The sequence below is a fragment of the Rhinopithecus bieti genome, unplaced genomic scaffold, assembly GCF_001698545.2.
Source record: "Rhinopithecus bieti isolate Rb0 unplaced genomic scaffold, ASM169854v2 scaffold_23405, whole genome shotgun sequence".
NCBI lineage: Eukaryota > Metazoa > Chordata > Mammalia > Primates > Cercopithecidae > Rhinopithecus > Rhinopithecus bieti.
Window position 1 is genome coordinate 1,704,746 of NW_016811519.1, and position 72,089 is coordinate 1,776,834.

Sequence of the window (72,089 nt, forward strand, 5' to 3'; positions counted from 1 at the left end):
CGAACTCCTGGCCTGATCTGCCTACCTTGGCCTCCCAAAGTGCTGGTATTACAGACATGAGCCACCGCACCAGTCACTTTGGGAGTATTTTTTCCAGGTATTTTATAATGATTGCCCCTAGATGTTAATTTATAAAATGGAAAGACATAAGCATGTAATTTTCCAACTTACTTTCCTCACTTCATATTGTATTTGGAAAATTTCCTCACACAATATCATATTCCTTTAATTATAATTTTATTTGGTATGTAAGTTCCTCAGAAATTTTGTTAGAATTTTATTAAAGTTAATGAGTTATTTGCATAAAACTAACATCTTCATAAGGTACCTTATTCCTCTGAAGGCAGATAATATTTTTCTTCATCTATTTAAATCTTCTTTTTGAATCTCAATTGCAACGTGTCCTTTGTTTCTCATAGTTCATTGCTAGGATTTTTCCTTGCTCCATAGAGAAATCTTACTCTATTCTAATTTCATAGTGGTCACTGCTGAAAGATAGGAAAAACTATTGATTGTTTATTTATTTTATCAGCAACGAACTTATGAAGTTTACTTACTAGTTGACTTTTTTGGTGGAAAAATGTATCACAGGCAAAAAATGAATTGTTTCACTCTTTTGGCTATTTTATCTTATATACATTTCTTGACTTATTAAATTAGCAATAGTTCCTAGAATAATGTTAAATTACAGCTATCACAGCAAGTATCCTTGGGATTAATGATAATCTGGTTAATGTCTCATCATTGAATATGATATTGACTGCTATTCCTATGCAACTATTTTTTATCTTATTAAGTTTTTCTTTACTTAATTTATAATAAATTTCTACATTTAATTCAAGAAGAGTTCTTACGTTTTATCAAAAAATCACCATTCTCTGGATGTTCATATGTTATCTATGATATAATAATGTTATGAACAAAAAGAGCTAAAATACATAAAAAGTTACTATTTGTCAAGTACTGAGCTAATCATTACATAAAATATCTCAATTAATCCTTACAAGAACTCGATTAGGTAAGTACTATTATAATGCCCAAATTATAGTGATTGTATCCACATTATAGACCTAAATTTCTAATAATGAAGTATCCCTGCGGTTTGGGAGCAAACCCTACTTCATAGGGAATTATTTGTTTATTATACTGCTGGGCTCTATTTACTAGTATATTATCTGGGGTTTTTACATCTATAGAAATACAGCACAATTGTTGAACACATTTAATTCTAATCATGCCCCTTTGAGGGAAATATATAATCCTCAATTTCCAAGAAAGGCAACAGGGACAAAATGAGGGCATAAAAGGTGTTAACAAGTTCAGTCTAAAGCTGCCTTCTTACATATTCTAAGTTCAGCCTAAAAGTTTCTTTGTGCACAGTGAACTGTAACCTAATTGGCTATGTAAACAGACTGTAATCTACACTTGTGCCAATCACTGAGTTTTGACCAATCAAAGGTGGCCAACTGTTCAAACTGGGTTCAAATAAGGCAAACACTGAGCTACAACCAATCTAGCTGTCTCTGTGCCTCACTTCTGTTTTCTGTATGTCACTTCCCTTTTTCTGTCCATACATCCTCCATTATGTAGCTGTGCTGGTTCTCTTTGAATCTGCTGGGATACTGGGGGCTGCCCAATTTGTGACTCTTTTGCTCAGTTCAACTCTATTAAATTTAATTTGTTGAAGGTTTTCTTTTAACAAAAGTAAATAAATTTTCTGAAGTCGAATGGCTAGTAAGTGGCAAAGCTGAGATTTGAACCCAGGCAGTGGAAAGAAAGGGAAGGAAGAAAGAAGGAAAGAAGAAAACAAGTAGAGATGGAGAGAGGATGAAAGGGAGGAAAAGAAAGAAGGAAGGAGCAAAAGAAAGAAGAAAATGGAAGAAGAAAGAAAGGAAAGAAAGAAAAAGAAAGAGAGAAAGAAAGAGAAAGAAAAAGAAAAGAAAGAAAGAAAGAAGGAAAGAAAGAGAAAGAAAGAAAAAAAAAGAAAGAAAGAAAGAAAAAAAAAAAAACAGAAATAAAAGAAAAGAAAGAAAGAGAAAAACAGAAATAAAGAAAGAAAAGTGGGACCGGAATAACACAGGGTGGTCACAGCAGAATAAAGAATTCCAGACAGCAGTTTCACATGTCTAGCAGCTGTGGTCTAATGATGTTAACAGCAGCGAATCCATACGGGTCTTCAGCAACTCAATTATTGCCTCCTCAGAGGAAATAATTTGTCTCAGGGGCATAAGGCAGAGTGAGAGACTGACGTAAGTTTTAGAACAGGAGTGAAAGTTTATTAGAAACTTTTAGAGCAGGAATGAAAGCAAGTAAAGTACTCTTGGAAGAGGGTCAAGTAGGTGACTTGAGAGATCCAAGGGTCCAGTTTGACCTTTGACTTGGGATTTTATATCCTGGCATGCTTTTGGGGTTTTGTGTCTCTCGTAGCTTGATTTTTCTTGGGGTGAACTGTTCACATGTGCAGTGGCCCGACAGCACTTGGGAGAGGCGGTATGGGCAAGGTGTTTACTGAAGTCACGCGCATGCTCACATGAGGTGTTTTTCCCTTATTAGTCAAGAGTTCCTAGAGGAAGGTCATATACCAGTTAAACTCTGCTTTTTGCCTCTTAGTGTATGTGCTTGAGCCCACTCACCCAACTCCTGAGACCTTATCAGGAAGGTGCTCATCACCAGCTTCAGGTGTTTTATCTATTTGAGAGACTGCCTTTTCCTGGCACCAGCTGTGAGCAATTATTATTTTAGAGAGACAGTTTAACAACCACCTGACCATCAGCTGATGGTCACCTGACATTCCTAAGGTGGGTGGAGGGTGCTCTCCTGTCCTGCTTATGTCGGTCTAGTTACCTACTTTAATAAGACCCTGAAAACCGAGTGTGGATCAAGCTGGCTAAGATCGATTGGACCCAACATGGTGCTGGATTTGACCTAGGTTTCACCTAGGACCTCATTATATGCTCATTAACATAGAAACCCCACACCCACTGGTGCCATGACAGTTCCAAGAATACCTATAGTTAGTATAAAAATGGGTAGCACAACAATTCTGAGAAATCTCCACCTTTTTCCATGAATATTCCACGCCTTGGTTAAAGAAGCATATAAAAGTAGCAATCCCCTTCCACCTTGCACATGACTCTTGAGTCTGCCCGCTTTACAATAAATCTCTTTCACTATTTTCTGACTTATCCTTGAATTCCTTCTTATGATGCTGCCAAGAACCTGGACACTGGCTGGGGTGGAGGTCCCACTGGCTTTTGGGGGCCTCCCCAAGCCCACCAGTACCAAAAGAAACAAAAACACTAAACAGTAAAATCCTGTGAAATAAATGCTCAGGAAGAAAAGTGCAAAAGGAACAAACCAGGATGGTTGAAAGTAAAACCTGTAGAACTTCTGCCTTTTCTTATGGATTCAGGGGACTTATTTACACATTTTTGGTGCTAGTTCTTAATTGGATTTATGAATTGCAAATACATTCTTCCACTTTGGGCTTGCCTTTTTACTGTCTTCATGATGTCCTTTGGCAAATATAAGTTTAGATTAGTTGCATTTTGTGTCCTGCCTTTTGCTGATTTCAAGGTCATGAAAGATGTTCTCCTATGTTTTATTTTTTTTTTTATTTTATTTTATTTTTTTTTTTTGAGACGGAGTCTCGCTCTGCCGCCCAGGCTGGAGTGCAGTGGCCGGATCTCAGCTCACTGCGAGCTCCGCCTCCCGGGTTCACGCCATTCTCCTGCCTCAGCCTCCCGAGTAGCTGGGACTACAGGCTCCCGCCAGGTCGCCCGGCTAGTTTTTTGTATTTTTAGTAGAGACGGGGTTTCACCGTGTTAGCCAGGATGGTCTTGATCTCCTGACCTCGTGATCCGCCCGTCTCGGCCTCCCAAAGTGCTGGGATTACAGGCTTGAGCCACCGCGCCCGGCCCTATGTTTTATTTTAAAAGCTTCATCTTACCTCTCACATTTAGATCTAGACTCCATCTAGAACTGCTTTTGTGTTCATGGTATGAAATAGGGATAAAGATTCATTTTTTTTCTTTGTGGATATTCAACTGATCCAGCCTCAGTTACTAAAGAAATCATCCTGTCTCCACTGCATTATGGTGTTAACCTTCTCATTAATCAAATGACCTTATCTTTGCTGATCTGTTTTTGGATTCTCTTCTCTATTAGTATCCTTTCACCAATCTACACTATATTAATTACTATAACTTCAGGGGAAGGTATAATTTCAGCTAATGTAAGTTCTTCTGCTCTTTCTTCTTCAAGATTGCTTTGGCTATTCTTAACTCTGCATTACTCTAAAAATTTTAAGATCAGCCTGTCAACTTTCACACACACACAAATACCTTCCTGCATTTCACTTGGCATTAACTGATTTGACAGATCGATTTGATAATTGATATCTTTAAAATACTGAGTCATCCCATTTATGATGACTATAGTATATATATTTCCATTTCTTTGGTCTTTAAAAGTTTCTCTCAACTTTGTTTTGTCATTTTCAGAATAGGAGTTTTGCATAATTTATTTTCCTGCATCCAGTGACCTTGCTAAGTTTACTTTTTAAATTCCAGTGGCTTATCTATAGATTCTTAAGGTTTTTCTCCATATATATAATTATATCACTTGCAAATATTATATAATTCTATTTTTCTTTTCAATTCTTATGCATGTCATTGCTCTTTCTTGCCTTATCCTATCAGCCAAAACATCTAACACAATGTTGAAAAGAAATGATACTCTTGTTTTTTTCAGTTAGCAGGGAAAAATTTTCAAGAATTCATTAAATACCATATTTAGTGATGATGTGTTGTAGATACTATTTATCAGACTTTTGCCCCCATTACAGGATTTGAAGGAAAGTTGCTCAGAGAAGATCAGCACAGAGTAGGCAGCTCTTGAACCCAAAAGGGAAATTTATAATTTTACTCACAGCCTCCAGAGTTGCCCTTGGCTTTGTCTTATTGATGATCTGGGAGCAAATATAAGTTTAGATTTGTTATCTAAACTAACTAATCTAATTCAACAGGGATCCCTTCAGCTCAAGGCCTTTATTGGATTGGGATTTGGCCTGGGGCCTTTTGGCTCTTGGGACAGTCCTTTTCCAATAGTAAGCTTATGGTAGAGGGGGCAGGTCTCTTGAGGCTTTTTCCCATTTAGCCCATTGAGGCAGTTTGCCTTCCAGTGGCCTAGATTCCCATACTGATTGGCAGTTCTCTGGAGGGTTGTCCTGAGGGCAACCCAAAGGGGAGGGTCTGGTGATGGGCTTGATAGTACCTTTTTATTCCTAATTTGGCAATAGCTGATTAATGTTGAGTTATATAGAATGATTTGTTTGTGTCTACTGACACAATCATATATATTTTCTCTTTTTACTTTTAATGTGGTCAATTATATTAATTAGTTTTTAAATTTTAAACATCTCTTGCATATCTGAAATAAGTGCCTCTTGGTCATGATGCATTTTACTTTTTATATATTACTAGATTTAATTTGCAAATATTTGTTTACCATTTTTTACTGATAATTCATAGACATAGTGGGCTGGTATTGTCTGCTCCTTTCCTGTGTCAAGGTTATGCTGGCCTCATAAAATGACTTGAGAAGTTTTTTTCTTTATGTTATTCTCTGAATAGAAGAGTTTTTAATAAGATTGTTATTTTTCCTTAATTGTTTGAAATAATTAATTGGTGAAGCTATCTGGTGAAATAATTAATTGGTGAAGCTATCAGTTCTTTGGTTTATTTAGTTTTTCTGTGGGAAAACCTTTAATGATGGGTTCAATTTATTCAATAGCTATTGGAATGTTTAAAATTTCTCTTTTATCCACTTTGGTAAGTTGTATTTTCTAAGGAATTTGTACATTACGTTTAAATTTTCAATTTTTATTTTTTAAATGGTAATATTTCTTTATTTTCTTTTTAATCTGTGTATATGTAGACAGATACTTCCTATTTCTTTGCTGACAATTCGATTTTCATTTTCTTTCCCCTTAATTAGTCTTATTGGGGGGGTTATAAGTTTCATTAACATTTACAAAAATATAACTTTGGCTTTATTGTATGTTTACCTTTACTGTATGACTCTGTTAAAAATTGTTTCGTTTTGCTTGCTTAATTTTGAAATGTAATTATCACAAATTCTTTCCCCAAACTCTGATCAAAGAAATGTAAAATTCCCTTCAATATGGTAAAATACTTCAGGTAATCCATTAATTCCTCTTTTTTTTTTTTTTTTTTTTTTTTTTTTTTTTTTTTTTTTTTTTTGCCTTGGAAATTCTTCTCCTAGGCCTCTATATACTGCAGTATGGATCAGTTGACTGTTAGAATTGCTGCCTACCCTTATTCTGGTAATCCCATTCCCTACTGTGACACTGTGAAATATATATTTGGTCTTTGATTCTCTTTCCTGGTAAACAACTCCTAAAATCCGTGGAAACTTCCAAATGATGTCTTTGTATGCCAATGAGTTGATGATGGTTTGCAGCCCCTAGGTAGCTTGGGATGAGGCTGGTCCCTGGAAACACCATGGCAGGTCTGATGGGAAGGAGAGGGTGGTCTTATGTGACTGAGCCCTCAGCCTGTGGTTTCTGAAGCTATCTCCAGGTAGACAGCATCAGGATTGAATTGAATTGAGGGATACCCAGATGTGGTCCCCCACAAAATTGATTGCTTACTTGGTGGTGTGGGAAGAAACCCTCCCACATTTGGTCACAGAAGTCTTCTGCATTGATTGTTGTGGTGTGAGAGCCAAGGAAAAAACAGTTTGAGTTGGTTTTCCCACACACACTCATCATCTTAGGAGTGCTCATCACACCTCTCCATGCTGAACTCATTTTGGCTTGGATTCCACATATTTTTTTTTATTTGTTTACTTATTCAAGTTCATAGGGACAGGGGGCAAGGGAATTCTAGGCAGAAAAGGGCAGGGTCCCTATTGAAGCCCCACCCTCAAGCCTGGAACTGTGGCCCAAAGTGAGAACATGCATTCCTGTTTTCCCACTTGAATGTTGCCTTTTTCAAAACCACCCATGGCCCACTCTGCGCCGCCCCTCCAATCCTGTACGTATAAAACAGGCTTCACTGGCAGAGAGCAGAGAAGGGGAGAAGAGAGGAAGCAGCTGTATATCAGAAAGAAGCAATTTGACTTCAGAGGGATGGCTTGATGGCAACACTTCAGGGGAAAAATACCTTCCCACTGCATCCCCTTTCCAGCTCCCCTTCCCACTGAGAGCCACTTCCATCACCAATAAAATCCTCTGCATTCACCACTCTTCAGTTCTTTTGTGAGACCTGAATTTTCCTGGACACTGAACAAGAGCTCAGGTGCCACAAGTGCAGATGTTAAAGGCTGTCACACTGACCCTTCGCCTTCGCCCTTGCTGGTGGAGAATAACCACCTCATGCAAAAAAGCAGAGGGCCCACTGAGTTGCTTAACACTTAAGCCATCCATGGACAGCAAAGCTAAAAGAGCGCCCTGTAACACAAACCCTCTGGGGCTTTGGGGGCTGTGGGTACTCCCCCACTAGACACTAATGTGGGGCCTGCACAGAGTTTTGCTCCTGCTGGCACCCAGATACACTCATTCTGGCTCCTGCACCTGCTCATCTGCATGTTTCCCCTCCTGCAAGGGGTTGAGAGCTGCAGGATGAATAAGCAAGGTACCCCTGTTGCAAGGCCAGCAAAGGGGTCAGGGAATATTTGGAGAATATTGCAATATTTGGAGAATATTTTCTGGTAGCTTCCTAAAAGTAGGGGACTTAGACGTACATTTTTTTCTTCTTTTTCTTTTCTTTTTTGAGACAGAATCTTGCTCTGTGCATTGGCACAATCTCAGCTCACTGCAGCCTCTGCCTCCGGGATTCAAGTGATTCTCCTGCCTCAGCCTCCTGAGTAGCTGGGACTACAGGCACGTGGCACCATGCCTAGCTAATTTTTGTATTGTTAGTAGAGACAGGATTTCACCATGTTGGCCAGGTCCTGACCTCAAAATCCACCCACCTCGGCCTCCCAAAGTGCTGGGATTGCAGGAGTGAGCCACTGTACCCGGCTGAAGTGAAATTTTTTTGGATAGAATTCATGCCTGAAAATATATTAATTCCACCCTCAGACTTAAAATAATATGAATATGTCTGTTAGTAGCCAAAAAGAAAAGAAAAAAAGAAGTCTGAATACATACTTTGGTGTTCCATTGACTTTGAGCAAGCAAACTTTAAGTAGCATAATTGATTGAAGTTAAAATACATGTGATACTGTTAGAAAACATTACAAAATATTTAATGGGAGAGGGTTTTGACTAGCTATGTAAAGGACTTCTATAAATCAATAGGAGAAAACATGAACAAACCAAAAAAAAAAAGAGAGAGAGAGAAAAGACAGAGAAAGGACAAGTGTTTTGGTAAAAAACAAAAAATCATTTGCAAATTACTCAACATCTCTAATAAACAAATAAATAAAATGAAGCCAAAACAAGATGTTTCATTCTTATAATTAGTAGAATCTTTATAAAAATTGACAATACCATACTTGCAAGGGTGTGTGGAAATGTGCATATAATTTCAGAAAGCAGTAGTAGAGTAACTGATAATTTTTTAAAGAGATCAAGCGTTTAAGAAACTTTTTCCTACAGAAATACTCCCAGAATTTATACATATAAATGCATACAAAAATATCCATTGCAGTATTGCTTGTATTAACATAAATGGAAATAATAAAAAAATCACTAGGAAAATGTTTTAAAAAATATAAGAACACTATTATAATGGACTACTAATATACAGCAATTAAAAAAAGGAAAAATTGAGAAATGAAAATGGAGAAAAAAGAAATATTATCAATATAAAAAGACATTTAAGATAATTAATATATATAAAATTAAGTTGCAGAACTACCCAGGCTTTGAGAGTAGTTATCTTTTGGAGTTACATTCACTTTTCATGGTATTAGTTCCACAACATGTAATTTTATAAAACTATGCAACATTTGTGATCTGAAAAAAGTGTATAATGATAATAAAAACAACAAAAATGATTTCTAGCTTATTATTATTACTGTTCCTATTATTTCTTTTTTTTTTTTTTTTTTGAGACGGAGTCTCGCTGTCACCCAGGTTGGAGCACAGTGGCGCTGTCTTGGCGCACTGCAAGCTCTGCCTCTTGGGTTCAGGCCATTCTCCTGCCTCAGCCTCTCCGATTAGCTGGGACTACAGGTGCCCGCCACCACGCTCAGCCAATTTTTTGTATTTTTAGTAGAGACAGGGTTTCACCGTGGTGTAGATCTCCTGACCTCATGATCCGCCCACCTTGGCCTCCCAAAGTGCTTGTTGCTAGTATTTCAATCACTCCTGAGATCTTTTCTCTTTCACTGTCTTATCTCAGGGTAAGTATGTATTCTCTTATTTGTTTTCTCTGGAGTTGAGATAAAAACAGCTGGTTGTGTTCTCATTACATATTTGAAGACAATTATATCATGTTTCTTCTTAAATATTTACTATCTAATTGATTCAAAGAAAGGTAACAAGATAACTTATTTTAAATAACTGTAAGAGTCAGCAAATTAACTTATTTCAGATATCAAATTATCTCTTTAATCTCATGTAACTCTCAAGGACTCGAAGAAGAAATAATTTAAGCTGTGGTCTAACTTTCTGCATTAATTAATTTTGTTCTTTGCGCAACATTGGCCCAAACCTAGCTGTAAGGGAAGACTGGGTAGAAAAGTCCCTTCCTCAGGGAAGAACACCTTGAACCCTTTGAGAACCGGAATTATAATATATACCTTGAAATGTGCACTTCATAGATACTTTGAAAAATTATCAATAGCAAGTAAAAGGAACTTTTAAATCGTGTTTACTATACCTCTGTGTACAACCATAGTGTTAGAGAGCTAGCGTGTGTACTTCCTAAAAGCATTGTCCTGGTTTTTTCATTTTGGTGAAATTATCATATTTTTGGTATTTTTCCAGTAGACCAAGAAATCTGGTTGCATTGCCAATGTAGTCTTTTTACCCCATTATAAAAATCTGGTTATTCTTGTTCAGAAATAACTGCTGCTAGACTTCAAATTTTAATATTTATGAGGGCAGAAATGCAAAATGTGTCCTGTTGTGGAAGGAAACACACTCTCTTACTTGATTTTTCTCATGGGATCTAGGAAGCCCTTTTCTCTCCTTGTTTTCTCATCTAATTTGTACAGATACAAATTTCATCAATATTTAAACCTAAATATTAAAAGAAACAAAATTCCAAACACAAAGCCTTTGATGTGGGGTCTCTTTGTAGATCTGTGCTTGCCAGGCCTGCTGTCAGCGCTGTAACTTGACAAAACCATCAATTCTGACCAGAAAGCCTTCAACTAAAATTCAACGTAGGACTCTGGGGGATAGTGTGATACACATGGGGGAGTAACTGGGAGGCCAACCATTCGAAATAGAGTCTGCGTTCCAAATTGAGAAGATTCGTTTAGACTCCAAGTGCCCCTCTGAGGTCAAGAGAACGAATTCGTGTGCACCCCACAGGCTAGCAGTTTGGGACCGGTTTCTAGATAAGAAGAGATGAGTAGACAAGGAGCTGAGCAGGCTCTGGGCGAAGTCCGGAATCCAATAAAAATGAGTAAGTTCATAGGAAACAGGAAGTTCCCAATTGCGCAGATTTCTTCTAATGCTCTCCTCCCAGGGCCTACAGCTATGGGAATCTTCTGCTGTCGATGTCGGGTACAGCATGAAATGGAAGACACATAGACTCTGCTTTTGTGGTACACAAGCAGGAAAAAAAAAAAAAAAAAAAAAAAATTTTAAGGCACTGTGATTTTAAAAAAACAAAGTACGGGGGCTATGGAGACCAAATGGGTAGACCTAGAGTTGGCTGCAGGGTTACAGAAAGTGTCTTAAGAAAAGTATTGTTCATCCTGGCTAACACGGAGAAACCCCGTTTCTACTAAAAAAAAAAAATATNNAAAAGAATTAGCCGGGCATGGTGGCGGGCGCCTGTAGTCCCAGCTACTCTGGAGGCTGAGGCAGGAGAATGGCGTGAACCCGGGAGGCGGAGCTTGCAGTGAGCCAAGAGCGCGCCACTGCACTCCAGCCTGGGCGACAGAGCAAGACTCCATCTCAAAAAAAGAAAAAAAGAAAGAAAAGTATTGTTTAAACTGAGATTGAAAGCAGGATTAATGCTGGTTCAGAAAAAAAGGGAATAGACACTCCAGGGAGAGAATGTTGTGGCGCTCCCTATACGGATAGGTAAGAGTCGGTACAAAGTCTCATGGAGCTGTAAATGCTCCATTGGTTTTGATCATACTGTGCTTTTGAGTGTCTTCCTGGACAGTGTACCCAAAAGGGCAGTGCGTCATGTCTTAGTTGCTGTGATACTTCCATCCCTTGGAACAGGGCCTGCATAATATGGGCCTTCAATAGATGTTTCCTGAGTGAATATATAAAATGCTTCTATTCATCAAGATGACTACAAGAATGTTCATTTTCTCCCTGGTACTAGAACTAAATTTTGATAAAGCGTCCATTAAAAACAATAGAGTCTCAACTTTGTTCTCGTGATCTTTATTGCTAGGTATTCTGAAGGTGTGATTAGTGATGAAGACACATTAGACAGTATAATTTTCTATTCATTTTTCATCTTTTCATTATTGCCGATTAGACCTGTAACACAGTATCTATGAACAAGATATATTAATTTAAAATAAATTACCATTTTGAATTGTTATAGACATTTCAGAGAAACGTTTTAAAATATAAATGTAAAACAATACAAAATCTATTAAAATAGGTTTTACTTATTGATCATTGTTTCAACATTTTCTTAATTTAATTTAGGCCTACTGAGTCATAGAGAGCAACCTTTTCACAGTGCTGTGAATTAATGATAAAAGTCCAAAAGTCTTGAGGAGGTACACACACACACACACACAAACACACACACAATACCTACACACACACAGTTACATGCATACCCCCGATATGTATGTATGTATGTATGTATGTATGTATGTATGTACATGTGTTTCTAGTACTTTGGGGTCTCAGAGCTTTATGGGAGTAAAAACTTTTAAAGAATTTCTCTGTCTCTGGCAGTAGAAACCTAATTACTTATACATTTATTGGAAAAAAAATTACATGTTTTAATAGCCTTTCGACTATGTTCCCTTTCCTCTGAGCTGAAATAAACGACAACATATATGGTTTAAATCACTAGTCCAAATATAAACCTCATGTTGGTCTTTATTTTTTTTTAGCATAATATTCTTGACAGCTTTTAGGAGAACCCCTCCCCGAAAATCCCATTTGAATTTTCTCCAACTTTCTCCCATTATTACCTTAAACCAAAAATATATTTAAGCAGAATATAGCACGATTTTGAATGGTCTCTTGGTTTCTTCCAAATGACATGGTTTTCAGAAATCATCTTTGCTTTTTTATTTTGAAATCTGCATCACAACAGCTTCTATTTTTAATTCTACAAGAGAGGGAGGGGTTTTAGTGTACAGAGATTACTCCGGAGGTTAAAGTAAACCAGACAGTAAAACAGTGTCTAATTAGATTTGTGTAAATACTAGTTGATTTGCATAAGGCTTTGTCTTGGTCTTCTTTATTTGAGTTCCCAGGGCTGAGGACTCTATCTAGCACATAGTAGATGCTCAGTACATTTTTGTTAAGTAAATAAAAGCATGAACTGTGAATACAAAAATCCTTTAGAATCCCTGCATTATTGGAATTTTATATAGTTCAATTATAATGTTATTTGAGATTCTCAGATAAGAGGTTCTATAAAGACATATAATCAATAATGGTAACAAGCCTTATTATTTGGAAGTGACAACATATCTGCTGTTCCTTTAATGACTCATATGCCACAGTACATAATGTTTCTGTTTAATAATGAAACATTGTGTCTTCTAGACAATATGCTAGACATGATGATTTAAATGGCTGAGTTTAAAAATAACTTCCAAGCAGCCTCACTAAATGAACATACTGTACAATGAGGGCTAAGCGAAATGTTTGGTTTTCAGGTTGAAATTATTGGTAGCAAGCCTAACCTGTTTTTATTGTGTATAAGACATTTATATGCTTAAAATTTCACTAACTGCTTTAAAACAAAAGTTTTATTATAATAGTTAGGATAAATGGCTGTTCCTTAATTGTTTTCTTATTTTAAAATATGTGATATTTAATCCTGCAGCCAGACTGGATAAAAACTGTCTGCTTTTGGTAAGCAAAAAATTAGATTCAAGGGATGGCACCGGATACTATACTCAAATAATGTTTATTCACTTGGGTAGCACACAACTATATATAAGTGTGTGTATATATGTGTTTAGGAATTGTGTTTAGGAATGGCAAATTTCCTTCCCCTTCCCCTTCTTTGTTGACAATGCACAAGTGTCTTGTGAGTGTGTGTATACACACACACACACACACACACACACACACACACACACACACATATATTCTAAGGGAAAACACCAAATGCATACATATACATATATACATGTATATATATGTACCCCTATATATACACACACATATATAGTTGTGTGCTATTGGAGTGAATAAACATTATTTGAGTATAGTATTTGGAAGGAAATTTGCAATTCCTAAACACCCTCTATGCTGATTTTATCTCATAAAAATCCTTAAAATAGTCTTATAAAGTGGGTGTTATTATTGGTGTTTGGGAGACAAGAAGACTAAAGTTATGGGAGTTTAAGTGACCTGTTCTTCACATAGCTGGGAAGCAGAGGAGTCAAAATTCAACTTTGAAGACAACTCTGTTTCTCCCCTCCAATGGCCTGTCCACACCACCTGGCACTGAGGCAGATTCTTGCTCCATTCATACCCAACAGTTGCATAAAAAGAAGGAATCCTGCTACGGCTAATGCTATACCCAAACAGATGGAAAACTCCAGTTTCAGCCCGACCAACAAACTCTGTAGGACCCATCACTGCTCTGTGGAATATTGTAAACTAAGATGGGATTAGGAACCCACCCTTTCCCAAGACATTTTGGCCTCTCACCTGTGGGAAGAATGAAACAATAGTGGCACAGACGAGTTCACTGCATTTCAGGACTGTCTTGTCCTCACCACTCCACAAACAGCATAAAACTAATTTTCTCACCTCTGCACACAAATATCATCATCATGTACACAGATAACAGTTCATCAAGTGCATTTTCTCAGGGGTGATGTCATGGAAATGCTGCTGGGCAAACCATCCTGAGCCCGACTAACACGTAAATTAGAGGCACTGATCCAAATCAAATGTAAAATAGGCTTGTATTGCACATTGACTAGCCGAAGACTCATTTTGCTCCATGCTTATATTTCTAAGTTTCATTGTCCACTGCTAATGTATCCAAATGCCAAAGGGTATGCCAAGATCCAACTTCTTCTTACATCAAAAGAGCTACCTTGCATTGAGACAACCCTTCATCATTTGTAACGTATACTAGCATACCTGTGTATACATTGAAATATAACAGCCCAGTCTGAAAGCTATGTGGTGAGTGTATTTGGGTCTCTTCCTTACCTAATCTATCCCTCTTATTCCACAGAATTTCAAGTGTGAAATTATTCTTTTTTCTCACATTCCAAATAACTCCTGATGATTGTGAAAAATGTTGAATCATTGGAATGGGATAGAAGTAAACAAAAATAATTCCCTGCATCAAAGGTACATCACACATATCTGTTTCCTCAGATGGAAGGAAACTGGAAAACAGCCACAATTTTGGTGCCTATAATCCCAGCTACTCAGGAGGCTGAGGCAGGAGAATCGCTTGAACCCAGGTGATGGAAGTTGCAGTGAGCCAGATGGTGTGACAGGCCTGGGCGACAGAGCAAGACTCCCTCTCAACACACATACACACACACACACACACACACACACACACACACACACACACAAAAGAAAAGAAAAGAAAAGAGCCACAATCCCAATGCAAAACCAGATATGATATTCAACTCATAGTTTGTTCTCCTTCACTTCCTGAAGTTATCTCTCCATTCTTCCCTCTACTTCATCACTTTCTTACACATGCAACAGGTTTTGTATTTCATTATCCAGATGAAAGTCAAGATCCCCTAGGCATATTGATATTAAGGCAATAAAGAAAATGATAAAAGGTATGATAATATTAGTCATAAAGATGTTTGGTTTTGCTTTTGTTTGCAACTTCAGGGCTATGTTGAATAATGGCATTTTGAAGGTCCTGAATGATGAGGCTTTGTCTTCAACTTGGCCCCCAACTACATGGGTAAATATGTCTCCCTACCACAGTGCACAATAGAGAGCAAAGAGAGGGGAATAGACGTAGGAGTCTGGGAGTAGAACATTATGACTGCAGGCATCTTGGGGAGCCTGTTGGAGGGCATTGAATTCCCTATCAATGGATAAATGTCACTTAGAATGAACTTTCTACCAACACATCAACAGAGACTGAAAACCATCTACAAAAAGTATTAAGGAATAATGCAAAGAAACTAAGAAACTACCAACCTCAGCACAGGTTATGAGAAACACACATACACAACCAGGAGAATCTTAATAAAGAATCCATACCATAAAAGGCCAGCTGTGGTGACTCACATCTATAATCCCAGCACTTTGGGAGGTCTAGGCAGGCGGATCACTTGAGGCCAGGAGTTCGAGACCAGCCTGGCCAACATGGTGAAACCTCGTCTCTAATAAAAACATAAAAAATTAAGCAGGTATGGTGGCGCATGCCTGTAATCCCAGCTACTCAGGAGGCTGAGGCAGGAGAATCGCTTGAACCCAAGAGGCAGAGGTTGCAGTGAGCCAAGATCACACCACTGCATTTCAACCTGGAGACGCCAGTCTTTGAGACTCTGAAAAAAAAAAAAAAAAAAAGAAAAAACAAATCCATAATAAATGAGAACAGAGTCTCTTTTTTTTAACCCTTTAGTTAAGCATTGTTATCAGTTTCTAAGTGAGGAAAAATTGGTAGTTTATTTCTTGGGGTTTTTTAGAACCTCATGTGCATAGACTTCCAACTTTTTTTTTTTTTTTTTTTTTTTTTTTGAGCGCTGCAACCTGCGCTCTGTCACGCAGGCTGGGAGTGCGTGGAAGCATCTCGGCCTCACTGCTACCCCTCTGACTCCCTGGTTCAAGTGATTCTCTGCCTCAGCCCTCCTGAGTAGCTGGCATTACAGGCACGTGGCCCACCACACCCAGCCCTAACTTTTTGCCCCCTATTTTTTAGCTAGGCATGGCGCCGTATTCACCATGCTTTGCCAGGATGCGTCTCAGTCTCCTGACCTCATGATCTGCCTGCCTCCTGGCCTCCCAAAGGCAACCACACACGACACCCACGTCAGAGGCAACGCATAACCGCGGCCGACAAACCAACTTCCAGACACAACGCCAGCCAGCACCTCAGCCGCGCTCGGCCGCAAACCCACCAGCCGCGGGCCACAGAACCACCCACCCACAACACCTCAACCCACCTCACCAGACCTGCGCCCCGACACCGTGCTGGGATTACAGGTTTGGTTGTGAGCCACTGCGCCTGGCTGCAATTTGTCATTTTATGTGTATGTAATAATGTTCTAGCCTGTTTGTAATGTGTATTCATGTCGTTCTAAACAATTTCTTTTGTATTCATGAGATTCTGAAATAAAGCTCCTCCTGATATTTTATACTGGTACCTCTAGAAGAGACTCTCAAAGGCTATTTCAGTTGAACTTCAGGGATCCAGAGTGGGTGCCTGTAAGTAGGTAAGCAGCCCCTCTTACCCAATGGTGCCTTAACAGAGCTTAATCTTGTAGATGTGCCACCTGCTGCTTCAAGGTATTGAGTCTTTCAAACTTCTTGTAAATCTGCTGTTGTGTAGTGTCATAAGAGCATGTAACAATAGAATTTTTTATCCTATTTTTTCTGGTATTTAAATAATCTAGCCTCTTGATCTGCTTCCGGGAGGCATAGGAATTATCTCACACATTTTAGAGAAGGGCGCATAGGCCAACAGAAGTAAAATGACTTGCTTAGAGGCACAGTGAATTCTCTGGAAAATGAAAAATTGATATCTGATGTCCTTCCTCTCAGGGCTAATTCTCTATTGCACTCCCTTCCTGAGCAAATATACCCGAATCAAATCATCTCTCATCCTTGCCTTAACAACATCTACTTATGTAAGCCCTGCAAATTCAGAATCCCAACAAGAAAAAGGACAGAGCATTTATAGTTGTGACCCACACGGTTTAAATTAGCTGGGAGGCTGGCAAAACACAATGTCATGCTGAAGTTATTTCCAGAACAGCAGGCGTCTCTTCAAGCAAACCAGCTAAAAAGATGTCAAACTTGCCAACCTATGTTCTCCAACACAGTTCTTTTCAGATTGAGTGAACGGTGGGAAAATGTGATCTTTCCATATATTCTAATTAATTTACCAGAAAGTGTTTATTACTTACCATGAGTCAGACTTTAAAATAGAGACCTCACCAGTAGCATGGAATCTGGAGTTGAACCCTATGGGTTTGAAACCTGGCTCCACCACTTACTGGCAGGATAGGCTTAAGCAAGTTACTTTGTGTGTCACCACTTACTGGTTGGATAGGGTTAGGCAAGTTACCTTGATGTGTCTGTTTTCTTGCAGCAAAATATTGCTAATAATAGTACCCGCCTTATAGAGTTGTAATGATAATTAAATGAGTTAGTTCACTTGAAGTTCTCAATGAAGTATGTGTACTCATAAGTATTAGTGACTATTATCACTCCCCCAGGACCTGGTCCAAAGTCTGGCACATTGTCAATGTAAGGTGCACCCTTGAACACTCAAGAAGGTTTTATTCTAGTTGAAAGACATGATATACATATAAGACAAGATTAACAAAATAATATGGAAAATATACACACAAGGGTGTATTTATTATACAAGAGTTGGTCAGATGAGAGAACTGTCATTTACGGCAAAGTAGATATAGAAGGTTCTATGTGAGTAGCAGGTGCTCTTGGATTAGCCAAGTTGTCTGTATGGAGGATGACTCGCTCAACAAATGTTTATGGAGCACCTACAGCATACTAGACACTGTACATAAAGGTTGATTCCTTTGACATGTAAACCAAAACTGTCTGAGACAAGTGTCAATTAATTTAGAAGTTTATTTTGCCAAGTTTAAGGAAAAAATAAACATAGAATCACAGAAATAGTCTGGGATCTGTTTCTTCAGAGATGATTTTGAGGGCTTCAATATTTAGAGGGGAAAATGGGCTGGAGGGAAAAGAGGGAGGATATGGTAATCCACATGTTGCAAGAGAAAAGGAGGGAGAAGGGGAATAGTTAATTGTGTATTCATCTAATGCTCAGTAAACCAGTACTTCATGTAAGATAAGGGGAACACAAGAATACTACTTGTGGGAGGTATTTAAACTCTTATCTGTAACTGTCTGCTAAGGAACAAAAGGCAAGGCAGCTTCTTGCCTGACTCCATTTTCAACCCAATTTTTTCTTTTGGCATAGTGAATTGGAGTCCTGAGTTTTTATTTTCCTTTCACAGACATCAGGATTAGGTTAAAACTTTCAGTGAAAGACATGAAGATGAAATAGCTGTGAGGTCTCAATTTCAAATTGCAGGAGAGAAAATCTGGTTGACCCTCCTGAACCTCTTCCCTTATGTTTGAATTTGGAGAAAAATCACAAGAATCTCTCCAGGGAGGGAGATTAGAGGTGAGAGAGCAGGGGTGTTCATGAGGGTATTAGATCTTTACTAATATATTGCTTAAATTATTTTAAACAATTTAAAAGTTAATTTAAAATCAACCTAAAAAATACATGACTATGAGTTTTACAAATTTTTGTATGCCAATTTCTAGCATGATGATGAGAAAATACTAGGCACTCAAGATATTTTTGTCACATGAATGAATAAATGAGTCAAATAATCTATAAACGAATTAGAAAAATATCACAAAATATCATTTCACAAAATATCAGGGAAGCCATGGTCTCCAAGAAAACCAAGTCTCCCTTGAATGAGGAGTAACCAGAAAACTCACTAGTTTGAGAACCTCTGTGTAATATTCTGGTTGTTGCTACAGGAAGAAGCAGTCATTGTCCCTCTTTTTTTAGAGGTCAGAAAAGGTAGCCTGGGAGGAAGAATGGTTAGTAAGTAAAGAGGGGATATCAAAGAAAAAGTTATTCTGACACTTAAAAAAAAGAAGAAGATAAGAAAGATTTTATTTAAGGCTATCATAATAGGGGTGAAAAATATTGCAGTAAGATAAAGGGATTGAACTCAATGCCAAATACAGCAAAGACACCTGAGGATTGATAGCCAGAGTGAGGGGGTCAGTAGATGGAAAATTACCAAGACAAGATATCAAGGTTGGGAGGATGGATTATTGCTAAACTGGCCTAACAGTATGCTTGCTAAAGGTAGGCCAATAGCTTAGGTATCAAGAGGAGTGGGTGAGGAATTTGATATCAAAGGCTAGAGATTATAGCTAACACGACTTAGCAGGATTCTTGCTAAAAATTGAAGCTTACTCAAGAAGAGGACTCAGAGGAATCTGACTAAACTTGGCCAAACAGGGAGTCTTTATTTGGGGACATCTCCATGGAGTATGTTTGGAAGTCTAACTGCAAAAATGTTTTCTACACTAATCAAGCTTTATGTTATCTTTTGTAGTCCTCTTTTGAATATCTTCTTTTAAGACATGATACTTCTAACTAAAACATGAAGCCAGTATGTTAGACGGCTTTTGGGGGTCTCTTGCAATATCATATTCCTCTATGAGGAATAACTTTACATCCAGCATCTTTTGGCCTATTTCTGTTCTGCCTCCCTCTGTAGCACCATCCCGAGTATGTCAGAGGTCTTTGCATTAGTGAACTTTTGTGCCTGTTCCTCATTTAAGTCTATTTTTATTTTCCTTGAGATCATTGCTTTCTTGATATTTTGAGTGAAGAGATTTTGCAGGGCTATTGCTCTAATTTATTTAAAGATCATTTGATTCATTAATTCATTTGATATAAGTATATTGCATACTCACTGTGTGCTCAGCATAGTGCTAGAGTTTGGGCATACAAGAATCTGTCCTCCTGGCCAGACCTCGTTGATACTGGAAATACTTCTAAATTTGAGCTGTGCAAACTGTAATAGGAATATGGGAAGATTAAAATCTTGTTGGACCATGGGCAAGTAGAGAAAGATAGTTTGCAGAAAGAACATCTTGACTTTTTATGTTCCCAGAGCCAGCAAGTATAAAGCATAGTTGAACTTCCTACAAGTAGGTCCTAGGACCCCTTCTGTGTTTTAATTAGGAAGGTTTTCTGCTTTGCAATGAAATGTGCTTAAACAAGTTCTTTCAGTGGCACCATAACGTAAGAGGTTATCTATATTCTTTCTTCTCCGGGAGGATCTCAGTTACTTAAAAGGAGCAAAATAATGGCTTGAAGATAACCCACAAACATAAGGTATAAATCACTGTATTGCACCCTCCCCTACTTCCACTTTCGTTTTGCACCCAAATCCTAAGAACCTGTCCAAGAAGAAAAAGAATTGCCAGAAATAGATTAGTTTCTTCGTCCAAAATCACAATACTCACAGCCAAGGATCCCAGGGATGCTACAGACTGTCTTTCTTTACATCTAAACCCCAATAAGTACCTGACTTTGGATAGTCCAAGAAAAATAGATCTGAAGCTAGACAAGCTCAGATTACTTCACACAATCACCCACGACCCCAGGACTTTTGCAGGTTTGCACTGAAGACTATGCAGCAAAGCTTCCTCACTTCTCTTTTCCTTAGGAGGTGTTACTCCACAGGCCAAATTTAACATTTGCCATATGCCAAAATCTTAAGGATTCTTGATGTGTATTCTATCTGTATGTGCAAAAATGTCTTTTGTTTTAGGGATTGGACATAGGAGAGGCGGGGAGGACTCACCAATTTTAAAGGTATGATAAACTCACAATAGCCCTGATTTTGAACTTTTACAGAGTGGGGACAATAAGTTTAGTGTCTTAAAATAGGACTTCACAATGATAGTTCACTGTAAAAATCATGTCTGGTGATTATCAAGTGTGTGATTTACTGCACTAAAAGCCCTCTGAATTGAGTCCATTTCTGAATAAAGATTGCAACTACTCTCCCAAACACCTTCTCTCTGCTGGAGATTCAGTCCTGAAGCATACTTTCTGGTCTTTTTAGATTCTAATCATATTTGCTTCTCAAATGCATCTTTCTCATGAAAGCCCAGGTGATAAAGGGTAGGTAGCAAATATAACCACAGGTTTCAGTCATGAAAATGCAAGTAGGGGAAGAGGTTTCTACAAGGACAACTTCGGTCGGCATCCTTTCTCCATGAAGGCTCTTTCCTACTGGGATACTAACGAGAAGGTAGCACCAGATATGAAAGGAAAATATGGTATAGAATGGGCATAAGTGGGGAAGGGGAATGATTCTGGCAGCATTCAAATTTTTGAGCAATAGGACATTTCTTGCTAGCAAAGCTGTCCTACGTCAATCTGTTTTTCCATCAGGTTCCTTGGCATTATTTGCATGTGGACAAGTAGGGTGTAGCTGGTTCGACTGGGACCAGAAAGAGAGGCCCTAAAACAAGAAACCAGACATTCCTAACAGTGAGCTTGCTGATAGAGGGAGTAGTCTTTTTCAGCAAGAAGTGGAAGCATCCAGATATGATGATGGCTAATCTGGCAGCACAACAGCTGTATTTATAAGAATGTAACCTGAGATTGTCACTGTCCAATTATATCTGTGATGTTAAATCTCGGTCCCCATACAGACCCTGAAAGGTGATGTAGGTATCAACAAACAGTAAAACTAAAAGAATTTACATGTTGATCAATTTATAACAAGGAAAATACTTACGCTATTTGTATAAGAGAGTGTTGCCCTTTGTTGAAATTGTAATGCATGATGGTGAGGATGGAATCAACTAGGATGTTAAAGCCAGGCACCAATTCTGATTTGGACTAGTGTCAAGAAATGAATTCCAGGGGCAGCCAAAGTTAGAAGTGTAAAGTCAGCTACAAATAAGGAAGTGATCAGATCTCTGGAGTCTTGGTGACCTGCCATCCCTGAGGGCACTCTTGAAGAGATCTAACCTGCTTCTGAACCAGAACAAGATCTTTTTTAAAAATTTTTTTTTTAATACAAAGCCAGGCAAGTGGCTGCCATCAGGAAAGTTTCAGGTCATAATATGAGATTTCTAGTCATTAGTCATCAGTTCAAGGAGCAGGACACCATTGCTCTCAGGAAGACACAAATGTGAAAGGACAATGGTATATAATCAGTCATTAGAGCAGGACACAAAGTCCAAACTAAAGGCATGTTGAGGAAGACACAATGAGGTCCAGAGAGAGGTACTAGACTTACTCAAATCCCTTACTCCCAAGCCTGAATCAATTCCAAGGGCCAGGATGTCTCCATTTGAGGGAAGAAAGAGCAAGAGAAAAGAAACCAAGAAGTGCTTGACATCCTGAGCAATTCCCAGATGCTGCTTTGCCAGAGAGTAGGATGCCAAATATTTCGAGAAAGCCTTTCTGGACTTGAAAAGGGAAAATGAGAGCCAGTCTTGTCGTGTCATTTGACTTTTAAATCATCTCCTGGAGGAAGGTTATCTGGGAGATATTCAGCATGAGATGATTCTTTATAAGGCTAAATGAAAGCAAGGATTTTCCCTAGCCAATAACCTTAGAAATGCATGAGCTAGAATATTTCAAGCCCAAAACGAAATACACCAGAAAGCACTGAAATCATGACACAATGCTGGAAATGATATGAGAAACTTGGGTCTCAAATAATATTTGTAATTGAGTGCAGATAAATGCAAGCTGTAACAAATAACTTCCTGTTGGATGATTTATGTTAAAGTATATATGTAAATCAAAAATTGAGAACTCAGATTCAAAGAAACAACCACTCAAAAGGCTAAAAATCTGTTTCCCTAATGGTCACATGGCAATGCCTACACATAATTTTAATGCCATAATTCCTGAATTGTTTTTCTCCCATGTAGAGTAATAAACCTTAGGAGAAGAGAGGTTTTGAACTCAAAGGAAATTCTAAGCTGCAAAAGCGCTTGCATTTTTAGAGGAGAGACACTAAGTTACTTGCCTAAAGCTGAACAGTTAATCTTATAATTTCAAAAATTTCTACTACCCCAAACTAGTCTTAAATTCCAAGCCATGTCATAAAGTCTCCTATTTCTAAAGGGGTATTTGTCTGTCTTTCCTTAGAGTTAGAGTCATTTAGAATGGCTTCATAGATGGTTTTAGAAGATGTTAACTCATCCTTTATACTTCGGGGGAAGGTGGGCACTGGAGCCTGGCCCCACTCACCTGCCCTGTGTGTTGCAACCAGAGGCTCTGCTTTCACTCTCTGTACTGGGTATCCAGGCATCCCCCAGGGTCCGTAAGAGTTCAGGTTCTCAACTTGCTATGAGGAAGTGATTTAGCACTAGAAGGCTTTGGATTATTATTTGTGGAATGAACAGAAACTCTGCCTTTGGAGAGTCACTTCCATAGTTTCAAGACAAAAAGAAAAACTCAGGAGGAAAACAGTGCTATGTTGCTTACCATAAAAATTAAAGCCTTTCTAGTATTTGCTTCATGTTCAAATAACTCCAATCCTTTTGGGACCCTGATGACCTCCATGTTTGATTCAGCTTTGACTGTTCTAAGATTTAACGTAATTAAGAATGAAAAGTAACTTAACTGTCCAAGATGAGGACAGTGAGATTGCCATAAGTGTTTCTTGCCAAAGAAGGCAGGCTGGTTGTGATTACACCACCTCCTCCTCATTGTCCTATTCTTATCGTGTGCTGCAGTCAGCGTCTTTGACCTATATTTGATTCCCTCTTGCAATATGTGCTTTTGATCATGAAACTGCTGGGAAAAGGCTCCTTCTAAACCACAAAACAAGGTAAGCTGTTTCTTATTTGTTTGAACATATAGGAAGCTGGTGACAGCCAATTTTCTTCCTCTACATCTAAGAAATCGAAAGGTCAGGTGCTAGGAGGGATTATGGAGAGTTTATGAGGCACACAGCCCGCCCCACCACAGGCCTTATCAGGAACAAGCCCAGCTTTCTTTCATAAGCCTCTGGTGGGCGGCTTGTGCTCATGGCTGGCGGTCTGGGGTGCACACTGCAGTTTATCATCAAGCAGCATCTTCAAAATGCCAAACTTTATTTATTGATCTTACAATTCTATGTTATCTCCAACGAGCCACGGGAAAAGTAATACATTTTGTATGGATTAATCCTTGTAATTCTACACAACATACACCCAGAGATAACTCAAACTCGCTTTGTCGTCTCATTACCTAAACAGACTTGTCTTTCTTTAAGTCATCAACAGAGGTCATCTCCCAAATGCCCTTGTGAAATATTCATTAATCAAATAACTAATTTGAAATGGACCTTCAAAGCATTATTCATTTCCCCATCATTCTCCTAACATCAGTTTAAATGCTTTGTGGGTATAATGATTAGGCTGATGTTTAATTAATTGTGAAATTGTGAATTAAAGCTAAGTTGAAAGATAAATCATTTTTTTTTAGTGCATAAGGGAGAAAGAGACAGTGAGCTTGGTTGATGGTTTTAGTTGGGGATTCTTAGTAAATGTTCCTTTATTCACAGCAATAAGACAGTGCTGGATTTTAAGGTTAACCTTTGTGAAGTAAATCTTATTCTTCCATTCTTTCTTGATGGATTTCAGATTCATCACCACATCAGTGAGTGATGCTACAGATCATTGAGCAGATATACAGATGTAAATATAACCTGCTGTTCTCAACAAGTTTTATTGTGAATAAAACAAAACAATTACCGAAGACCCTGTTATGGAAATCACAGCCATAATTTTGTTTACTGTGTGTGATGATGAAAGCTCCACATTTTTTATCCCAGAAGAAAAGGTTTGATTCCCAACTGAGGCCTTCTCTGATTCATGTTTTTACTCCCCAAGTGTACCCTAAAATTTATTATCAGGTACATCACAATGTAATCCCAACACTTTGGGAGGCTGAGGCAGGAGGATTGCTTGAGCCCAGGAATTAAAGACCAGCCCTGAGCAACATAGTGAGACCCTGTCTCTACAAAAAATAAATTAGAAAAAAATTATCCAGGTGTAATGGTATGCCCGTAGTCTCAGCTACTTGGGAGGCTGAGGTGGGAGGATAGCTTGAACCTGGGAGATTGAGGCTGCAGTGAGCTGTGATTGCACTACTACACTCCAGCCTAGGAAACAGAGATACCCTGACAAACAAACAAACAAACAAACAAAAACAAACAAACACAGTGTCAATCAACTTATACTGTTTCTACTTTTAAACCTGTCAGTTACCCCAATTTGACTGTTAACTCCTTGAATGCATGGTCCAAGTGTTACACATCTTTATTTGTACAGCACAGAATTTAATGCTTGTGTTCTCCAACCAAACAGATCCTAGAAGTTTGTTTGCTCTTCCCTTTTCCTGAAGCACCCTAATTAAATAATAAATATTGGAAAAAAGAAACTTTTTTCCACTGTGTTTGCTAAGCAACAAGACACTACTCCATAAAGAAAAACTGAGAATAAAGCCAACAAAAAAAGCAGGTCTCAGAGGTAAAGAAACAGATCCTTGATTTGAACAGCTGGATTGAGCTATTCCTGAAGCTAATGTACCCATAGACACTTCAGTTTCATTATCTAATACGTGCCCTTGTTTATTTAAGATGGTTTATATTTAGTTTGTTTTGTTTGGAACCAAATAAACACTTGATGAGCACAGTCATTTGCAAGTAATCCATATGTTAATTTTGTTATTATTCACCTGCTTAGAGGACTACCTAGTTCCTTCTTCTGTGATCTGTCAATGTGGCTACATTTGCTCCCTCCAAAGGCACATCATGTCTCCTCAGTCCATTTTTTATCTCTGTTCGTCTGGTATCCAGGGTTCATCTCCCTCAACATGGCTGATTTCTTGGATTATGTGAGGCCCACAACCATCTATGGCTGATATGGCTGATAGAACCTGTCCCGAAGTGCTTGCTCTGCCCAGTCTTTGGTGCCTGCTAAGCCATAGTTCCGACGTAATAATCTCTCAGATGCAAAGCAATATAGCACATTGGTTATGCATGGAAACTTTGGTGCACTCTACATGAATATGAATGTTAGCTCCACTATTTACTAACCATATAACCTCATGCAAATCATTTAACTGTGATTCAGTTTCCTCATCTGCAAATCTAGAATAACATTGCCTATTTCACGTGGTTGTAAATGGGATAATGTATGCAAAGTAGTTAGAATAGGCTCTGGCAAGTAGTAAGTATCCAATACACATGGCAGTTATAATCTTCATTGTGATAGAACCAGCCCTCCAATTACATACCAGAAGAATGAAAAGATTTTATATCATCTCATGTGTTTTATAAAGCTCAATTGAAAGCAGGACTCTGCCTTCTTTTTCTTGACCAAGCTTCCTCCCTGACTAGATAATGAGCAACTTTTGGTAGGGTAAGAGCTATGCTTTGACTTTCTGTATCTTCAGCCCAGTGATGATGATGAGTAGACACTAAACATGTGCTTAAATTGTTAATATCCAATAAGCAATAATAATTATTAATATCAATAAACACAAACTCTGTTAATAGTGAATCAGGGTGGCTAGCGATTGGTCATTTTTTCTCACTTTCCCAGTGACTTTGAATTCTGGGGGACACACCCATTCTCCCTAAATAAGCTTATGCCCTAAATACTTATCTGTTTTTCTTCCCTGGGGAACTGACTGGCCCTGAGGAAGAAACATGAATGATGTATTCATTTTTCTCCCTTAAGATATGAAGACTGGAGTGAGCCCTCATCAGCCAGATGGACTGTTTCATCTCTTCTGAAATAGAAACCTCCAACCTACTCAGCTCTTTTGAGGCCAAAAAGATACCCAAGGGCTCTCAAGAAACCAACATTCTCAACACCAGACTAAAACAAGTTTCCTAAAAGCATTTTCCTTTTGGGCTCATTTTTATTACCTCTCCATCCCATGGTCCTCAGAATAATTTGCATGTAACAGTCACTATTAAAATTTTTGAATTGCGAATGATCAATGAATGATGAGGTCAGCCCATCAGTGACTGAACCAATCAGTGAATGAGAAATGAGTAGGAGATGTTTACTGTCTTCTCTGTTCTAAGGCCTGGAGGGTGAGGGCATTCACCTACTAGTTTACCCTCATATATTTTCTTTGCTGGAGTTTCAACACTTCTCCCTTTCATTCTGCTGCAATTGACCAAAACTTAAATAGTCTGGGAGAGGTGGAGAAAGTAGATCCAATAGTATCACTCTCATAAACTCAGGTCCCCATAGGGACATGATCAATGGCCAATAGCCTCTCCTGAATATTTCCTTGCTTCCTGCTTAGGCAAAGAAAATGTGTCCTTCTAAGTCCAAGGAAACAATTGTTTTATGTCTGACTGTTTTTTTAATAAGCCTTCACCATGACCTCCCTGCCTCCACTTATTCTGAATAGCAGGAATCGTGGGGAGGGGCAGGTCACACATGCTTGGAATGTGGTAGATGATGTGCAGCTCAGATGTTACCAGCCATGACGTCTGGCTGAAGTCCGCTTATTGCTAATTTGGTGTCACAGCTGTGTAGGTAAACAAATAAAAATCAAATTCACAGGTCAACCATTCTGAACAATACCTGGCTAATTTTCCTGTTTGAAAAATCATCAAAGCTTTTCAACTGACTTAGAAGGTATTCGTAGGTCAGCTGCTTTGACTAACAAGTGGGTCTTGTGTTTTTGAACATGCAGGATAATGGCGGTAAGGTCCCTAGGCCACAGGTGCTAAAGAGTTACCACATGCATGCGGCACTTCAGAGTGGCACGTCCCTTTGCAATCCATAATGCAGTTAACAAATTTCATCTCATCCTTAGCAAAACAGCTTTCTTAAAACATGCCAAATGTAGTAAAAGTCCATTCAGAATCAAAGCCACTCTCCGCTTAAGAAAATAAATGGTTAGGGAAGTCCCTTTGATTTCTCATTGTGGTTGCTCAGCTTGGGGGCTACCTAATGAGACATAGCAGTTGGTCAAATTAGGGATCCCAGGCCTTTGGATGTTGTGAGTCAGTAAATATTTTCTCCACCCAAAAGTGTGGAAAGCCAATATTGAGTCATCATCATTTTCATTTGCCAAATATAGGCCGCAAAACTAGATCAAACAAGATAAAATTACCTTCTACTGTGACCATGATTAAATACAATAAAAGCTTAACAAATACCAAAAAGGTAGAAAGGATATAATTAGGAATAAAACACATCTCTTTACCTTGAATTAATTTGGTGTTTTAAAAAGTTCTATGTTATTTTACTTTTTCTGATATTACTGAAGATGGATGCAAACATGACTCCCACACAGGTCTTCAGAGTAACCTCTGAAAACCTGTGTTAGTCAGGGTTCTCTAAAGGGATAGAACTAATAGGATAGATTTATAGATGAAAAGGAGTTTATTAAGGAGTATTGACTCACACGATCACAAGGTGAAATCTCACAATAGGCCTTCTGCAAGCTGAGGAATAGGGAAGCCAGTCCCAGTCACAAAACTTCAAAACTAGAGAAGCCGACAGAGCAGCCTTCAGTCTGTGGCCAAAGGCCTGAGAGCCCCTGGCAAACTACTGGTGTAAGTCTAAGAGTCTAAAAGTTGAGGTTTGAGGGCAGGAAGCATCCAGCACAGGAGAAAGATGAAGCCAGGAAGACTCAGCAAGTCAAGTCCGTCCATGTTCTCCTGCATGGTTTATTCCGGCAGTATTGACAGCTGATTAGATTGTGCCCCCTGCAGATTGAGGGTGGGTCTGCTTCTCCCAGTCCACTGACTCGAATGTTAATCTCCTTTGGCAACACCCCCACAGACACACCCGGGAACAATACTTTGCATCTTTCAATCCAATCAAGTTGATACTCAGTATTAACCATCACTAACCAATTGTCTAACTTTTAGCTGTATAGGTAAAACGCTTAAGTAAACTAACGCAAGGATAACTGTAGCAATAAATGCAGAAAGTGTTTTGAAGATCTGTTCATGTCCCTGGCATTGCTCCTCTCCCTTTCTGTTTGTCCAGCTCTCTGGGTGCCTCCTGCTCCCCATATGTAGGTCAGGTGGCACCTGTCCTCCATCAGAATGCCTTCCACTGACTGTCCGATACAGGGGCCCTCAAGCAGTTTCTCCATGTGCTTCTGGGCTCCTCATCTATAAAAAGAATGGAAGCCAACTGAATAACTTCCCTCTAGAATCTATTTGGTTGGGAGGCATAATAATTCCAAATGTCTTGCTATACATACATCCCCCAGAAGGCTTTTCCAGTGATTGTTCCAAGATCCTATCATTGACATTTCTGCAGCACGCCTTATGTTCTGATATCAGAAGCCTTTTTTTTCTTAAGAATCTAATCAGTGTAGTTTTGATGAGGCTGAACTCCACAGCCCAACCTCCACCAAAGCTTTGACCCTTGATCCATGAGGGGCTGATGGTAGTGGGATTTTTGTGCTATAGACCAGAGGTCCCCAACCACTGGGCCACAGACCGGTACCAGTCCATGGCCTGTTAGGAACCAGCCACACAGCAGGAAGTGAGTGGCAGACCAGTGAGCGAAGCTTCATCTGTATTTATACTCCCCATTGCTTGCATTGCTGCCTAAGCTCCATCTCCTGTCAAATCAGTGGTGGCATTAGATTCTCATAGGAGCATGAGCCCTCTTGTGAACTGCGCATGCGAGGAATCCAGATTATGCACTCCTTACAAGAACCTAATGCCTGATGATCTGTCACTGTCCCCATCACCCCCAGATGGAACCGTCTAGTTGCAGGAAAACAAGCTCAGGGCTCCCACTGATTCTACATTATGGTGAGTTGTATAATTATTTTATTAAATATTACAATGCAATAGTAATAGAAATAAAGTGCACAATAAATGTAATGTGCTTGAATCATCCCAAAACATCCTCCCCCGTACCTGGTCCATGGAAAAATTATCTTCCATGAAACCGATACCTGGTGCCAAAAAGATTGGGTACCAGTGCTATAGACAGTGGAATGGTTTCGTTGAGTGTAGTAGGTTAAAGAGTATCCTCTGAAAATTGAAGTACATCTGGAACCTCAGAATTTGACCTTGTTTGGAATAAAATATTCATAGAGAGGTCACTGAGTTGAGGATCTCCAGAAAGATCATCTTAGATTTACGGTGGACCCTCAGTCCAGTGACTGGTATCCTCAAAACATAAAAGAGAGGGAGATTTTAGATCTTCTGAGAGACACAGAAGAGAAACACAAAAAAGGCAATGTGAAGGTGGAGGGAGGGATTGGAGGGATGCATTAAAAAAAAAAATAAATGCCAAGGACTTCCGGCAAACACTAAAAACTAGGAGAGAGGCACATAATGGAGTCCTTCTCGGAACCCACAGAAGGAACCAACCAGCCAACGCCTTGGTTTTCAGTGTCTGAGTTCTGGCCTCCTGAATTGTGAGAAAAGTGCATTTCTGTTGTTTGAAGCTAGTATACTCTGCTCATGGTCATTTGTTATAGTGGCCCTAAGAAACTAATGCATTGGGTTTGTTGAGAGCCATTGTGAACCAAAAAGTATCTGACACAGGTCTCAATAAATGTAGAAAGTTTATTTTGCCAAGGTTAAGGACATTCCTGTGACATCACCTCAGGAGGTCCTCGTGACATGTGCCCAAGGTGGCAGGGTCACAGCTTGGTTTTATACATTTTAGGGAGATATAAGACATCAATCAGTTTGTGTAAAATGTACATTGGTTCAGTCTGGAAAGCTGGGACAACTTGACGTGGGGAGGAGGTGTTCCAGGTCATAGATAGATAAGAGACAAACAGTTGCATTCTTGTGAGTTTCTGATTAGCCTTTCACTGAATACACAATCTAGGGGAATAGTCACTTACACCTTAGTCAGGCTTAGTGAAACAATAGGGCAGATGAAGCACTCAGATATGCTTTTGCCTCACATGAGCAAAGGGATGACTTTTGAGTTCTGTCTGTCCTTTGTCCACAAGGGATTTCCTTATGAGCAAATTGTGAGGGAGGTAGGTAGGTAGCTTTTTATCTTTGCTCTATCTTAATTAGGAATAGAATGGGAGGCAGGCTTGCCCTACAATTCCCAGCCAGACTTTTCCCTTTGGCTTAGTGATTTTGGGGTCCCAGGATTTATTTTCCTTTCACACCATTTTGTCCACCAGGGAAGATCTGTCCTAGGAATGGAGAGAGAAAGAGCAAGCTTGAATCATAACACTGGGACCATGGATCCAGCTAGACTTGAAGTCAGTTGTGTCTCTGTGTGTGAACCAATAACTGCCCTCTTTTTGTTTAAGCTCATTTGAGTTAAGTTTCTCTCGTGGATAGCTGAAAGACTTCTGATAAAAACACGGCTCAGCACTGAGAAAATCTTATTCATCTTTCAAGGCCCAGTCATAGTGGTATTTTCTCCACAAAGCCTTCCCAGGGCTCCCAGGCCTGAAAGGTTCATTTCTCCCTCTGGATTCCTATTGCTCTGCTCTCCTGCCACACACCACACTCTTAAACTCATCTTATCCCTGCTACGAGATCTTTTAGCCTTTTGGAATCAAGAACCCTGTCCTTATCTCATTTTCTTTAGTGCACGAGCTTTATTCCATTTACATTTCTGGTTCTCAATGACCAGAAAAATGGAAAAAAAAAAAGGAATAAAGAATGGGGTTTCAGTGTTTATGGAAGGGAATAGAAAATATATATAGTTTTGTGTTAAGGGCTCTCCTGGTGTTCCGAATCATACCAAACACACAAATCCTCCATCTACTTCCTCATAAATCATCCTACTAGGGAAATCAGCCAAAGACCAGGACTGCTATAAACAGGCATTGGGTTGTTTACTTTACCAGCGTAATAACTGCCAGGCTTTTGTGAAGGGCAGTTGTTACCTCAAATCTGAAGTATTTATCATATCAGTCTCTTTCCTGTTTGAAACCTTTCAACACCTTCCCTCTCCTTTTAGGAAAAAGTCCAAAGCTGTGTTCATAGCTTACAAGGTCCTTTGAAACTGGCTTCTCCTCATCTTCCTAATCTCATGTCTTAAAATCCCCCCACCTGGAATCTATGCTTTGGCTCCTTGCAGCTCCCTATACTTTGGCTTCTTGCAGCTCCCTGATTAGGCCAACAGCTCCACCTGCTCTCTCTTCTCTTTCTTGGTGTCCCTCTTTCTCTGTCTTTCCTTCCTCCAGTCATTGTTCTTCTTCTAGAATGATCACTCCTTCCCCAGTTATTTTTACCTAGCTTATTCCTACGCAGGCATGAGGCCTTTGCCTGGACATCATTTTCTCCAGAGACCTTCCCTTATCCACGGGGTCTCCCCAGTCATGTGCTCCCAGAGTTCCCTGCACCTCCCTAGCATAGCTTTTACCACACTGCATTGTGATTGTCCGTTTACTTGACAATCTTCCTCATTATACAGTTTGAACCATGCCTATTTTGATCAACATTTCATTTCTAGTACACATCACATAGTAGGAATGCTCAAGGCCTGTTGGTTAAATGGCCTAATGATGGCAGAAATGATGAAAAACTTCACGGTAATTCTCAGAGTCTAACGCGGTCTTAGCCATGTGCTTCTTTGTTGGTTTTTTCACTCTCTAGGGGTGACCAGGCCTTCCTATCAGAGGCAGAGGAGAAGAGAGGGATGTAAGGGCCATGGTATCTTTAGAGAAGGCAGGGGGATCATTTCTAACATGGAGTCCCTGTTCTCTTAACTGTCCATGAAAACAATAATGGGAGTCACCATGATATGTTTAACATTTTAAGGGTCTTAGAGAAATCATATAAATGCCCACGACAAGACTGCTTAGGCTAATAAAATAAGAAGGGGCAGAAGGTGTAGTCTGTATATGATAGACAACAGTGTGTTCTGTTTCTGCTTCTTTCCCTAAAGAAACTGTCGCGGGGAATGCACTTCTACTTTGAGGCAGATATGGCCAAGCAAACCGAAGAGTTTGTGTCTCTCTCTGATGGAGGTATTTAATTGTTGGCATCATGCTTCCCAGTCTGTTCTTCCCCTGTCTGAGCAAATTTAGAAGCCCAAGCCAGCATGGAGGTATCATACGGACCTCCCAGACTGTGTGAGCAAGAAATAGACCTTGGTTAGGATAAGCCTTTCAGGTAAGTTTAATATTGTTAGTTATACTAGCAAAACCAGTTTATTTTGATGTACTATTTTATACTTCTTTGAACCTCCACGACATAGCATGGTACTTGGCACAGAGGAGATATCAAGCATTTGTTGAATAAGAAAATGCATGAGTGAATGAACAGAAAATAATTAACTGTGAAACCATGTAATTGCAGACCATTGCAAATCAGAAAACAGACTTTGAGGATTAAAAATATAATAAGTGAAATAGATGCCTCCAGACATTGCATTACAAAGTCTTCTTATTTCTTGCAGCAGGAGTAAGTAACTTTGCCAATAGAACTCAGTTAAAAACATAAGTCTTTTATAAGAAACTTTGCTCATAAATCTAAGCACTTTGATTATCTCACTTCTGAATGACTTTCTCTAAAATATCAGGAAGGTAGGATTCATTGATATTGGTCTTAGCTACTCAGTGGGATTTAAAACTCAATAATGAATCCAGGAAGTGGTTTGCAATTCACTTGATCAACAAAGTCTGTCCAATAAGTGGTATTAAATCAGGTGGAGACCAATTATCAGGATCTTTTTTCAGTAGACCTTTGTGACTGCATGAATATTCTCACCTGGTTAGAAATAATAGCATGGCATATGTTGTTATGTGCCTTTGCTTCTGCATTTACAAAAGCCCACAGCCTAACATCAATACTGGAGGCAGGGTCTTTCTTTTCTAGTACATTGATTTTAAATTAAATTAACTTTGATCTTTAGGTCATCTCCCAGATTCTAAAAGCTGAATGCCTCATTAATGGTGAAAACAGTAGGAGTAAATGTATTGGAGCAGGTTGAACAATTTAAATACTTTGAAATGCAACTAGTGCAAAGTAAGAGTATTGCAAGCTAGCTAATTAACGGTTATTTCCAGTCATGCTGATGAGGGAAAACTGCTTGAGCGGGTAATTCTTGGAAAATAGTTGGGATTTTCCAAGCTTCTTCCTTGCCCTCTGTTTTTTGGGTCCTTCTGCTGTGCTCACACAAATTTCATTTTCCACTTGAATCATGATGGCCCCCATCTATTCCCACAATATTCTCCACTTTTCGGAAGGCTGTATTAGTTATCTATTGCTGCATAACAAATTACTCCAAAATTTAGTGGCTTAAACATTTATTTTCTCATAGTCTCTGTGGGTCAGGAATCTGAGCACCGCTCAGTTGGGTCGTCTGCTGCAGTGTCTCCCACAGTCTGCTATAAAGGGGCCAACTGGGGCTGCAGTCACCCTAAGACATGAAAGGAAATCTGCTTAGGGAAGAATCTACTTTTTTTTTTTTGAGACGGAGTCTCGCTCTGCCGCCCAGGCTGGAGTGCAGTGGCTGGATCTCAGCTCACTGCAAGCTCTGCCTCCTGGGTTTAGGGCATTCTCCTGCCTCAGCCTCCCGAGTAGCTGGGACTACAGGTGGCCGCCACGTCGCCCGGCTAGTTTTGTATTTTTTAGTAGAGACGGGGTTTCACCGTGTTAGCCAGGATGGTCTCGATCTCCTGACCTCGTGATCCGCCCGTCTGGGCCTCCCAAAGTGCTGTGATTACAGGCTTGAGCCACCGTGCCCGGCCGGGAAGAATCTACTTTCAAACTCAATCATGTAGTTGTTGGCGAGATTCAGCTTCTTGCGGGCTGTTGAATTGAGAGGTTTCAGTTCTTTGAGGGCTGTTGGCCAGGAACAACCCCAAGTTCCTTAAAACATAGACCTATTCATAGGGCAGCTCAAAACATGATGAATTGCTTCATCAGAGCAAGCAGGAAAAAAGAGCCAGAGAGAGAAAATGAGAGTGAGAGCGAGAGAGAGCTGGAGAGAAACAGCAAGACCAAATGGAAGTCACTAATTTTTATAACCAAATTTTGGAAGTGCTATCCCACCACTTTTACTATATTTTATTCATTAGAAGTGAGTCACTAGGTTCAGCCTACATTCACAGGAAGTGGATTTCATGGGACATGAATACCATCAAGTGGAATCATTGGAAGCCACCTGAGAAGTCGGCCTGGCATGAAGAGCAAATGTGTGCTAGCAGAAAGCACTTCTTAGACTTTTTCCTTTACTACAGCTCATTAGAAGAGGAGAATGAGGCCAGGCTGGTGGCTCAGGCCTGTAATCTCAGCACTTCGGGAGGCCGAGGCAGGTGGATCACTTGAGGTCAGGAGTTCAAGGCCAGCCTGGCCAACATGGTGGAACCCTGTCTCTACTAAAAATACAAAAATTAGCCAGGCGTGGTGGCGGGTACCTGTAGTACTATCTACTTGGGAGGCTGAGGCAGAAGAATTGCTTGAACCTGGGAAGTGGAGGTTGCAGTGAGCTGAGATCACACCATTGCACTCCAGCCTGGGAGAAGAAGCAAGACTCGAGACTCCGTCTCAAAAAACAAACAATCAAAAACAACAACAAAAAACAGGAGAATAAACAGATATGTATGATTGAGACAGCTTTCTGAAATGAAGAAAATTCTTTGATATGTTTTAACTTAAAAATTAAAGAATACACACACACACACACACACACACACACACACCCAGAAGAAGGATTTCTGGGTTATATGGCAATCCTATTTTTAATCTTTTGAGGAACATCCTTATTGTTTTCCATAATGGCTGTACTCGATTACCTTCCCACCAACACTGTACAAAGGTTTCCTTTACTCCACGTCTTTGTCAACACTTGTTATTTATTTATTTATTTATTTATTTATTTATTTATTTCTGAGACAGAGTCTCACTCTGTCACCCGATCTGGAGTGCAATGGTGCGATCTCAGCTCACTGCAACCTCTGCCTTCTGGATTCAAGCAATACTCCTGCCTCAGTCTCTTGAGTAGCTGGAATTACAGGCGTGCACCACCACCACGGCTAATTTTTTTTGTATTTTTAGTAGAGATGGGGTTTCGCCATGTTAGCCAGGCTGGTCTCAGACTCCTGACCTCAGGTGATCTGCCCGTCTTGGCCTCTCAAAGTGCTGGGATTAGAGGCTTGAGCCTCCATGCCTGACTCTTCTTGTATTTTTTATAATAACCATCCTAGTTGGTGTGAAGTGATATCTCATTGTACTTTTAATTTGTATTTCCCTGATAATTACTGAAGTTGAGCACTTTTGCCTATATTGGTTGGCTATTTTTATGTCTTTTTTGGAGAAATGTCTCTTCAGATTGATTTCCCATTTTAAAATCAGATTATTTTAATTTACTGTATTTTTTGCTATCGAGTTGTGTAAGTTCCTAATATATTTTGGATATTAGCCCCTTATCAGATTCATGGCTTACAAATATGTTTTTCCCAATTTGTAGGCTGCCTTTTTATTTTGCTGATTGTTTTCTTTTCTGTGTAGAACCTTTTATTTCGTGGTAGTGCCACGTGTTTATTTTTTTTCTCAACTGAGTTTTTGGTGGGATATCCAAAAATAATTTCCAATGTTTTCTCTGTTTTCTTCTAGGAGTTTTATAGTTTTGGGTCTTACATTTAGGTCTTTAACTCATTTCTAGTTGATCTTTTTGTATGTTCTAATATAAGAGTCCAATTTCATTCTTTTACATGTGGATATCCAGTTTTCCCAGCACCATTATTGAAGAAGCCACCCTTTACCCGTGTGTCTTCTTGGTTTCCGTGTTAAAAATTAATTTACTGTATGTGCTTGGATTTATTTCTGAGTCTGTATTCTGTTCTCAGTAATCCCTCTTCTTAGTATATATCCAAAGGGTATGAGATCAGCAGCTCATAGAGACAGCTGTGCTCCCATGTTCATTGCAGTGTTATTCACAGTAGCCAAGATATGGAATCAACCAAAACGTTCATTGACAGATAAATGGATAAAGAAATTGTGGTACACACACACACACACACATCAATATATATACATTGGAATATTATTCAGCCTTCAAAAGGAAGGGGATCTTGCCTTATCCAACAACATGGATGAACCCTAAGGATATTATGTGAAAGTGAAATAAGCCAGACACAGAAGTAAAAGTACTTCTTTTACTTCTGTAAATCTGATTTTAAAATGGGAAATCTGATTTTAAAATGGGAAAAGTATACAGAGAGTAGAATGGTGGCTACCAAGGGCAGAGGTGTTAAGGAAGGGGGTAATGGAGAGATGTAGCTCGAAGGTTATAGAGTTGCAGTTATGTGGAATGAATAAGTCTAGCAACCTAATGCATGGCATATGACTCTAATTAAAAATATTTTATTGTATACTGCAAATTCACTGAGAGAATAGACACCAGGTGCTTTTACCACATGCACACATGCAAAGGTAGCTATGTGAGATGATGAGTATGTTAAGTAGCTTGACTGTAGTATTCATTTCACTATGCCTATGTGTAACAAAACATGTGCATCTTAAATATACACAATCAAAATTAAAGAATTTTTCATTTTACTTCATCTATCCTATAAAAGTTACTACATATACTGCACTTATTACATTCCAGGGGTTCTTCTGAGTGCTTAATATGTATTAACTTGTTTTATTTTCTCACACACAAAAAATTCTACAAAAGATTATCTCCATTTTAAAGACTGGGAGACTGAGGGAAGATAGGTTCAATGAGTTGCTCAGGGTTACTCACCTAGTTAATGAAAGAATCAGGATTCAGCCAAAGCAATCAAAGTCCAAAGTCCAGGTTATTATGTATTATATTTTACTTCCTTTCTAGAGTGTTTTGAATTACTTGCCATTATGGGCTGGACTGTGTGCTCCTGAAATTCGTATGTAGAAGTCCTAATCTCTAGTACTTCAGAATGTGAATATACTTGCAGAAAAGCTTTTAAAGAGGTAATTAAGGTTAAATAAGGTCATTGGGGGTGAGTCCTAATCAAATAAGATTAGAGACCTTCTAAGAAGAAGAGATTAGGATACAGACACACACAAACAGGGAAGCCCATGTGAAGACACTGGAAGATAACGGCCATTTACAAACCAAATGGAGGGGAAGGCAGAAAAAACACTTCCAACACTTTGGTCTTGAACTTCTAGCCTCCAGTACTGTGAGGAAGTACATTCCTGTTGTTTAAGCCACCTGATCTGTGTTGTTTGTTATGGCTGTCTTAGTAAACCAATACACCTGCCATCAGGAATATTAATATCCTTAATATTAATAGGGTGGTGTGCCATTTTCTGTCTGTGCTTTCCAGTATCCCCTGGTATGCTCCAGTTTTACTAGTGTGGGTGTTATGGAAAGCTCTTGGGATTTGGCAGCCAAAGCAAGAATTACCTTTAGCATGCAAAATTAGGCAAGCCCCATAACTTCCATGTAAAGTGGATCTAATAACCTCTACCTCACAGGGCTGTTGAGAGGATTAATGAGATAATGTGAAAGTGCCTGACACAGTAGCTGACATATATTAAATCCTTAGTAAATGCCATTTATTCCTTAAACAGCAAGTCACATGTTCAAGCAATTACTGAATACACATAACAGAAGCTTGCCCCTTGTTCACTCTTTCTCTATGTCCATGCAGTCCTAGAAAGAGATGAAAAACATATTCTCAGTTTTTCTTCAGTGCAGGCATTCTCTATATTGGTTCATTATAATTGTTCTTCATCCTGGTCCAGACCCTTACTATTATTTTCATGTAAATGCAAAATTTCAAGAGAACTCTAAAATGGCCTAGCTTGCAGTCTTCTATGAGTTCTTTCGACTGGAGATGATTCAGAAAAATATGTCTCACTGTAAGAACGACAACAAAAATTCCATCAGAATGGGCTCCAGTTTCATTCAGCCAGGGTCTACTGAGTACCTAATGTGCAGGCAGTAAGCTACTTCCTATAAACTGTCACCAAACAACGAATACAATAAAGGCAATCTCAACTTGCAGCAAAGCCAGAATAGGTATAAGAAGAAGGAAGATCTTGATTCCCTGGCATTTTATATTGATCAGATCACCTTTGAAACTGTTTTCAATTGTGGACACTCTTTTTAAATATATAAACTTACAAAGGATATCGTGTTCACTGGATGGTGAGAAGTCTAGGTAAAAAGTTATTTAAATAAATGGGGACAATGCATCAGAAGGTAAAACCTAGGGAGAGTATTTTAAGTGTTTTAAATTCTTCAAATTCCGTCACTTGGAAGGTCTCATTTCTGTTGCTCCTGGTAACAAAACTGCAACTAATAGTGAGGCGTAATTCAATTAAGAAAAACTAAAAATTTCTGCTATGGACTGAATTGTAGCTCCTCACTCCCACCCAACCAAATTTATACGATGAAGCTCTAACTCTTGATGTGAGTGTGTTTGGAGCTAGGACTTTTTAAAGGTAATTAAGGTTAAAGGAGATCATAAGGGTAGGATCATAATCAAATAGAATTGGTGACCTTATAAGAAAAGGAAAACATCTCTCTCAAGAAAAGTCCATGTGAGGACATAGTGAGATGAGAATTTACAAGCCAGGAAGAGGACTCTCACCAGGAACTGAATCAGCTGGCGTCTTCATCTTGGACTTCCCAGCCTTCAGAACTGTGAGAAAATAAGTTTTGCTGTTTTAGCCACCAAGTCTATGTTATTTTGTTATGGCAGCCCGAGCTGCCTAAGGCAATGTCTAAAAGCTAAAATTGAATGATATAATGAGCATTGAATGAGCAGGGCCCTAGATGCACGTGTGTTAGGCACACTATAGACGGAATTTCCAGAGCGGGTTAGAGGTTGGAGTGGCTGACTTTTATGGTTTCTTTCACCCCTGAGATTCTATAATTTCCAAGCCTTCAAAGCCAGATAGATATAGAACCCCAGATTCCTCTGCTTGTATTGCCATCTTCTCACTTTAAGGAGGATGGAGACTTGACAAATTGGTTTCATCTCTTGTGTCAACTCTGATTACTTGGCAGTGGTTGCCTGGAACGCTGTTTTGAGAAGGGTTTTGAAGCTATAAGGAAAAAAATCCATCACAGAAAGAGCTAATATTTATTGGACACTTGTCATGTACTGGGTCCTATTCTAAACCTGGTATTTGTTTTAATTTACTTTATACTTGCCACAACTCTAAGAAGTGAATTAGTATGAGCATTTTTTTATAAGAATGTCAAGACACGGACCAGCAACTACTCAAAGGCCACATGGCTAGTAAATGGCAACATCAGACCACATACCCAGTAGTTTGACTCAAGAGCATGCCAATAACACCACACTGTAATATCTTTCCCACAACCCATTTGCAACGTTTATCATGAGTGGTAGGGGATGAAGAGGTATATGTTTGAAAGGCAATCAGGATCTACTTTGGAGGAAGCTCAAACTAAGACTAGTAAGCATAAAATATGTTTATTTGAATGCCGTAGTTATTCAGACCTAAATCAGAAAATGTTCAGACTGCTTAATAATTGAATAACAGGTCTGTCCTTGGTAACAATAAATTACAAGGAAGCTGTGTCTAGAATTCCATGATTTCTTCCAAAATTCTTTTTGGAGTTATGTTATATTAGTTCATGCTATGATGGGTGGTAGGAATAGGTAACACCAGTTATTAAACCATATTTCTTTTTTTTTATTATTATACTTTAAGTTCTAGGGTACATGTGCATAACGTGCAGGTTTGTTACATATGTATATTTGTGCCATGTTGGTGTGCTGCACCCATCAACTCGTCAGCACCATCAATTCATCATTTATATCATGTATAACTCCCCAATGCAATCCCTCCCCCCTCCCCCCTCCCCATGATAGGCCCCAGTGTGTGATGTTCCCCTTCCCGAGTCCAAGTGATCTCATTGTTCAGTTCCCACCTATGAGTGAGAACATGCGGTGTTTGGTTTTCTCTTCTTGTGACAGTTAAACCATATTTCTCTGACTTTGCAGCTATCCATGATTGCAGGAACTCCAACTTCCCTCTTAATCTAATTCTCCCTTCCAGATATCTATTTATAGAAGTATGCTAGCAATCACATGTGCTCAATGGTTGCCCCACACACCTCATTCCTTTCATTAGCTCTCCTCCTTTCTTGCTCTAGCTCCCTGTGACAGTATCTTCTTGAGTTTTTTCATGCAATCTCTTGTTCAGGATGCTGATAACTGCAAAACTATTTTCTTTTCCGTCTTGTCACCTAACTGTGTCTCCTGAAGGTAATGCCATTGTCTTTCTCTTCTGTGGTTTAGATTTGCTTGATTTCCTCAGTTAACCATGACTGTTGAATACTCCATCAGTAACCCCCAAATTTGACACATAACAGTAGGTTTTTCCCTATAGACAAGCACAACCCTTTCTCCAATTAACTCCAAAGGATAATTCCCAGTATCTCATGTCCCTCAGTGTCTGGCAGATTTATGAGAGACAGGCGAATGGGAGGCACTGGTTTATAAAATAACCTTTGCAAGTCAAGCATTCATTGTGAATACACCTCATTTTTTACATGATTTGAAGAAAATTCCATGTCTCTCCCTGCACAAGTCTCAATGTGTCTCATTTTCAAATTTATTTAAAATAATGCTTTCTACCAAATTGGCCTCATGAGCCCTGTATTATTTCTCTTTCCAAAATTTCCTTGTGTTCTCTTTATTATAAAGAAGGCTAAGGAGAGATGATAAAAATCTACAATTCTTGATCCTGCATTTTAAAATGCAAAATGTCAAAACCAAATAAAGTAGGTCAAGGCTTCTCCGCATTTAGCAGACACTAGTGCTTGTCCATATCAGTAAATATTAAAGCTGATAGATAATCAAAAGTGTGATATCTTTCTTTAGTATAAGAAAATATTATCAAGGGGCTAACATTCTATTTTTATCTTAGTCAAAGAAATGGAACTATATAACTTTATTGCTTATGAATTTATAGATGAGTATTTTGTACATTTAAATTAAGGTACTTTATTTTGCATTTATTTGGACAATGAGTAATAGTTAAACACATTCAACTCATTAATTATCAGTGAAGTCTGTTCAAATACAGCCTGTGATTAAGTTCATGAAATCTTCAGGGGTTTGAAGCAATATTTAAAATTCTCATAGAACAAAATGGAAGAATGTGCAAGAAGGAATAATACTTGAATTCAAGACTAGAGGTATCTGGGGAAAACTGTAAGTCTTTGGTTTATTTTGAGATTGAAGGTTATGAATATCTTCCATTATTCTGGGACATAATAATACTCAGTTGGACAAACATAATAAAATGTGTAAGTAAAATTAAGTGATGGTGCTACTATTCCTTCCAATAATAGCAACTCTAATATCTAGGATACATGCCATGTTTCTTTAATGAAGAAGAAAAATGAAAAAACCTCTGAAGCAGGCCAATACTATTAATACAATGAATGATTTTTTAAAATTCACCTCACTAATATCAGTGAATGGTTTTAGCAACTACTTGCAGGATAATGAAAACTTGCTGCTATCAGTTAGTGGAGAGAGGCATGGGCTTGAAGGACTTCATCCCGGGAAAGAAGATTGCAACCTGAAGCCTGAAATCTTTCATGTCCTTCCAAATGTGCCACCTGCCTCCTTAAAGTTTGAGAAGAGAGTTATAGTGATACCTATATGAAACTGGAATTTTTCCTTGACGAGGATGTCATCTGTATCTAATCCTGGAACCATTAAGAACCTGATTCCCTAGAGTTCATGCTGTTACGCCCAGTCAACATCAAAATCCAGTCCTTCAAAATAGGGAACATTGAGTTTGGAGCAGTTGCTCTACCATTTCCAGGGCACTGACTGGTAACCTTGCTCTGAAAGCCATTCATGCCCTAGAAATGCTTGACATTGGCTTTACATCCATGATCCTGCATCAATTTCTGGTTTGGATGTAGGACTCCCTGAACCCATGTCTCTGAGTGTTTGCAATGGGCACATCTGGCATCCCTTCTGCAGTCTCTACTTTAGACTCTAGTTGTGTCTCAAGTACCCTGGCTCTGTCCTTAGGCCTATCAAAACTTTATGTCTGTCTGTATTCTTCCCTGGTAAAAGAACTTCCTCCAACCCCTAACCAACCACCTGCCGTTTGACATCAACATTCTTCTAATCTGAATCATGGGTTCTACATCTGCTATTTGCTCTGTGCCACCCTCTTGTTCACAAGAAGAGCAACCCTACCTGGAATGTGGGTTGACCTTTTGTGTCTGAAAGCACTCCTTCTGATGCATTCATTTTCCTGATCTCTTTCTCTTTGGTAAAATGAAAATTAAATGTATAAGATTTATTAAAGGTGGTGGCAGTGATAGGCGAGGAGGAGGAAGAAGAAAAAATCATACAGAAGGAGATTGCTTTCAATGTCACTAACATAGTAATTCATAATTCATGTGAAATGGCTAACACCTCTTCCTAAAATGGAAGCTCATGGAAGAGTCCATTTTTCTCTTATCAACTCAGACACCACCTCCTCTTCCCCAAATAAGTGACTATTACATCAGAAAGAGTTTTGAAATGTTCCTTTCTAAACTAAAATATCAAGAAGCCAGATTTGACTATATATATATATATATGTGTGTGTGTGTATATATATATATATATATGCATGCACACACACACACACATACACACATATAGTGCTTCTATGTGTATATCTGTATCTAACTATATCTATCTACATCCACATATCTGTATGATATAGATATATCATATAGAGATCTATTAATCTATATATAGTCCTTTGCAGCATATATTTTATATATATATATATTTTACATCCCTGCAATATATACATTGTATATATTGCAAAGAGCACAGAGGTCAAGTGCACTAAACTATGTGTGTGTGTACGTGTGTGTGTGTGAGAGAGAAAGATGTTCCAACAGTTCTGTGAGCTGTTATAACAAATTATTGAACCTGGGGGGAGGATTATGGGAACCCCTGATTTGTAGCTAAGTTACAGAAGTGTAGATACCCTGGACAATGGAATTAATGTATGATTAATTCCATTTTCCCTTAGTCAGATTCCCAAGCCTGGGGGGAGGATTATGGGAACCCCTGATTTGTAGCTAAGTTGGACAGAAGTGTGGATACCCTGGACAACCAGTACTTGTGACTGGCAGTAGGGCAGTCTTCTGGGACTGAACCCTTGACCTATGAGATCTGTCTTAACTATGCGTAGTCAGTGTCAGAATTGAATTAAGCTATAGGACACTCAGTTTGTGTCTGGAAAGTTAGAGAACTGGTTGGTACAAGAAGAAAAATTCCCATGCCTTTGGTATCAAAAGTGTTGTGAGCAGAGAAACAGTTTTCTTTTAAATATAAGAACTTGCCAAACAGGCATGGTGGTTCATGTCTGTAATCCCAGCCATTTGGGAGGTTGAGGCGGGAGGATTGCTGAGCCCAGGAGTTTGAGATCAGCTTGGGCAACATAGCAAAATCCCATTTCTACAAAAAAAAAAACACAAAAATTAACCAGGGATGGTGGCATGCTCCTATAGTCCCAACTACTTGGTGAACTGAGGCAGGAGGATCACTTGAGCCCAAGAGTCTGAGGCTGCAGTGAGCTATGATCATACCACTACAGTTCAAACTGGATGACAAAGTGAAAGACCCTGTCTCTTGAAAAAAAAAAAAAGAAAAGAAAAAGGAAAAAAAGAATATACTTTAAAACATTTATAGTTTTTATCCTTTAGTATAGATTTCAGTCATTCACAAATTCTGCTGTTGTCTGTAAATCCTCTGGGCAAGTGACTGAACTTTATGGAGACTACATCACTAGTATAGTCTTTAGTCCTGATTTTGATGTTCAAGTTGGGCTAAACCAGGGTAAATAGCCCCTATATAGCATTCTGTCTTAATAAGACTTATTTGCTGGGTATGCTGCAAGTTACAGAAAGATAACATATTTCAAAGACTGAAAGAATCACCTGTATTATGAGTACACTATTTGCAGTAACTAAAACTAGACATTCTGAACTGAAAGCTTAAAAGTATGGTGGATTCTTCAGGTGGTACATCGAAACTAGAGCAAATGAAGGAAATGATGACAATAGATCCCATAAACTGATGAATATGCTCTATGACAAAATTTAAACAAGATTTAAAATGTTAATTATAAAATCTATGATGGTTGATAGTGAAATGAATTACTTTTCTATTATGAAGGAGATACACAAAAACACCAAATCACTGTAAGAAAAAGAGATTCCCTTATTGAATAAAGCTAAGTGTGAGACATATGGGGAGTCATGAAGTCAAGATCCTGACTCTGAGTGTAAAGAAATAGAAGCATAAGCTACTAACACAGCATTCCAGAGGATATGCTCTTGCTTCTCAAATGCTTACCTCAAGTTATTGAAGGAATCATGTTTGCTTTATATACGTATCTATTTCTTATGTGCATAATTAAGAATTTGTTAAAGAAATCTAGAGCTGACAAATCCCATAAAGAAGTTACCTAAATTCTTTTTCTTTGGGATAAAAATATCTCTAGGCTGCTGCTGGTGCTGGGGCCTGAGGAGGTCTGCGCCAGAGGAGGGCCGCAGGAACTGAGCAAGTGACAGACGCACCACCCGTCAATGCTACAACCTTGTAGGGCCTCCATGGACCCTCTACGTGAGTGTAGAATGAGCCAAGCAGACTCAAACACAGCAGCTATTCCACATGCAGTGGAAGATATTCAAGGAGACGACAGATGGATATCTCAGCACAACAGATTTGTCCTGGATGGTAAAGACAAAAAGCCTAATGTTCTGTTTGTTGGAGACCCCATGGTGCAGTTAATGCAGCAACATGAGATATGGCGAGAGCTTTTTTCCCCATTTCACGCACTGAATTTTGGAACTGAGGAAGATACAAGACATGTTTTATAGAAACTAAAGAGTAGAGAACTGGAGAATATTAAACCTAAGGTCATTGTTGTCTGGGTAGGAACAAGCAACCATGAAAATACAGCAGTAGAGTTAGAAGGTGGGATCAAGGCCATCATTCACTCTATCAATTTATCAATATAAGGCAACCACAAGGCAAAATTCTTGTATTGGAAGTGTTACCTTGAGGTAAGAAGCCCAACCCTTTGAGGCAAAAGGTGAACTAGCTTCTCAAGGTTTCCTTGCTGAAGCTTGCCCATGTGTAGGTCCTGCATACAGACAGGGGCTTCATGCACCCTGACAGTGCCATCTCCTGCCATGAGATATTTGATTTTCTGCATCTTACAGGAGAGGGCTATGCAAAGATCTGCAGAGCCCTCTATGAACTGATTGTGCAGCAGATGGAGGAAACACCCAAGGAGAAACAAACCACCATTGCCTGACTGGCTCCCATCAGTGTTAATCTCTTCCCAGCTTCCTCGATCAGTTATGTCATTGGTACTACAGAATTCATCTCTTTCTCAAGGCACGTTGCATTGCAGAATGTTCCTGGATGTTCGGATCTAGTGTTTGAAAGGGTAGAGGGATTTACACTGGTCCTGCATGTAGAAGGTTTATTAGACACAGGAGAAAAATTAGCCTAGGAAGATTGTTGTTTAAATTTATATGAAACCAGAAGGAGACTTTTTAGTTGTATGTGTGATGCATTTGTTGACTTATCACTGTTTTTTCTAGGACAATATCAAGTCCAAGTACTGAACAATATGCAGCTTTATTTCTTGGCCTCGCTTTCTGTGGGTTATATCATATATAATAATTATCAGAATCACACCTACTTGGCTTAAAACAGATTTTATTCTCATTTTAAAGATCATAATTTAGCCTTTTTTCTTATTTTGCTTTATTCATACGTATCCTCAATATTTTCTTAACATGTAGCAACAGATTGAACATGCTTGCTATTCAAACATGAGAGATACTATAGTTACAAGGGAATTTGTTCCACTTTCTTAATCCTTCCTATGCCTAGCAGTGAAAAACGAATTTTGCCCCATGCAGGGAATCGTTTGGAAGGTTTTTTGTTTCTATTTGTTTGTTTTTTGTTTAGACGGAGTCTCATTCTGTCGCCCAGGCTGGAGTGCAACAGCATGATCTCAGCTCACTGCAACCTCTGCCTCCTTGGTTCAGGCGATTCTCCTGCCTCGGCCTCCGGAATAGCTAGGATTACAGGCACCCACCACCACGCCTGGCTAATTTTTTTGTGTTTTTAGTAGAGACAGGGTTTCACTATGTTGGTCAGGCTGGTCTCAAACTCCTGACCTCATGTGATCCACCCACTCAGCCTCCCAAAGTGCTGGGATTACAGGCGTGAGCCACTGTGCCCAGCTGGAAGGTATCATTTTTATGTTGCTAAATATCATGTCTATAATAAACCTATGCCTGCAGTCTTTCCTCTTCTCTGAAACATAAGCCCCCACGTCACTCTTATGCTATTACCAATGTAGAACTGATTCTTTTGTGGTGTTCTGCACTATAGAGTCTGCGTAGTACTGCCCGTATTCAGAGTTCTGGTATGTTTTGTTTTTTTTCCCTTAAAATCTGTTATAGTTTCCTTTTTTGAAAAAAACAAAACAAAAAACAAAACAAAAAAATGAAAAAAACAAAAAACAAAACTCTGCTTCCCATTCCATAATACCTACCATTATTTCAAGTTTTGTAATATCCCAAGGTGTATATTTTATTTTTTTAATTGACTTTGTTTTTAAATTAAAGCAGTCCAGAAAAGTTTGGTCTTTTCCCATGAGGAAACAAATGAAGCTACTCTTCATAACAGCCATTCTGCTTTTATCCCACCAGTTTAGTAAAAAAGAACCAGATTTGTTTACCTTTTAAGGTTTCTCATTAACGTACCTTCACCTGAGAATTTCCTTCAAGAGAGCTCTTTATGATCTTAACGTTTGCTTGAGCTACAAGAACTGCCATGTAAAAATAAATAATGGGAACATAGACAGTATATTGTTCAATATACCTGCAGAATATGTATAAACTGGATGTACAGACAGATATTGTGAACTAGACTAGGTGAGTATTGAAGTAACCCATCAAAATGTGCTCTGCAGTGATTCTGCTTAATGTTCAAATTCAATAGCTAAGGTATATGTTTTATGTTCTGCTCACAAGGCAAATGGCAGTGCTTTTGTGTGCTGGAGGAGGGGTTGCTGATTGGTGCTAAAACCCACTTCTGATTGAGAGGGATAACAGTTGGGCTGAATTTTTTCTAGTCAAGACTCCTAGATTTGTTTTGTTTTTGTTTTTTTTGTTTCTAAAAAATACATTAAAAATGTATCATGTCTTCATTAATAACAGAAAATACACATGGTGCTCACTAAATTTGTTTACTACATTAAAATTTCCTTTTATTTTAGTAGTCCAGGTTCTTGAGTTTTTCAAGACAGATTGTTGTTGTTGTTGTTTTAACTGAGGTACAGTTGCATAGGAAGGAGAATTAAGCCAGAATTTTGTGTGTGCAAAGACAATTTCCTATCCAGATCTTTTTCTGTTTGTCAGAGAGTGAGAGTATGGTCCAAATAAACCCATTAGGTTACTATTGAGCATGTGATTTTAGCTTTTCTCTTGACAGAGGATCAAATATCCCTTTGTGAGCTGGGCTTGCACTTCTTTGCTTATGTATGTAAACTTCAAATATCATTACATTCTATATCTACCATAGCTGTTCAGGCAACAGTATTCTAATATCTAGCCTTTAAACAAAAATCTGCCTCATTACTAATGTGCAAAAAAACAAAGATAAAAATAGGTCTAATCCTACGTAGAAAAGGCATTTTCCATTCTTCAATATTTCTAGAAAAGGAGATTCAGAACCATGCTAAGACAGAATTTCAATGCTTACATTGTTCTCATCAAAGATAAATTCATTCATCTAACAGAGTAATCTTTGTTCTTGTTTTGTTCTTTCTATAAAAAATATAAAGACCGACCTGTTCATAAGTTTTTGCACCTAACTATTCACACAATTTTGCTAAACTCTCTCTCCAAGTTCTGCATTTTCTTTTCTGACCAGAAAAATTCTATTTGCTTTGATGTTTTGTCACGTAATTCTTAATCCATCTTTTATGATTCTTCTTTTAATTTGATCCCTCTTTAGTTGTACAGCTCAGTTTAGCTCATCTTCTATAAAAATGTATTGCATCAGTCAAGAATATATTTGACTGCAAGTAACAGAAAACCCTAACACATAATTTCTTAAACAGGAAAGGGATTTGCTTGTCTCATGCAATAAAAGCACGGGAGTAGGTAGTAAGGGCAGGTTAGTAGGGGCTCAATGATGTGATTAAGAATCCATCTATTTCCCCAATATTTCCCCCTCTGCACGAGTCCTTCTTCAGCATGTGTATAATCTCATGGTCACAAAATGGATGCTGTACCTCCAGGCTCATGTTCATGTTACATGCAGAATGATGCAGAAAAAGACTACAATCCTCTCACGAAGTAGTGGAATCTGTTTCTTTACCCATTGAGTCTGGTTTGGCCTTGTGACTTGCCATGACCAACAGAATGTGAAGGAATCAAAGACAGTCCAGCCACAAGAAGACTTTTAAAATCTGCTTTGGTGCCATCAAAACAGCCTGCTAGAGGATGAGAAACCATGTGAGGCAGAGACTGACTATTCCAGATGAGGCTACATTAGACTGGTGACCCCTCAACTGACCCACATCTCGCCAGCCAAGACTGTAAGGGCTGCCCAGCTGAGCTCCACCTAACTTGGTGACCTAAATAATTGTGAGTTTTAAGCCGCTAAGTCTTGAAGTGTGTTTTTACGTAGCAAAAGTTTACTAATACACATGGGCTCTTCAGAATTGCACAATTCCCACCCCATCTGCACCTGCAGTTTCCTTGACCTAAAGGAATGCATTTCTATTCTGGCTGAATGCTTATCTCTCATTCTTCATTAGTAGAAATTGAGTGGAGCTGTTGGCTTCTTTCTGCTGAACTCCTTTCAGCAGAAAGGAGTCCTTTGGACAACCTAACAATGAGCCCAAGCGGCTTTCTCTTGGGTATGTCCTACACATGACCTCACATTTTTAGCTCAGATTAATTCTGGAGGAGCAAGCTGCCTAGCACAGTCACCCCTTCTTCTCTTCAGATGTTGTTGTGGGTGAAAGATCCCAATATAGTATCCCACAAACTTAGAGGATAGTTATCAAGTTCTCTGAATCATCCTAAATTCCCTCTCTATTGGCTTGAGGTGGAGGTGGAAGTACCCCTCCTACACTTTAGTAAACGAGTGAGACTCACGACACACCAGCTGCCTCCAAAACTCCTCTGCAATCTCCAATCATCCAACTACTGCTACCCTCCTTGGGGTGCTGGGCTAAGAATCATTTTTTTTAAGAGACAAGGTCTCACTCTGTCACCCATGCTGGACTCTGGTGATGAGATCTTAGCTAATTGCAACCTTGAACACCTGGATTTCAAGGGATTCTCCTGCCTCAGTCTCTTGAGTAGTTAGGACCACAAGTAGGCACCAGCATGCCTGACTATTTGTGTGTGTGTGTGTGTGTGTGTGTGTGTGTGTGTGTGTGTGTGTAGAAATAGGGTCTCACCTCTTGCACATGCTAAGAATCTTTTAACAGATTTTAAAAATAACATTCCTTTCAAATTCCACATCATGGTTTCTCATCTCACATCAGAATGTGACACCAATTTCCATTTTATCATCCTGTTCACTGAGATAAAGTAGTCCCCACATGCAGATTTTAAGTTTATTAGCAAATACTAGAGTCATTTTGGGATAGAGGCAGAGAGGGGAGGAAGTTAGATAACTGCTTTTCAGAACTCAGAACTGAACAGAAAGCAAGCCATGTCTCAATTCAAATTTTAATCACAAAACTTTAAATTCACTTGAACATCATCCTTATCACTTGGGATTCAAAGCTACCTGAAGGACTACAAACAAAAGGTAATGAATGCCAGCGAAGAGGTGTCATAAACGTTAAGACGATTCCTGGTGGGGTGCGGCAGAAAGCAGCTGCCCTACAATGTCTGTTCTGATTTAACATCTTCATTCATAAGCCAGAATAGGAAACAGACAGCGCACTGATGAAATTCACAGATGGTAGTCATTTGGGAGACATTATGAATACCAAGGATATCAGAGAAATGATACAAAAGGACCTAGAGAAGGAATAACAATGAGACTTGACTTTGAAAATGCAAAGTGATATGTCAGAGTGTAAAAAAGGAAGTCTTCAACATTTAAATAGCAGGGAGAAACTGGAAGTCAATGTTTAAAGTGACATCAAGTTAGATAATGGAATGAAAATTAAAAATGGAAACTTTTAAATACAGCAGTGAAATTACTAGTATATCTTTTAATCTTCTTGAATCACTGAAAGCTTAATTAGGTATCCTTCCGATGTGCTCCTATATCCCTATCTTGTCACATTGTTTTTATACATTACATTTGATTTGTTTATCCTTCCCTCCAGACTTTGAGCTTCTTGAACACAGAGACTGGGTTACGTTCATCATTGTAAACCTGGGGTCCACCTCAGTGATGAGCACATGAGAGGCACTGGACAAATACTTCCTGAAGATAAAAATGAACTACTTCCAATAGCATCTTTTTGTACAGAATGCAATGATGCAAAATTATCTGGTAACATTTAGATTTTCAGAACTCTATAAGTAAAGAAGAAGGATTACAAAGAGTTGGCAATAATAGTAATACCACCTTTCATTTGTATAGGTTTTTCATAATTATTGTCTGAAGAGAAAAATATAAAGACTTTAACTCTTACATTTAAAAGAGACAGAGAGGGTCAGTCATGGTGGCTCATGGTGATTTGGGTGGCTGAGGTGGAAAAATTGCTTGAGTCTGGGAGTTGGAGACTAGCCTGGGCAACATGGTGAGACCCTGACTCTACAAAAAATAAAAAATTAGCCAGGCTGCCTCAGTGGACCATGACTGCACCACTGCACTCCAGACCAGGTGACAGAGCAAGACCCTGTTTCAAAAAATAAAAATATAAAATATAAATACATAAATAAATACAAAGGAGAGAGAGGGGGCATTCTTTACTATAGAGAACATATTTGAGAATTATAGATACTGTCTGATTTGTAGAAGATACTTATGTCAACTTGAACATTACATTAGACATGCAAAGCATGTTAGCATAGTGTGCAGTAGGATACAGCAAAATGCAGAAGTTTATAGCAGTGGTTTACTGAGTATGGCTTAGAAACCTGTGTTGGTCTCCAAAACTCTTTTAAGGGGTCCACAAAGTCAAAAGTATTTTCATAATTATACTGAGATGTCATTTGCCTCTTTTACTCTCATTCTTTCTTGAATGTACAGTGGAGTTTTCCAGAGGCTAAATAACATGTGATGGTATCACCCAATGACTAGTGGAATGTTTGCTTATATATTCTTGTGCTTTACGTTGTTCACAGCTTGAATTTCTAATACAATAAGTATTCGTAGACATAACACACACAAACAAAAGCTTTTGGGGACCCTTAGTTATTTTTGATAAGGTAAAGCAGTCCTGCAACAAAAAAGTTGAAAACTGCTGGCTTAGAATTCATACTTTCGGGTCAAATAGAGATTGAAATCCCCATTTTACTGATTTCTCAGTTATTTACCTTTTATATGCCCTCATGTCCTGGGCATAAGATGAATATTTACCTCATGGAGTTGTTGTGAGAATTAAACAAGAAAATACTAGCAAAGAACAGAGCTCAGTGCCAACTCCGCAGTCAAGGCTTAATAAGTAGTTTATCATCAGTGTAAAGGAATGAAAACATGGTGACTTTCAGGAGCACTTTTATGACCCTTTGGAAACCAGGTTTCCTTTGCAGTACCCCATTCATCCTCCAAGGAGAGCAGAGGAGAGAAGGAGAGAGGGTAGAGTCTTCATTCCTCTTCCTGCCTAGAAATCAATGAGAAATAGATGATTCTGCTGCTTCTGACTTCTGAGGGCGTGGATTCATTAATTTCAAACCTGCCTTTGGTAGCGCCTGTGTGTAAATCAGAACATGAAACAGATGATGTCTCCCCTCTGGTGGTTAGAGCAGGAAAGGGCATCAATTTCAAGCAGGAGGAGCAAAGGGACTCCATGCTTCTTATCAATGGCCTTTACAGAGACACATCCCTGCCATGGACAACAGTCCCAGGTGGAGAATATCAAAGATCATACTTTTTCTTTCCTTAGAGGAAGTTGGTTCCTAAGGACTGCTGCATTCAAAATAGTAATATTAATACAAATATTATAAACTATAAGGATAATCAGATTTACATTTCTCTGACATTTCCCAATGAACACTTCCATTTGCATAGATCTCAAATATCAGAGCTGGAAGGATCATGGTGATTATTGGAACTAAGCCTCTAATATAGAGATGACATGAAGAAAAGGGGACTCAGAAAATTTAATTGACTTGCCCAAGATTATACAAATAATGTATAATCACGGTCTTGCTAAAACTCGTGATAACTTTATGTGCAGAGTGGATATTGTCTATTACACCCAATTTGCAGGTGAGAGAACTGAGACAGGTTAAACTATTTCCCCAGAGTTACCTACTGAGTTGTACAGCCAGGATTCAAGTCCACGTCATCCAAGGGGACTTCACTATATCTTCAGCATTACTATCATATTTTCAGGGACCCCTACTTCCTAGAAAAACAACTGTAAGGAGTAATGCTTCAGGAAACACTGCTAGTAGCACATTTGTTACTATCCTTGCCCTTCTTTCTCCCATCAAACATTTCAGTCCTGCTATACCCTTACGTAGCCCTGTGCTGTCTCAAGAGTTCCCAGTGTGTCCCTAGGCTTTTAGAAGCCTGTATACTGGGCAGAATGGGCAAATTCATGAGAGATGCTGATACTACTGAAGAATTAGACTCCTCAGGCAGAGCTGATGACTCTGATCCAGGAAGCACCAAAGAGCTGTCTTGCTCAGAGCTAGTTCCTCTACCATTTTGCTGCTGTAGTGGATATCTGTCCCCAACACCTATTCATTTACATTACAGTTTTGAAGGGCATACAATAGACATGTAATTTTGGCAGAGTGATGCTTTTCATATAAATATAGATTACTTCCATATTCAGATCAGAAGAAATAGGGTTCTATGGTAAAAGCTACAGTCGTGAGTAACTGGAGGGCATTGAGTATCAAGGAAAGTCTTACTGTATTTCCCTCAAATCTGATCTTTTTAGAGATATTCTTCTTTGATCTCTAAACCTATCAAAGCTGGCTTGTTTTTACCCATTCCCACAGATCCCTTTACCTAGCTCCATCCCAGACACTCCAGTCATTGATCCTTTAGTTTTGTTTATTCTAGTTAATGAGCCAACTAGGTAGCCCATTTGTGCTGCCGAGAAGTCAATACATATCCACATCACAGGTACTTCTCTACATCAAGTCTGTGGCCAATTGTTGTATACAACCTGCATCTTTGCCCACTGGGAGGGCTTCAGGCTCACGCATGTGGTGGCTGCCATGCAGTAGCAATCTATTCCTAGCAAGCACCAGTATGTCTTGCTGACACATCAGTGAACTGTGTCTTAACTCCACAGCAGCAGAAGTAATGGGGGCCTTGCTGTAGTCTGATACTTGCCAAGAGAGCTGGTAATGCTGGTAGATGAGGCAGTAGCAGCTATAGCCAAAAAGACAACAGTAGCAGCTGGGAGACAGGGGAAGTTAAGTGAATCTGAATGGATGCATACTATTTACACAAATAGTATAGACAGCCCCACAAAATTATTTGACCATAGAGCAAGTTCTATTAATATCTTGAAGAGTTTGTAGACTGCATTGTGGGACACACTGTTTACAGGGGTATTTCTGTTTTATGGATACCGTACAGGTTTGAACTACATAGATGAATTAGCAATTATCTTTCTAATATTGGAAAAGATATTTTTCATTCTTATGTGTAGCTTCTGATTATGATACTTAGAGTATAGGAGAAACATTTATGGACACGGCTTTTGGTTCAGTGCCTTTCTCTGCTGCTTATAAACCCTGAAACCTTGAGTAACTTAACTTTCTGAGCCTCAGTTTCCTTATCTCTGCAATGCAGATAATAATGGCTATATTCCAGGATTTTTGCTATGAACTTAATACATGGAAATGTTTATAATCATGATTACCAGTTAGGCATTAACTACTCCACTAGCTAGCCAAGAAAAACGAGGTTATGCTGCAATAACAAATCAATCTCAAAATCCCATGGCTTAACACAACAAGTATTTGTTTTTCACCCATACTACACATCCATTGTGGGTTAGTGAGGGCTACGCTCAGAACCCAGGCTAATAGTCCCCCTGATATTATAACTGAACCATCTGAGATGTGTGAACCTTTCAGTCACCCAGCAGAGGAAGAGAGCTCTGGAGAGTCTTGCACCAGCAATTAAAATCTTTGGCCCAGAAATGACACGTGTCATTTCAGCTCACAGCCTGGTGGCTAAAGATATCCTCATGGACTCACCTGATTGCATGGTGGTTGGATGCAGTGGAAGCCCCATCTGTATTTGTTGAATGAATAAACAAAGGAATAAACCAATGAATACAAATTGTAATTTGTATATAGTGTTGTTTCTATGTGCCCCCAAACTGCAATTTATACACATTTTTTTCTTGTGTAATAACTAAATGGTTACAACTGGGTAGGTATACAATTGGCTGTGAGTACTGACACAAATACACTTTTATAATATATGATTTTAGTAAAATTGTCAATCATTATGTTATGTTCCTTTGCAGTATCACTTTAGAGAGAATAACTCACAAGCCCTGAAGTCCTGCATTTGGTTTGGCTCATTTCAAAACTACTCAGAGGAATTTGACAACGACATTAGGTGTCTCCATCACAGCTTTATGGATCAGTTAATGTGAGCTCACTTTCAAGTCAGAATCTAAATGTCCAGGTGCATCTTAACTCTGAACTCTTTGAAGTTTACTCATCCTCATTTAATGTGATAATGTAATCTATATGTTCAGAATCCATTTGAGGGGCAGTACAGGGAAAATGGCACGCAGAAGGAAAGATGAACTGCTCTCAGGGGTGAAATCTATCTCACACGTGCATTTATCTTGGGCAGACACTGTTGTTTAAACTAAAGATAATCACAGGCAGTTCTGTGACATTAACCTGCTTAGTTACTCCTGAATAAAACCAGGAATGAAAATGAGGGCAAAGGTGAGCAGTGACTATGAGGATTATTTTATTTCTATGCTAACACTGTTTCTTCCTGCATTTAGGAAAATGGTACCTGTGTGTTAGAAGCTCACATTGATTTCTCAAGTTATAATTAATATACTTGGGCTGTTGTTACATGTGAAAGATTAGAAGGCTGAATACTCTATTTACTCTAACAATGCAGCCATATTAACACTTTAATGCTCAGAAAAGGCTCTGCCATTACCATATGCTCCATGGCATTATTCAGAAGGCACTGCTTACTCATTTTATTTTCCTTGTCCTTCACCATATTCTAAATAGCTAAAAAGGTAAACATATTAATAGGCTTAGTATATCCCCCTCCACCCAGAAAGAATGTGAAGGATAGCATCTATCCTGAAAAAAGACAAAAGAGAAGAAAACTCATTCAGAAAAATAAAGGGGAGAGGAGTAAGCATGAAGGGTGGATGGTGGGGGGAAAAGGGAAGCTGAAAAATAGAATTTACATAATGAGCAAAGGAAAAGGTTAAAGCCTTTTAAAATTCGTTTGCTGCCTCTTTTAAGAATGCCTCAAGGATTAGAATAGACATTAGTCATATTCATACCAAATATGAGAAACGCAGCCTTAGGATAGCCCTTTTTAAAAAATTCTTCAAGAAACAAGCAATTATTTCTTATCTATGGGAGAAATCATTGGAATAGGGAGGGGGAGCACACAGTTGAAAGAAACAAAAAACGAAAGAGAAAAAACTGGCAAGACCCTGAGGAAGTAATGCCCTCCACTTCAAACATTGAGAATGGCTGTTTGTTATCATGAAGTGACCCTGCTAGGTAGCTTTCAAATCTTCTGAATTCTTTCTTACCTCGTCTCTCACTTCAAATAAGAAGCAGCTGCCTATCATAAAATGAGTTATCAAAAACTAAACCAATGGAAGTTGTTTGCACAACAGTCAATCTGGGCTAACTGCAACAAACAAAATGAAGCGAAGAAATCTCAAATACTGCCGTTGTATTTGGTGAAGAGCTCAAGTATTTCCCTACATTCTCACAGTGGTCCATGTGTTACCACTGTGGGTTTAATATTGGTTCTGGGACATGTTTCTTAGCTTCTCTGATGGACACAAATGCCCCTTTTGTGTTCTCATGGTAGTGTGTACCTCTCCTTTGTAACTGTAACTACCCTTGAAATTCTACATTTACTCAAATGATTATTTTAGTAAATTTTGTCTTCTCTACTCATTTGGTTCCCTGAGGACAGGGGATATGCCATTTCCTGGTTGACCTTTGTGTCTCTATCTCTTGGCAGAGGTCCTGGTACAGGCAGACATGCAAATGATATGTGTTAGGTAAACAGATGAATGAAGTAGGTGAACCTGTTAATTAGTTCAAGTTAAAGTCTTAGAAAATAACTACCTTTATTTTCTTCTTCAACTCTCTTTCTCCTGTTGCCCACCCCTTATTCTCTGAGTACTTTACCTAGGAATTCTGTCTTCAGTTACTTTTTCTTATAATGTAAATTTCTTATTTTAGAACAGTGTTAGATTTACAGAAAAATTGCAAATATAATAGAATTCGCATATACCCTGATTTCAATTTTCCCTATTAACATTTTACATTAGCATTTGTCACAATTAATGAAACAATATTTATACCTCCTTCTTCTTATTAACTAAAGTCCATACTTTATTCAGATTTCCTCAGTCTTTACCTAATGTCATTCTTCTGACCCCATCCAAGATACCATATCACATTTAATCATCATACTTCCTTTAGTTCTTCTCGACTGTGACAATTTCTCGGGCTATCTTTATTTTTGATGACCATGACAGTTTTGAGGAGTACTGGTGGGATATTCCACACAATGTCTCTTTGCGGATTTGTCCAAAGTTCTTCTCATGATTAGATTGGGGCTATGGGTTTAGGGGAGGAAAACCACAGAGGAAAAATACTATTTTTCACTACATCATATCATGGATATGTACTATCAACATGACGTCACTGTTGTTGACCCTTGATCACCTGGATGAGGTGTTGTGTGCAGCAACACTAAAGAATAAGGTGTTATGTTCTATATCTTTGAGAGTGGAGATTTACATAAATTATTTGGAATTCTTCTGCATGGAGGAGTTGTCTATTCTCCCTCATTTATTTAATCAATCCTTACTTATGTCAGTAGGGCTCGTGGATATTTATCTTATATTTAAAGTTATCATCCAATACTTTATTTATTTGTTTATTTATTGTCAAATTGTTTCAACTCTGGCTACTTAGAGCTCTTTCAGTTGTATTCCTTTGGCATTCTTTCTTTCATTGTGTGTTATTTTTGTTTGTCCTTTGAGCACTTACTTATTTTATGGCACTATAAGATGCTTCAGGCTATTCTTGTATATTTCATGCCCCAGATGTACAATCTGCCGTTTTAAGCCAGTTCTTCAAGGAGCCTGATATGGTTTAAGTAATGGCGTCCCCTTCAACATTTATGTTGAAACTTAATCCCCAGTGCAGCAGTATTAAAAGGTGTGGCCTCTGGGAGGTGACAACCTTCAAAAGTGCTGGAGGTCAATGGAAGCACTCTCTTGCCCTTTCACCTTCTGCCATGTGAGGACACAGCAACAAAGTGCCATCTGGGAGGCAGAGAGCAGCCCTCATCAGACGCCAAGGCTGGTGCTTCGATCTTGGACTTCCCAGCTTCAAGAACTATAAGGAAAAAAAATCTGTTGTGTATAAATTACCTATTCTAGGGTATCTTGTTATAGCAACACAAACAACTAAGATAGAATCCTTGCTTCTTTTACTGGAGAATGAAAACCAAGATCTCTGCTCATGTTACTGGAGTGTTGGCTCCTCTATGCCCTCTGAGCTTAAAGAGCAAAGAAATACATATGCGTATAGATTTACAGATACACAGGTATCTATAGATATTTCTTTTTCTTTTTTCTTTTTTTTTTTTTTGAGACAGAGTCTCACTCTGTCACCCACGCTGTACTGCAGTGGCACAATCAAGGTTCACTGCAGCCTCAACCTCTCGGGCTCAAACGATTCTCCCACCTCTGTCCCCCAGGTAGCTGGGACCACAGGTGTGCTACCATACCCAGCTAATTTTTGTAATTTTTGTAGAGACACATTTCTGCAATGTTGCCTAGGCTGGTCTTGAACTTCTGAACTCAAGCGATCCACCTGCCTTGGCCTCCCAATGTGCTGGGATTACAGGTGTGAGCCACCATGTCTGGCCTAGATATTTCTATAGGTAATCATCTGCATGTATATTTAGTTAAGTATGAGTTCATACTGATGTCTCCAATTTCAATCATTACTGCATGTCTCACTCCAGCTTCCTCCCCTTGCTTTTTTGTAAACTCTCACTCCAGCAGTGAGAAACCTGTCTCCCACCCTCTGCCATTCATCCATTTACATAATTATCTGGAATTAATGTGAGTGAGCCAAATTATAGTTACTCTTCTGGGAAAACAACTACTCAGAATCAAGTCACTTATCTACAAACTATGTGACCTTGAACCAATTAAATATCTTCTAAGAATTAGGGCTTTGGTGCCAAACAGACTGGATGAATTTTTTCTCTGTCATTTCTTAGCTGTATGACTTTGAGCAGGATATGTTATCTCTCTATACTTCAGTTTCTTCATCTGTAAAGTGGCACAACTCATAGAATCTGGGGAAAGACTGAATGGATTTAAACCATGTATACATAGTTCTAGAAAAATGTTTGCCACATATAATTGTACTATTCATTAAATGTTGCAGTTGGCTAACATTTAAAAATTACTATGCCTCAGTTTCCCTAAATTTAACATAGGTCTTTACCTTCCTTGACTAATGCACAGAAAGAAAGGGAGAACATACACATAATGGCGTGTTGAAAAATGTAAAACAATCTGCAACTGTTTTGTGGCGATGGCATTGTTATTGCACTTACAGGAATCAGATGCTATTTGCTCACACTACCTCCTTCAAGTACAATTTGTCTGCCTAACCCTGTGAAGTAACATGATTGGAATTATACCTTACTTGCCATTTTCCAGCAAGCTTCTCCAGCACAGCCTCACTAATGAGTGCTTGTTTTTGGCTCTAAGCAAAAAAGGGAGCCATGAAAGGTGTCTAGTGGATCATATTGCTCCTCTGCTCAATCAAATCTTCTGGTGGCATCCTACCTTATCCAGAATAAATGTGAGATCCTCACCATGACCAATGACCCTACGTGATCTGTCCTCCTAATTTCTCTCTTATCTCACTGCCTCACATTCCCCTCCTCTCTTATTGGTTTCACCCATACTGGCTTCCTTGCTTTTTCTAGAATAAGAACATGCAACGTTTATCACTGCCCGAGAGGATTTGCATGTACTGTTAACTCTCCCTAATCCACCTCCTTACTTCAGTCAAGCATGGCAAATGTCACCTTATATGCAAAGCCTTTTCTAATCTGCATGACAGAACATATACCCCTCCTGATGCTCTGAATCCATAGAGCCTACCCTGCCATAAGTTTTTTATAAGCACACATCTTTACTTGATATTTTATTTATTTATTTATTTATTTATTTATTTATTTATTTATTCCCTTACAATAAAAACTCGTTAGAGGAAGGACTTTTTTGTTGTTTTTGTTCATGTTTGTAGCCCTAGTTCCTAGAAGAGTTTCTGGCCATAGTACTAGAGATTCAATATGTATTTGCAGAATAACAAACAAGGGATGTAAAAGTGCCTAGTACAAAGCTTCAAGCCCCCTAATTTTGCTGGCATATGTCGGTGAAGTCACATTGGAAGGAGAGGAGCCCTAGCCTGCAATTAGAAAAGGCTTCCCTATACACAGCTCCTGTTTTCCTTCTCAAGAAAAAGGGAAGAGATCTACATCTCTTTATCAAATCCTCCTTTTATTCTCATTCAACCTTAATTTTAAAAGGAATCTTTCAAAATTAAGGTGGTCTGTTAAAGAAAAATGTTATTCAGTGATACTTCTTAAATCACTGTAAGGGAGACTTTATTTAGAAACATTGTGATAGGTATAGGAGCCACTGTGATGAGATCTTGCAGTGGGGGAAAGAGATTGGGTTCAACTCTGAATACAGCAGAGGCAAGTAAGAATTTATAGCCAAGGAGGCAGGGGGAGTGGTCAAAGTCACTAAGAGGGAGATTCAGAGGTAATGGAAATTCTGGCCAAACTGACCTAACAGGATTCTTGCTGAAGACCAGTCAGGTTGACCACACATCTACATGCGCGATATTAATGAATGAGGAAACTTAGATAAGGAGGGTGATCAGATGTCAGCGGTGGGAGTTTCATGTTAAACTCGCTTAGCAGGTTTTTTTGCTACAATGAGATTTTACAAGGAAATGCACAGATGGTCCTAGGAAATGGTTCAGAAGCCTGATTAAAGTTTGGCCAAGCAAATCATCTTTGTCAGATCATTGTGGAAAGAGGCATTGATGCCAGAGTTTTATATTTGCTGTGGTTCTCAGGACTAGAAGACTTGAATACTTACATGAGGGAGATGGTAATATATTGCTAAAGAGTTCACTCATTGTTTATCAACAATAGATACTTTCATTTAGGAAGGTAAAATGACCTATGCATTATTTGCCCAGTGTGGTTTTATAGCTTGAAACACCCAGAACACAGCTGCATTCTTCTCTCCCCTCAGACATCCCTCCAACCGGAGTCTTGTTTTAGCTGGTGTGCTATTGTAGCTGGAAAAGGCAATTTAATGCGATTTCTTGTCCTTTTCACTGATTACAACTATTTAGTATATTCTCAAAGAAAGATGATTACAACTCGCTGGTTCTTAATGCTTAATTTATTTACATGCATGCCTGCTACAGAGTTGTTTTATTCATCTCCCAAATGATGGCATAAAATCATTGAGAAATCATGGGCAATAAACATGGCTATTCTCCCACAGTCCTCAGTGGATAACACCCTCTGTCATTCCTAACATAGGTTGACCCATGTTCCATTGCTGTTAAAATCCAGCCATAATGAAATCAGTGCAGGCATGAAATTCTTTTATTGCTACTTTGTTCTGACAAAACTTGCACAATAACAGATTTTTTTAAGTTAAAATAAAATCCATACCAAATTGGTATTTTTGTGTTAGTAACTGAAGCAAAACCACATATATTTCTCCTTTTCTTTCATTCCTTTCTTTTATTTTGCTTTTTTTAAGAAAAAAAAAGAATGTCATATTAGTTGGATAAAAGGGTGAATTTTTGGAACCATGACTGCATTCTAATTGTCTCTTCTGTTGTTGCCTGGGCAAGGCTATTCACATTAAGCTGAACAAATGCCACAACATTTGCCATCTTCTGCTAAGTGCTAGCATTTCTTATTTTGTTTTTTTTTTTTTTTGGCAATTCTCATTTCAGTAGAACACCATGAAAAGTTACCTAAATTAATCTACCAGGGTTGCTCAGCTTCTCATCCACTGGGAATAAAAAAAAATGGGACCTTTTTGCCAAACTTGCTGAAAGTCTTGACTCAGCAGAAGACCTGCCCTTTTATTTGGGGATTAGCAATCAGGAATGAGACAATAAAGTTAAATGAGCAAATGAGTGGTTTCCTTTTTTTTTTTTTTCTTTTTCCCTAACAAAACAGAGAGCGAGTTGGTGCCAGCACGCAGGGGGTATCCAGCGTGCATCTCATACAGGCAGGACTGCTTAATGACGGAATTCTCTCTACTACTTATCTAAACCAGCATCCCAACTAACTCTACTCTCTCCCGTTAACAAAAACAAAAAATGCAGGTCCTTTTCTTCTTTAAGTCAAAACAAAATCCACAATCATTGCTGTGGTCTTTTAAAATCACATTATTATGTATTATAACTACAGGACTACGACCATTTCCCTTGCCAAGGAGATTGTCTGAAGACTGCCATGAAGTACTGCCTTTGTACTATGATTATTGGAACTTCTAATGATGTTTGGTCCCAAAAGATGGCAGAAAGGAAAATCCTCAAAAGTAACCGACGCATTTCTATCTGCAACCTCATGACCTCCTTACAGAACACAATTAACAGTTGTTAGATTTTCACAACTTATTTCTATTTCAAGAGCTAAAGAAGAATGACTTTTGGAAAACTTAAACAGCAGAGGAGGCATGAAGGGGTTGCTTCTTCATGAGAAAACACACATTGTCATTCCTCTTCCCTTTAAGTTTTTAAAGAGTTCAAACTCCAGTGTACAGGCAGTTTTGGTTTTACTAAAAATACTGGAAGAGATGCTTGCTCCTAGAAGACAGCCTCACGCTGTATGCGATTATTGTGAATGTCTCAAATTACCCTACAGAAACATACCAATAATCCTTCCGCAGGGTTTTGTCTAAAAGTCTGACTGCCAAAGAAGGGCATGGTGCTGCTTTGGAAGATTATGAAATAATAACAGACTGTAGGTACTTAATCTAAGACAGAATGCTTCAACCAAGGAAAGTTTTGTTTTGTTTTGTTTTTAAAGGAAAGAAAAGTATGGATATTACAGATTCCCCTACAGAGAGAAAAATGCTTCTGAAAGAGAGAGGAATAAAGGGCAGAATAGGTATATATTAGTTATCCAGTGCATGCTTTGCATCCCCTCTGCCACACTTGCCTGACATTTCCTCATCATCCATCCTTAACCCTCGTTCCCATCCTTAACCCTCGTTCCTCATTCAATGGGGCAAAGAATGCTCCAAAACAATCATTCACACCTGGCAAAAGAAATGGTCAATTCCGGCACAATTCCCAGGCTCAGATATGACAGGCCCACCCACAACTGTGTACATACTACTTAGGGTGTGGCTGTAAATCAGAATTAACTGCTGCATTGGATTGAATGGTGGCCCATAAAAAGATAGATCCATATCCTAATTTCTGGAACCTGTGAATGTTACCTTATTTGGAAAAAAAAGTCTCTGTAGATGTAACTAAGTTAAGGTCTTGAAGATAAGATCATGCTGGATTCTCCAAGTTAGCCCTAAGTCCAAAGCCCAGTATCCTGCTAAGAGACATAGAGGAGAACACATGCACAGGAGACAGAGATGTGAACAGGAGGCAGAGATTGGAGTCATGTGGCCACAAGCCAAGGAATACCAAGAAATGTGACAGGAACCAGAACATAGAAGAGGAAAGGATGGATTCTCCCCTAGAGCCTCCAGAGGAACATAGCACTGTCAACAAGTTAACTTCAGATTCCTGACCTCCAGAATTGTGAGAGAATATATTTCTGTTGTTTCAAGTCACCTAGTTTATAATAATTTGTTGAGGCAGCCCTAGCAAACCAATACACCTGGGAAGACTGTAAAGATGCCATGTCAAGGTTGCACTCCAGAACAATTAAATAAAGCTTTCTACAGATAGGATCTGGACATCAGTAATTTTTAAAGCCCTCTGAGGTGATTCCAATGTACAGGAGGGTTAGGAACCACCGATTTGGGGCTTAGGCTATTGCCTTGGTTTATTAGTTAAAATTTCTTCCATCTAGATCTCGAGGAAGCCCTATTTTGAGAATTTTTTTGGCTATATGATTGTCATTTTGATTCTTCTGATAGAAGAAAAGCTAGATTTTTGGACTTGCCCACAATACTTCACTTAATATAATCATGCTGTAGCAATAATAACAATAAGAACTACTATTCACTGGGTGCCTACTAGGTTCAGGTACTGGGTATAAAGTGATAAAATGGTCCCTGTTGGGCCAGGCACAGTGGCTCACACCTGTAATCCCAGCACTTTGGGAGGCTGAGGCAGGTGGATCACGAGGTCAGGAGATCAAGACCATCTTGGCCAATGTGGTGAAACCCTGTCTCTACTAAAATACAAAAAATTCTCCAGGTGTGATGGCACGTGCCTGTAATCCCAGCTACTTGGGAGGTTGAGGCAGGAGAATGGCTTGAACCCGGGAGGCGAAGGTTGCAGTGAGCTGAGATCACGCCACTGCACTCCAGCCTGGCGACAGATCAAGGCTCTGTCCCCCCCCCCCCAAAAAAAAAAAAAAATTCCCTGACCTAGGGAACTTTACAGTTTAGGGAGAGATAAAAAAAATGCATAAATAGGCAATTGCAATACAGAGTGATGAGCCAATAGTGGAGAAAGTATAAGGCACATTAAAAGTTCATGGGGAGAGGGTACATAATCTAGAGGTGGCATAAAGGAAAATTTCTGGAGAAAGTGGCATCTAACTAGGGCAAGGAAAATAAAACAGCTAAAATGGGTTTACCACGTGAAGGGAAGAAGGAAGGTGTCCCAGACAGAGAGAATAAACAGCATGAATGAAGGTGTACAGTAGGGGTCAGCAAACTAAGGCCCAGCCCAATCTGCATTCCCACCAATTGGCCCCAATCTCCCATGTGTTAGTTGAATTGTCATGCAGCCACACCCATTCATGTATGTGTTGTCTACAGCTGCACTGGCACCACAAAGGCAGAGGGGAACAGTTTCAATAGAGACTATTTGGCCTGCAAAGCCTAAACAAAATTCCTATCATCTGGCCATTTACAGGAAAAGTGTGTTTTCCCCTGCCTTTGAATCAAGCAAAAGAGCTCACTATACTGAGAGAGATGCAATAGGGCTAGAGTTAGAGTGTGAATGAGAGAGTGGTATGGGTAGAAGCTCAAGGAAGAGTTGAGACAGAGAATCTGCAGAGCCTGCAAGCCAGAATGCAAGGTCTGGTCTTTGTTTTAGTCAGAGTTCTCCAGAGAAATGGAAATTGTAAATGTATTATAAGGAGAATAGTAACATAGTTATGGAGGCTAAGTCACAACATCTGCAGTCAGCAAGCTGTAGACTCTGAGAGCGATGGTGTCATTTCAGTCCAAGTCCAAAGGCCTGAGAAGCAGAAGAGCTGAGGGTGTAATCTTCAGTCCGAGTCTGGGTCTGAAGGCAGATTAAGACTGATTTCCCAGCTCAAAGACAGGCAGAGAGAGTGAATTCTCCTTTACTCAGCCTTTTATTCTATTCAGGCCTTCAATGAGCTGAATGAGGCCCACCCACATTGGCGAGGGCAATCTTCTTTACTCAATCGACCAATTCAACTGTTAACCTCGTCTAGAATCATCCTCACAGAAACACCCCAAAATATTTAGTCAAATATTTGGGCACTCCGTGGCCCAGTCAAGCTGATACATAAAACTAACCATCACAGCCTTTATGCAAAAGCAATAGTAAGCTACTGAAGTGTTCTAAGGAAGGCAGGGACTTGATCAGAACTGCATCTTGGAAAGAACACTCTGGCTGCAGTGTGGGTCATACAGCTGATAAAATTAATAGCAAAGATTCAAATTCAGACTGCTCTGGTGCTAAAGCCCAGGCTGTCTCCATTGGTCCAGGCTGATGCCTGCAGACAAAGCACAATGCTTCGAAGAATTCTTCATCTGAAAGCAGCCTAGTGAAGCAAGTCAGTCCAGGGCCTGACTGAAAACTGAGTTCTGTTTCTCCAGTGTCTGACGTTCAGGCCCAGTACAAAGAAGTTGAGGAATCAGTTAAGGGTCCTTAAAAAAGAAGCAAAGGTCTAGAGATCATCAAGGAGGCAAGGGAAGGCTGGAAGGCATGATTTGTATTTGTTGTCAGCTGTAGGGCTCATTTTCTTTCAGTGGAAAGCAGAAATGATCACAGGCAGATGGTAAGCCCCTTGGCCTTGTTACAAATATGAGTTGAGGAGAGAATGTAGGGAAATGAAGAGGGAAGTGCTAAAGTGGTTGGTGGTACTGACCACAGTGAGTCCTTATTGAGAGTCCACCAAATGGAGGGATTTCTTCAAGGCATTATCAAAGAATTCCAGTTCAGTGACCTACCCTACTCTGATTCTAATAGTTTGAGTGTTGTGGATATTCAGAAAGTCAGTGTATCTTCTGCAACCCTCCCTCTCTCCCTCTCTTCCTCCCTCCCTGCCTGCTTTCTTTCTCTCTCTTTCTTGCTTGTTTGCGGTTTGCTTGCTTTCTTTCTTTCTTTCTTTCTTTCTTTCTTTCTTTCTTTCTTTCTTTCTTTCTTTCTTTCTTTCTTTCTCTTTCTTTCTTTCTCTCTCTCTCTCTCTCTCTCTCTCTCTCTTCCTTTTCTTTCTTTTTTGGAAAGTGTTGAAATTTCTTCATCTATTTAAATTGGATTTCAACCAATTGGAGATTTGTGAGTAAATTGAGTCATACAGTAATAATAAAGCACTCGAGACTTTCTTGAAGTTGAAGTAGCAATTTCATCTTTTTTTTTTTCATCAGAGGCAGTCTTCTGTAAGCCTTTTTGATGAGTTTTGTGAAAATAAAATCCATGTGGACTGGAATTTCTCAAACTTAGTTTCAGGTTAAAATTAAAGATAAACATTTACTGAGAGTTGATGTCTTGCAAAAAAAAAATAAGTCTTTAAAAAAGTAATTTTTTCAAAGTCTTGAAAACTTGAGAAAATGAACATTCTTTCAGAAATTCAAACTTTCATGTGTTAATCCTCCTCAAGCTCCATTGATGTGACATACTTGAAAAAATGTAGCTTAAGAGTAAAATTTAAGCAATCACATTCGTTAACCTTTTCAACATTGGCAGATCAGGTTAGGAAATTCTATGGCTGGTGTCATATGTGATGGTTAAGGTGTCCAGATGGGACAACAGTTAATGGTCATATCTGTCACTGACCCATCACTTCAATGAAGAGAAACAAGGGTCATTGTTTTACAGCTCTGCAGACACACTCCACTGAATTTAAGCCCACCATGTCAATTGTATTTTTGAAAAAGTTATAGCTTATTTTATTTTATCTACTCATCAGTGAAAGCATACTAGAGAATTGAAAAGTGGAATAAATCTATTTGTGATAAAAAAGACTTTGTGGGGTGGAGAAGCTAGAATCATGTATGATTATTGAAAGGGAGATCAATATATATGGAGAGACCTGGGTGATATAGATGGAGCAAAATAATTTGGAAATCCCTCTTCTAGGTGCCAAAGGGCAAAAGTGATATGCTTGCTTCCTTGCTCATATCCCTGGAGTTGATGGCCACTGGAAAAAAAAACAAAATCTTTAAAATTTAAAATTTTGTTGGCCCACTGATTAATAGGAAAAGTGTTTTCACCTTTTCTGACAGAAAAGTTATAATGGTCTACACTGAAATGTTAACAGAAAATGGTGTACATATTATTTGAGGTCAGCCATGAACTGTAAAAGCAAGATGACTTTTTACCATAGTCCTTTTGTTACTGTTACAAACTTGTAAAGGGCTAATGTTATTCTAAATCACTGCACTGTACAACCACAAGAGTTGCAAAAATACAAAAGACTGAAGTATAAGAACCAAGTTCCTTAAGTTATGATAAAATATTTTACAAACTGATCTGAAGCAGAAAGTAGGAGAAGAAAAGGAATATTTCCTTTGGACTTTGCTAGATGGAAACACCATTTTGCCACTCTTGGTTTCCATGAAGAAGGGAATTCTTCTCTGGCTTCTTCACCTTGAACATTGGAGAAGAATTATCACTGGGTGTGTGCATGCTGGCTCACTCTTCTTCCTCTTGAGAGGAACTGCCAGCAGGGAACATACTTTGCTTAACTTTTCTGTTGTTCCTGCAGGGATGGAGATGGAGGAGAAGCACAATGCTTCGAAGAATTCTTCATCTGAAAGCAGCCTGGTGAAGCAAGTCAGCCCAGGGTCTAATCGAAAACTGAGTCCTGTTTCTCCAGTGTCTGACATTCAGGCCCAGTATAAAGAAGTTGAGGAATCAGTTAAGGGTCCTTAGAAAAGAAGCAAAGGTCTAGAGATCATCAAGGAGGCAAGGGAAGACTGGAAGTGCTGGCCCCAGCACTGGTGTGACTCAGCAGATAGGTCTGCCTAATTCTGGAATTCAATAGTCGTAAGTCCACTTAACTTCAGGACTTGACTTAGTCACCCTAACTTAGTCTCTCCTCGTATTTTAGTTCTCTGTATCACATTGTCTCAAATTGTTCAGAACTCTAACAGAAAAGAAACCCCAACACTTAGCAAGCCTTCTGCATTATCTGAATTAGTGTTGGCACAGATGGTACCCAGAAACTTAACGGCCTTTGAGAGAAGTTTTAGCTTCATCAGCATGTCGATCAGTAGCTGCCGCTTATCCTGAAGTCACAATCCATGGATGTGAACACAGTTGGCAGAAATGTTCTCACCAGAGCTTAATTTTGGACACTGCATTTACTATGTATGTGAGAGAAAGTCTTTGTCCTCATATTGACTTCTTTGTCAGAAAAGGTCTCTTGAGATCTTTCCACCTGCTAGCAACGTGTAGAAATTCAGATGACGGCAGCTCCAGTCACTGGTCTTATTCGAGTGCTTTGCTTTTTCAAGTGTATGTAGAACCTCGCAAGTCCCATTCCCCCTTAGGGACTTGTGTTACTAGAATTTTGAAGATACTTTCGTGAAGGGTGAGCTTTGTTCAATAGTTTGGCTTCCATGCACTCCAAAATCTTGTGAGCAGGCATTTCGGTTTTATGTTACTGTGACCACTACCACAGATCCCCATCATGGAATTGCTTTGACCTAAGAGATTTCCCTTTCAAGTAAATTTCAACTTCTTTTTATTATTCTTAGAGATAGGGTCTCATTCCATTGTCCAGGTTGTAGTGCAGTAGCATGATCGTGATCATAGCTCACTGCAGCTTCCAACTCCTGGACTCAAGCGATCTTCCCACCTTAGCCTCTAGAGGTGGCACACACTTGTAGTCCCACTGACTGACTATGATTGGCCCATACCTGTAGTCAATAGGTGGGACTACAGGTGTGTGCCACCATGCCTGGCTAATTATATTTAATTTTTTTTTTTTTCTAGAGATGGGGTCTCACTATGTTTCAGGGCTGGTCTTGAACTTCTGGCCTTAAGCTATCCTCCTGCCTCGGCCTCCCAACGTGCTGGGATCACAGGAGGGATCAGTTTCTCATGTATAGTAGAAGTAAAAACAAAGTTTTTGCTTCTTATGCATAAATCCAAAGTCAGCTTGAAATCCTGTGGGGAAATTGTCTCTTGAGCTGTGAAACCAGCCACACACAAATTTAAGGTTAGTTCTTCTCTTAGCCCTGAAGGCAGCTCAAGACAATATAAAAGAGAAACAGAACTTGTTCCAGAATTCTTCCCAAATTGAGCAATTAGATCAATTATTTCATCTCCATGAGGACAAAATAAGTAAAGGGAGTCTGAAAAAATTCACCCCCACCTACCCATGGAAACAGAAGGAGGGATATGGTTCTGAGAACATATTTCACATCGCTTCTTGGCAAAATTCACTTTGCTTCTTCAGAGGTAACAAACAGAAGGGAGTTGCCACAGGTACAACATTTGGTGAAATGTCTTCTTGCTTTTTTAGCAGCAGCTGGGAGAAGGGTCTGCACAAAAGCAGTGTAAATAATTGCTATGCTGTTTTGGACAACTTCCCAATGTATATTTTCTTTCTTAAAAAAAAGTAAAAATAAAAACAAAACCAAAAGCAACCCATGGAGATCAACTCCATGTGTGAAATTCACCTTTTCTAAGAAAAATAAAACCCAGTTGTCATCCCAGCTTGGGATATGTGCTGGCATGTGGACTGGGAAATACATTTCCTGAAGGGTGAAAAACTGGAGTCTATTATCTATTATTCTAGTGGTTACCTGAACTATGAAAAGTTTAAGAAAAAAATAAGCTGGAGAAGGTTTTGCTGATGTATCTATCCATGTCTGGCTTGCCTCTGGAGTGGCTGCTGATCAGACCTCTGATGAGCAGGATTTACTTGCCATTGCTCACCTGGGGGTAGCAAGGATGCACGTGTACTTGACAGCTTGTGGTAAGAGGCAGTACAGCAGGGTGGTTGAGGCCAGCAACCCTGGAACTACTTAGGTTATGTCAAATTCTGGACCTTCTGCCTATAGACATTTTATCCTTGGGCAAATGACTTAACATCTCTGTGCCTCAGTTTCCTCACATGTAAGACAGTGATAAAACTGTAGGACATGCCTCATTGAATTGTTATTAAGATTAAATGAATTGCTCTAAGGCACTTAGAACAGTGCTTCTCACCTAATAAGCACCATAACACTGATATGATCAGGTCTACCAAAGCTACAAATGACTGGGATGGTGGGAAGAGGTAAGAGGTCAAGTATTGGACACCTGGGGGACCTGCATTACATTCTGGTTGTGCTCCTACTGCTAATGACTACTATGTGTCATTTATTTCTGTGAGCCTCAGCTTTCTCTTTTGTAAAATGTGGAAAACACAGACTACCTCAGAGCATTGTCTTGAAGATTAAATGAATGAAAAGTTTCCAAAAGTCCTGTCCTGTATTAAATCCTCAATATGTCGTTCCATTGCCTCTGATTTGCATACTTTTTGTGAAGTCAGAAGTGATTTGTTCTTCTAGACCCATTTGGTCATTTTTCTTTGGCTACATTTAAGAATTTCTCTTTATCTCTGTTTTTCAGCAGTTCAATTATAATGAGTCTTGGTGGATTTTCCTTCCTTCCTTCCTTCCTCCCTCCCTCCCTCCCTCCTTTCCTTCCTTCCTTCCTTCCTTCCTTCCTTCCTTCCTTCCTTCCTTCCTTCCTTCCTTCCTTCCTTCCTTCCTCCTTCTCTCTCCCCTCTTTCTTTCCTTCTCTCCCTGTTTTCCTTCCTTCCTTCCTTCCTTCATTCCTTCCTTCCTTTCTCTTTCTTTCTTTTCTTTCTTTTTCTTTCTTTCTCTCTCTCTCTTTCTACCATACTTTCTCTTTCTCTCTCTTCCTTCCTCCCTCCCTCTTTCTTTTTCTTTCTTTCTTTCCTTCCTTCCTTCCTTCCTTCCTTCCTTCCTTCCTTCCTTCTTTCTTTCTTTCTTTCTTTCTTTCTTTCTTTCTTTCTTTCTTTCTTTCTTTCTCTTCCTTCCTTCTTTCTTTCTTTTCTCTTTCTTCCTTTCTTTCCTTCCGTTTCACTCCCTCCTTTCTTGGTTTTTTTCTCTTTCCTTTCCTTTATTCCCTGCCCCAATTACAATAAAATGAAAGTTTAAGTCATTTATTTTAGATCTTTATGGTTTTCAAATGTAAGTATTTA

The 72,089-nt window shown here is 39.1% G+C and overlaps 1 long non-coding RNA gene and 1 pseudogene across 1 annotated transcript; both read left to right on the top strand.

Annotated features, from left to right (window-relative positions):
• Positions 1 to 20,879: 20,879 nt before the first annotated feature.
• LOC108543469 (uncharacterized) lies at positions 20,880 to 26,967 on the top strand. The gene is made up of 3 exons (XR_001889580.1): positions 20,880 to 20,924; positions 23,819 to 23,913; positions 26,813 to 26,967. It is a non-coding gene; the product is annotated as an uncharacterized LOC108543469 (long non-coding RNA).
• An 18,676-nt stretch (positions 26,968 to 45,643) lies between these two features.
• LOC108543470 (platelet-activating factor acetylhydrolase IB subunit beta pseudogene) lies at positions 45,644 to 46,329 on the top strand (annotated as a pseudogene).
• The last annotated feature ends 25,760 nt before the right edge of the window (positions 46,330 to 72,089 follow it).